This window comes from Protopterus annectens, chromosome 2.part1 (genome assembly GCF_019279795.1).
Source record: "Protopterus annectens isolate FY-2018-M chromosome 2.part1, PAN1.0, whole genome shotgun sequence".
Lineage (NCBI taxonomy): Eukaryota > Metazoa > Chordata > Ceratodontiformes > Protopteridae > Protopterus > Protopterus annectens.
Genome location: NC_056729.1, coordinates 1,155,417,195 through 1,155,489,283, shown reverse-complemented (window position 1 = coordinate 1,155,489,283; position 72,089 = coordinate 1,155,417,195). Strand labels below are relative to the sequence as shown.

General features: G+C 39.6%; 1 protein-coding gene across 1 annotated transcript in view; it reads left to right on the top strand.

Moving 5' to 3' along the window:
- Nucleotides 1–71,359: 71,359 nt before the first annotated feature.
- The window catches only part of PTCHD4 (patched domain containing 4), an 826,526-nt gene continuing 825,796 nt past the window's right edge, over nucleotides 71,360–72,089 (top strand). Inside the window, exon 1 of the mRNA XM_044062689.1 lies at nucleotides 71,360–71,379. The gene's annotated coding sequence lies outside the window, so the exon portion shown is untranslated. The remainder of the gene's footprint in view (nucleotides 71,380–72,089) is intronic.

The window sequence follows — 72,089 nt, the reverse complement described above, 5'->3', positions numbered from 1 at the left end:
TGCAGACCTCCATCCACAAGCTTTAGCTGGTATTGTGGAGGTGGGTGTCTCTCAACCACTGGGCCTGGAGTTGCCTGGTAAGTCACTACTGCACATAACACACAACTATATATCACATAGTTGCATGTGTTACTGCACAATATGTAATCCAACATCATATGCAAGGCATGTATGCACACATGCCACATACTATAATCTGCTACTCTATGTATGCACAGATGTGCATACTCCATAGTATAGTGTATTGTACTGGCTTATGTGCTAACATGGACATTGCACTCTGTAGCTATCACACAGGTGTGGATAATGATCTTACTGCTGTGACACCCCTGTTTAGGTACCTCTGGCATTTTCCAGTGACAGCAGCCTGTGTCAGGTGAGATTGTTACTATTTACCAGGTCTGATAAAGCACAGAACATATTAATAGCATGCTATCTGCCATAACACACGTACACATAATGTATGGTGGTCCTGTTAATGGACACTGGTCAGACCTGCAATGCATCACACTGTTTACCTATGTGAAGCAATTGAAGACTATATGAAACATCTACATTAAACCTTTCAAACTGTCATTGTCAGATGTGTGGACAACAGTGAATACAATGGTGGAGGTGTGTTCCACTGTAGGGACAGGTACTACATATCAGTATTACACATGTTGGAAGTACGAATAGTACTGTACAGAGAGCATATGTGTGCACACACACTAAATGTGTTGGAGCTGGAGTCTTCCCGGCCCAGAGGATGCACCCTTGCGGAGTATACCCTTGCTATGAATGTCACACAATATCATGTGCTATCAGACATGTCCATGACATGTAGTGGGCTGACTGCAACACTGCTCAACTATCCTGCAAAACATGTCTCACATCCCATACATACCACCCTTTGTCTGCATAACCCTGTCCTCAGTGGGGCATATGACATCTATGGGTGTATGTCATATGGGATAACACTGACATGTGAAATAAGATGGCCATCACAACCATTGGACTGAACATGTGTACACATGGCCATGGAGGATGGTCAGAGACATGAAGCAACACACACAGTAGAAGTGATGTACATGTGTGTATACCCTGTTGTACATTGGCTCAATACAATACAACTATGGCCTTTGTGTAATGGTGATATTGCAGATGTGAAACACTAAACATCATACAGGCCTGTGCACAGCTTGTATAGGCATAACATGTAACCACCACATAACATGTCTTGAACAGCTGGAGTGTGCCACAACATGGAAGCATTCACTTATACAGTATCCAAATACATACATGTGTTGCACAACATACACATACATCCACACCAACCCACAGATACAGTACATTCACCTTGCTAGTGTCAGACATCACTGTCATGCCTGCTCCTCATGTGTGTGAGGTACACAGATGGCATGTGGGACATAGAGTATGTGTAAGTTAGCCATGTGTGGGCATAGTTGCCAGGAATCAGTAATATGGTTGCAGATGTGCAGGGGTGTCAGCCGTATACCCTTCTGTGTCCTGTGTCACACATTCCACATTAGGGTTTATTGTGTATACACCTCGGTGACGTGGGTCACATTCCACATTAGATATGTATTGTATGTGAACATAGTCATGGCTATGAACTGTGTCAGTAGCTCACACTGTATAGCAATTGTGAAGCCACATGATTCCCTGCAATGGCTATGACCATCAGCTCAATGTGCAGTATGTCCCTGCATATTTGTAGAGTGGACAGACAAAACTGCATCAGCTGAAGGCCCATGTTAATATAACACGTCCCTGCATTGGCACACCATTACCGTACTGTACATTGGAAAGGACACCATTGTGTTACACATGTATGAATGCCATTCAACACATCAGCAGAAGACATGTCATACTACATGTGAATGGCAAGCTCATATGCCATACAGCAGGCCGGTGTACTGTAAACCTGTGCTGGTCTGTGGCACCATTGCAAGGTAGGGACAGCCATGTCAAACATGTGTGTACAGCCACATGCACACTCAGCTCAGGGGTAGGCGGAATAATGTTGAACAGGCATGCACTGCTTTGGGGAGATATGCAAGCTAGGGCTCAGGCAAACATATTATGCAGTCGACATACCCTACAGCTCATGTCCTCACACATAGGGGTGGTGGCCAAAACAGAGCATCAGTGGCAGATGTACAAAGGTCAGCGATGGTCTGTTAACATGTGGTGTATGTTGCACACACCATGGCAGTGCAGTGCAACAGTGCAAAGTGCATGCATTGTGTTGCAGGTATGGGGCATAGGCTACTAACACAAATGGTGCAATACAGGTATGTATGCTAACCACCACTATAATTATGTAAGGTGCATGCTGTCTGCTATAACACATGCATGCTGTTGTGTGCAACTCAGGGATGTATGATAAGTACCACTATAATTCCCTAAGCTGAAACTATAATTGTCTAAGCTGATTTCCATCTGCCATATCACCTGCATGTAGCGTGTGTGTCAGTGTGTGTCAGTGTGTGTCTGCCTGTGTGTGTGTGTGTCTGTCTGTGTGTCTGTCTGTGTGTGTCTGTCTTTCTGACTGTCTGTGTGTCTGATTGTCTGTGTGTGTGTCTGTCTGTGTGTGTGTGTCTGTCTGTCTGTGTCTGCCTGTGTGTATATCTGTGTGTGTGTGTGTGTGTGTGTGTGTGTGTGTGTGTGTGTGTGTGTGTGTGTGTGTGTGTGTGTCTGGTATAACTTGTAATGTACAGTTCTTGTCTTCCCCTCACAGGTGTTGATGTAGGTGCATTGCCCTACTGTGGTCCACCTGATGTTAGTGTCTCCACAGACTCTAGCAGTGATGATGATAGTATGATTAAGGCACAGGCTGGGTTGTCAGGGGCTGAATCTGTGCCATTGGTTGCCATTCCACCTGTCTCCCCCTCATCCTCACACACAGTTCCCCTGCCTGCACATATCTCATCACCACCGACCATAGAGGAAGGACCATTGGTGGGTGGTAGCATGGAACAGGGAAGTGTGGTGACTATAGAAGGTGTGCCTGCACACCATGATACCAGTCAACAGACTGGTAATGTCCCACACAGGCATGTGCCCAGCGCTGCTCGTAGTAGGACAACTGGCCAACATGCCTCTGCGAGACCAAGCACATCAGCTGGAGTCACCAGATGCATGTTTCAGGCTGTAATGGAGGCACAGGCATGTGCTGAATGGCACAACAGAGAAGGTCTGAGGCATCAGAGGGCTGCTGTCTGTTCATTAACTGACAACATCCAGGCACTTGCAAATGCTCACCATCATCTTGCAGATGTTTTGGATAGACGATTTTGTGACATGGTGGGAGTCCTTGACCATGGCATGTCAATCCTCGAGCGTGGAATGTCTGTGCTGGAACATCTGGTAGGAGTGAGGCATCGGGCACATGGACGTAGGTCAGCTACATCACTTGTTGAAGGTCTACGTGAACATGCTACTGCACATGCCCACTCCCATAGTGGCGGTAACAGCAGCAGTGCAGCTGGGGCTGTGCAGTCCACACCAGGAGACAGCAGACCACATGCAAGTGGTCCTGGACGGTCCCAACAGGGACACAAACCCAGTGGACATGTGTCATCAGATGGTACCCAATCTGGAACTTTGCTGGTAGTGCCCGTGCAACCCTTGGCAGGTGCAGGTCACGTGGCCATGGCCAGACACTGTAAACTGTGAAACCTGCCTTGTACAGTCTGCAGCTGTCAATATTACCCCTGTGTAGGCCAGCCACATGTCAGACCTGTGTGCATCCACACACACACACACTGGAAACAACTGTAGGGCACCTCAACACACACACGCATAACATCCACACACACCCAATGATATCACAGGCCCTAACACACACACATGATATCATCCAATGGCACAGCCTAGGCCTCTGGCAAGCATTATCACCCTGTGCATATGATGATGCCTGTGCTGCATCCCTGTCATCTACAGCATTGGTGCAGGGACATGTTCATATGGTCTGATGCACAGGGTGAACATACTAGGTAGACAATTGTAGGTTAATATCATTGAGTAGTGTTGACAGGCAGTGGACATACCATGTATTGCAGTTGTAGAATGCATTTTGTACATTTGACAGTATGTATCATGTGTAACAACACTAACAGCATGTTGATCCGGACGTTCTGTCTTCCTGTTTCAGGTGTAGTTGCATGTGTCGGGGGATGTTGGTGTTTGCAGGAGTCCCATATGTACATGTTGACTACCCACAGGTCAGTATGACAATACCTGCATGCATGTTGTAGCTTCCACATCACAGTTATATTCTCCCATGTTTCAATTATGTTTACAGTTCTAATGATCCAAGAGCATGATAGCTGTGTAGTAAGCTACTGTGTTCAGAGACGTCACATCCATAGTGGGTAACATCACAGGTATAGTTACCAGGAGCACAGAGTGGGTAAAAGAGTGGTATGCCAGAAGACAAGGGTAAAGCCCAGTGGAAATAGTGGCTTCTCATTGGGAAGCAGTAATGCCCACTGCCATGACAGCATGCAAACACAGATACACCCACACACTCAGGTATTCACAGACACAGTAACACACACTCTGACACACACACACACACACACACACACACACACACACACACACACACACACACACACACACACACACAGTTGCCAGTGTTCGGATGAGAATCCCTGCCTATGTGCATATCATCATTATAGTACTACTCAATTACAAGACACGCCACAGAGATTACACATGTACAGGTAGTTAGAATGGCCTAAGATTGAGTATATCGACAGGGATACTACAGTGCAGCGAGTGTATGTGGGTCAGTAGGGTATGTAACAACAGGTCATACCCCAGGGAGTACATGTTAACAGGCGGTTAGTATGCCCGTCTATGATTGATGATATCAACAGGGATGCTAGATTGCTTTGAGTGGATGGGGGAGGGGCATTAAAATTTCACTATGGTAAAATACAGCCTCACTCCAGGAACCAGACAGCCATGCACACGGACAGCCACACACACACACACACACACACACACACACACACACACACACACACACACACACACACACACACACACACACACTCACACACTGGCATTCACAAAGATATACACCTATATCACACACATACAGACACTTTACATGTGTGTGGTTTAACCACCTGCCTATGTCTTTCATTCTACACTTCACTCTGTACTGGTTTCAACAACAGTGTTCAGGAGAGTGATAACATGTGGGATGTATTCCCAACCATACATGACATATATGGACACACACCCACACGTGCCAGTACTGTGACTCAAACACCAGCCTATCTCATGATATGTACCACAGAAGTACAGCACTATCGCATCTGGTACAATGCTTACTGACTCTTTCCTTTGACAACTGTGTTGATATATGCACAATATATGCACAGGGGAGGTATTACTGTTACAGGTGTCATGAGGTTTGCCTTCAGTGTCATCCTTACAGCATACTACATCGTCTGTCTTCTTCTTCATTTACCAAAACCTGATCTTAGCAGGTACACAGGTTATTGTAGGACTGGTTTTAACACACCAGTGAACTGCCCTCAGTAATCATTCATCTGCAAGGAAGCCCCACCACTTAGTAGTCATGTCCAAACATCTGTCCATACCTTATGTACAGCTTACTGTACTTAGAGCATATCACCATATACAGTTGGCAATGTTGAGGCTGTATTGCAACAGCATGATGTACTAAGACAACAGTCACCTTCAGACATCAGACACTGCACACACATGGAATCTACACAAACAGCAATACATGTACACATATGCTGTCTACATCAGTAAGTGCACTAGCAGGTCAAGTGGATACATTCCACATCTTCCCCACTGCATGTGTGAAACATAGCTGAGCATTACACCATAATGGATGTTGTATTCATGTACTGGTAGGACACCACCACTTTCACCGAGTAGCCAAGTGTACATATATTACAACAGCACATATCTGCGTGATACACACAGCATTATTCCATATCATGCTCCTATGAACTGTTACTTTGACAGTGCCATGGTGAAGCCAGGCACTGTAATGGTCAACAGTGAGCACATCATATGTGCCACACACACCTCATGTGTACTGGAAGAGTGCCAGCAATGTGCTCTGTTAGAGCTAGGCAGTACACTCATTCAAGCATGTGCAAGGTCTGTGGCTTGTAAACATCTTACCCCAGCATGTACTGGCTATTGTGGTACTAAGGCTATTGTCCAGACAGCACACAGCATGCAAGGCTTGCAATTGTTGACATGGGGTATATGTAGGAGCTGTGGCCACACATGGCTGTACATGTCATGAACATATTACCTGTAACTACTCAGGAACATACAGAGCAGAGCTGGATTTCCCTGAGTCTGCCAATACAGGCCTTGTGTATGTCCTATGTTCCTGTTATTTGGGTGTGTTTGCAGGCATTGCATTAGGTGGGCATGTCTAAAGACATACATGCCACACGGGGTGTTGTATGATATGATAGGTGTCATGGGTGACCAGTAGAGAGGGGATATTACCTCTGCCAACATAGATATCTAACCTTATGTACCGTTAGCATGATATCTGCTATGTGCATGTGTGTAATGACTGTAGCCACCTGTATGTAGAAAGGTAAGGTAATGTAATTTATGTTGTATGAGTGTGGGATGTACATATCCAGGGCAGGTATGGTTAGGTCATATCCAACCATGAGGGTGATGTTTACTGGTGTACAGCAACAGTCAACAGTGTTAATGCTGACAACATCCAAGGGACCCTGGTATGTTTACAACTGAGCTGGCTACAAACAGTGGTATTATTGCATTGCATAACACATTATGCAGCTGTGTCTGTACATGGGTCCTTTACATAGTTGATGCAGGCCTAGGTACAGTCCACCAATCAAGGGTGATCTGGTGGTCTACCATACTATGTCATACCACATATGGATGTGTGTTGGTAGTTTGGGAACATGGTGATGGATGTATATGAGGATACAACCTAGAATGCAGCATTTGCCACTGTCACCTGTACCTGACTCATCTGTGATGCGTTATGTCAGAGTAGTGGTCTTTACATGTGAGTAGCCTTTACGAATATGTGTACACCACCACCTGGAATGGTCCATACCACTGTTATGGCCCACATGTCTGGATCTGAGTTATATGGCAGTAGCACAATTGTGCACTACAGAGCCTTCAGCCAGGTGTTCCTCACTGCATAGATGTCAGTATTCCCTATTGTAGGTTTTACATTGAGCAAATGGATTACTAAAACCACACATCTAGCACGGGTTATCATAAGCATCCAATGAAATTGTCATGTAGGTGTCAGGGTGTTACATCCGTGTTTAGGACATTTGCCTTGGAATGCGGCTACATGGGTAAATGCGACCTAGGTATTATCCACACACACATGCAACATGGATGCATGTGCTCTGTGCTGAAGGCTCATTGTTCAGTCATGACAGCCCGAAATGACAGACCCTGGACAACCTCATAATAACAGCAGGACATTGGCTCATTGTTTTGGTCTAGCAGTTGCCACCCATACCATGACATCACTGCATGTGGCATTAATGTGCTTGGAAGCAAATGCCCCATGTAAGGTGACGGACAGTAGCAGAAATCGTGTGCGGCAGAACTTGTGTATATGACAAATGTGAGATATACTTAGGGTAGCAGTCCTGTTAATAATGACAACTACTAACACAGCCGGGAGAGGTCATCTTGACTACTGCACCTCAGTACCATTACACAAGGTGGCTCACACATTATCCTTGCACATGCCACTATTCCACGTATAATGCCATTGTTCACAACCTGCTATCAATGTATGCCTTTCAGGGCAGCAATGTGTGTGACACATGCTGTAGGTCGCATCCGCCTGTGCAACCCAGGTAACCTACTGTCTGTCACGTCCACACATGCATGAATGTGTATACGTAACATATATATGTCAGTACTTCATGTACCTGTATGCATGTGTATCACACAGCATAGACAGAGATATATCATTTACAGGCCACATACAGGTATCAGGTAGTAAACCAGTATGATGTGCATATATACTGACAAGTAAGATGTACCTAACTGTAAACTTGTGTGTTTACAATAGGAGTCCATTACAACATATTCTGTACATGTAAGTGATTGAGCATGTACACTGTGGCCTTCAGTGGTTAGAATCGGAGGGCATCCCAAACAGCCTTGTGCTACTAAGTGTATGAGTGTACCCACTGCCACCTTGTGTAATTTGAGTCAGTGCATCCAACAAGCCCTTTGTTACTAAGTGTATGAGCATGCCCAGTATAACCTTGTGTAGTTGTAGTCATAGTGCATCCCAAACGGCCCTGTGCTATTAAGTGTATGAGCATGCCCACTGAAACCCTGTATAATGATAGTAGTTGTCCATTCTGCAGATGGCCATACTCCCAGTTCAGGTTCCTGTTGTGCTAGAACTATACCTCTCAAGCCTACCTGCGGATGGTGTGCCTTGTTTGTGCATACAGGTTGTAATGGACACCTACTTTAAACACACAGGTCTACAGCTGTGTACATCATGACTGTCAGTCTCCCTGTTTTGTCCTCAATTGTAGAAGGGCAGTCTGACTGCCTTGGGATGTGTAATCTTTGTGTTGCAACTCGTAACTGCGTAGTACTGTAATAGTGATCCTTAGATAGGCAGGAGTTCTGATCCCACCACTGGCAACTGTGTGCGTGTGTTTGTGTGTGTGTCAGCAAATGGCTGAGTGTGGTTGTGTGTGTGTATTTGTGTCTGCATCCTGTCATGGCAGCGGATATTGCTGCATTCCAAAGAGATACCTCTTTTGCACTGGCCTTTATCCTTGTCAACCGCTATACCTCTCTCTTCCCCCTCCCCACTGCAAGTAATCAGCCCTGTAATGTCACCAAACTCTGTGGAATCAGTAAGTGTAATTGTATGGGTTCTGTGGCACATACCCCAACTGCATACTATTGTACTAGTTACCTTTACATAGGCAAGATGTGTATGGACAATACTGGCAAGTGTGTGCATGTTTGTGTGTGTAACTACCCTGTAGCCAGGCATACACATGTGTAATGTCTTTTAGCACACCATGGCAGCCATCTGTGGTGACCGGTGTCTACAAAGTATTACATAGTTAGGAATGGTAAAGAATACACAGTCAAGCACAACTACAGTTGGGTATGTTATTTTCCTGTGCCACTGTCAAGCAGTGACACAGAAGTGGTCACTGGGGTGTAGGTCCATACCCATCATTCCCCCACCCTAACTCCACAATCCCCGGGGTAGATTACATTAGCCATCATTCCCCATCCCAACCTTCACATACACAACAACCATCCCTTCTCTGGTGAACTGCTTATGATTTAAATCTTATAACACAGGAGATGCCTCTGTTTTGTGTACACGTCAGTTCCTTTGTAACCCTTCTGTGTCACAAAGGGCATTCAGACATGTATATATATATATATATATATATATATATATATATATATATATATATATATATATATATATATATATACACACACACACACACACACACACACACACACACACACACACACACACACACATATATATATATATATATATATATATATGTAGTTATGACAGTTGTACAGATGTAGACTTGTCTTTGTTGTTTCACAAAGTACAGTACATTCAAGGGTACTGTACATATGTACACAAAGGGACTGTCCCATTTGTTTTCAGTACTGTGGAATACCTGTAGTAGGATGTGCATTATAGACTCCATGTAATATGTATACAACTCAGATGGCTTAGTGGTATGTTCAGTGACCTCTGTGTGCATGGTCCAGGGTTCAAGACCTACAAACCTTGTTGATACTGGCAATTAGGGCTGCGTAAGACAGTTTTAAGCAGGTGTAAATTTGTTTTCGTGACAGTAAGCAGTGGGTACATGCAGGTAACAGACATGTACAACCCGCGGTACACTTGGAATGCCCTTCTTTGGCAATCCTGCTGATGTCACCCACCTACGAATACACCTCTGGGACTACTGTAACCCAGTAATCCCCATGTAATCCCCGCGTGCTGTAACTGCGTAATGCTGTAGCGTGTTAAACTAGTTTGGTAGGTGTTCTAATCCAAGACAGGTCAAGTGCGTGTGTCTGTCTGCCTGTGAAAGAAACGATGCTTTTAGAGTATGCAAATTCTTTGCGACCAACATAACCACCTTTGGCAGTCCTGCTGATGTCACCCACCTAGAAATACACCTCTAGGACTGCTGTAACCCAGTATTCTCTGTAATGCGTGCTGTAACTGCGTATTGCTGTAGTGTGATAAACTAGTTAAGTAGACGTTCTATTCCAAAAGAGACCAACTGTGTATATTTCTCTGTCTGCCTGAGACAGGCACAATGCTCTTTAGAGTATGCACACTCTTTACAATTCACATGACCAACTTTGGCAATCCTGCTGATGTCACCCACCTAGACATACACCTCTGGGACTGCTGTAACCCAATAACCTCCGTAGCGCTTGCTGTAAGTGCATAATGCTGTAGTGTGATACACTAGTTAGGTAGGAGTTCTATTCCAGGACATGGCAGGTGTGTGTGTGTGTGTGTGTGTGTGTGTGTGTGTGTGTGTGTGTGTGTGTGTGTGTGTGTGTGTGTGTGTGTGTGTGTGTGTGTGTTTAACTATCAGTGTGTTTAACTATCAGAGCCTGTATGGAGGGTGCTCTGAGTGTTTAACCACTGGACATGTTGGGCAGTGAATTTTGTAGTTTTCCTATATGGTGTCTGTCTTATATGTCACAATGTCCACCTCACAAGGAGTACAGATGTCAGTCAGCCAAGGGACTGTGTTGGCAAGCCATACCCCTACATCTGGCAAAAGGTCTGGTGAACAACGTATGCAACCCTACTATTACCAGGAATACGTCCTGAACCCATGTGTCATACACAAGCACACTTGCCTAGAATATCTCACTCTGTTGCTAGTACCCTGCACATTGATGACAGATAGTAGGCACGGTGTGATTGCAGTGGGCTGCAGAAGGCATGGCACCTGGTACAGCAGTACAATAGACACATAATTGCGGAGAATGTGCCTTCACTATGTTCCCCACTGGATGCCTGCAACATATGTGGTGCCATCAAATGTGATCCACAGAGGTCATACAATGCCTTGCACATGTGCACTGTATGGACCGATGCCACTGACACCAGGGAATACCTGTATCATGCTATCAATGCAGGTGCAGGGTCAACCTCCTGACTATAAGCAGGTTCTGCCACACCAGGCCAGTACTGGCATATCGGAGGATAACAGTCTGTGTACACAACATGTGCCAGCCAAACCAGGTACACTTGTACATGTCACTGTACATTATTGTGGGACATGCACATCCCAGTCAATGTCCATGTAAAGGACTATCAAACACAGACATGGCATGCATTGCAAAGCTATGGCAATACACAATGGTAACCAGGATGTCAGGACAGTTCATACAATACCCATCTGCGTGGGACACTGCATACACTACACCCCTGTACCACACTGCACACCATTGTCGGGTGGAGTGATGCCAAGGATTACCCCTCACCCAGCCTTGTACAGCCATCTTGCACAGCCAACCACTACACACCCATGAAGCAATGCACACATGCATGTCAGTACTGGCACCTTGTATCTGCGTGTGGGGTATGATGCTCCCAACCACAGTCACTCCCAGTATAACTCCCATTGGCATACCAACAGATGTCAAACACGTTCACATGCCCTAGCCCATAGAACCTCCGGATATCCCCTGTGGTCCATGTAGTACCTGTGCATTACTACAGTGTGGCAACTAAGTAGCTTGGGAGTGTATTTGTGGGTCTGGCAAAGAGTGCCAATGTGAATCCATTAGAGAGTGTTGTGTTGACAATGACATCCGTTCATGTGGACAGCCATGTGTGCTACACCTAATGTATGTCTACTATATCTGTGTTGCAGATGTCGCACACCAACACACATATATGTTCTTACAGTACACCAATATTTCAGCTTTGTGGCACATGGTGTAACTGCATGCACTTGTAATAGTAATGACTAGTCAGTCAGGGGTTTGAACCCCTGTACTGGTAGGTGTGTGACAGGTGATGCTTAGGTTTTAGTCTTCAAGCCCTTCTCTGATGTACTTTGCCTCTGTCTGTCCCTCCCACACACTCTCTGGTGGATGTGGAGGTGTACACCTGCTCAGCAGCAGCTTGTGTATTGTAAGCGATGGTCATGTTCAGGTGATGGCCTCTGCACCTATTGCAGTCCTCCTCTGGCTGATTGCATGTGGAACAGCTGTGATGATGTTCCCATAGCCATTCGCATGTTAAACACAGTACAATATCTAGGAACATCACGTTGGTGTTTGCCCATGACAGTCGCTGTGAGTGGCACCTGGATCTGGTGTTTGGTAAACGGCATCACAGATGATATCTGGATGTTCCTCAAACAACATACACAGTGAGAAATAGCCTAAAGACAGGAGGGTGATGTGCCAGACATGACTACAGCACGTAAGTGTAGCTATGCTTCATTGAGACAACTGCCTGTTTACCAAGTTGTGTATGGTAATGGCTATCCTGCATGTTTTAAAACTGACAAGACAGTGCTCTGTTTGTGAGGGACCCCCATCTGTAGGGCCATCTGTGGACTGGTCAGTGTGTGGAACCATTTGTTTCCTGTGTTACTCACTGAACACACACCTGTGAACAGCAGGAGCATAGTGTGAGGATTGCAGCCAGTACATGGTGATAGTGATGAGTTACTGTCATCGCATCCATGACTGGACATATGTCACATGAAACAGTGGTATGACAGACACTGTCTGGGGTTCTCAGTAACATGCCAATAATGGGCCACTGTTCATAGCTGTAGTCACAAGTCTTCTACACGTTGTTCAGATGTCATGCAGTATATATGCATGTTGTGTGCTCCCTCTGTTAATGTATACCATCTGTTGTGTTGGGTTGATGGTCATATCTATGCATGCTGTTGTAAGTAATCCTGAATGCTGTTGACTATTGCTAAGCCATATCTGTGTTTAAACTGCAACACCATAGGCTGCATGGGTTTGGAGGTCCCGGCAGAACCTCCTGTCCCACTTCAGATAGCCAAGGCACCGGGCACCAGCACATCTGGGGCCCAGCCTTGGATCTCCACCTCTGTTGGCTCTGCACCACCTTCTGGTGGTACAGTCACTGAGGATGGGGCTTGTCCCCCCTGGGAGCAGGTCCAGACAGGAACATGTCTGCTGTCGTACAGTCCCAGATGTGGTGTGTAGGAGGCTCTATAAGGGGTTTTGAGGCCAGATACGCCAGCTCAAGGGCAGAGTGTCACATTTACAGGGTGAGGCTGCCCGTCCTAGACAGCCTCCAGCACTGCCACCTTTGCAGCTGTTTTGGTGTAGTGGTGGCTGGGGATCTCCATCCCACTGTTTTCATCTGGGGGCTCATGGGCTTGTGAATGCCAAACATGCCTCCCCGCCCGAGGTGTATCACCCCACGTGTCATATACTGACCCTGTATGCTGTCTTGTCTGTCATCATACCCTACCTATCCTCCACAAGGATACCTACTCTCCTTCCCGCACATCCCACTCTCACCCTACGGAAACAAAAGGCCAATCAGTTCCTAGAACATTTGCCCCATACATAGCTGTCCATTTCACACACGTGTCCACTGGACACATGTAACCCTTTTATTATGCATCACAACATACTCCAGTTGTCCTCACCCCTGTCTCTCAGGTGCACAATCCTAGTATGCACATGAATCCTAAATGTTCCAGGTACACGTGATGCAGATGACCCCATTGCACACACAACACTACCAGTCCCTCTATGGTTACCCCATTTACCTTTATCATGATGATGATGATGTCACACACAGTACCTTGCAAGAGTACTGTTATCACATAATGATTGGACAGGAACTGTTGTGTTAATGTAAATAACATGCACAGAGTGATGTATATGGCCAATGTACAAATGTTTGCGTGTATGACTGACACATGTCTGTTTGAGGGAGTTTTAATATTACATAGGACGACATCACTACATAATGCAGGCATTGTTGGTGTTTCCCTTTTCATTCCTTTGTAATGCTTTGTTGTCACATGGGATGTTCCTGATATATCTATATATATGTATGTATCTATGGGCTGGACATGAGCACTCACACATACATCTACATGATGGAATACATTTCCTATACTGATGAATGACTGCGCTGGATGATATGTTTGTGATAAGGTCCAATGTCTGTATATCTGCCATGGCCTAGTGGTAAATCACAATAGCTGTGTGTGCAGCGTCCTGGTTTCGAGCCTTGCAGAGGCCGTTTATTTTGTTGCTGGGCAGAACAAGGCCATAGGATACGGTGTGATTAAGGCACATTAAAGCAGTTGTGAGTGGGTGTGCATGGGTTTGCATGATGCTAAGCAATGCTAACCTCTGGTTACAGTTTCTTACACTCAGTTAGCCTCTACATTGCTTTACCAGTGTAATACTCGCATACTGGCGGCCAAACAGGCTTACACCCGCTTGCTCCTGCACTTGCAAATGCACTGCATTTGGTGTTTGCATCTGACATTCACGCCCCTGCATGGGAGTGAGGGCTACGATATTACCTTGTGATGCCTATTACATCGGATTACATGCCTACAGTATCAGGAATGGCTGCCCATTAGGCGACAGCATGCCGTTCGACTGTACGGAATCCGTGACCTGTCCAGAGTTTGATTCATATTATTGGTGTGTTCCTCTTACAATCTGCACCCATCTGGCTAATGCATGGGAACTGACACTCTTCAATACAAACAAGTAATTGAGTTTTGGAACCCTCATCCTTCAGCCGAGTCATGCTACTGCATACCTAATATTCTAGTATCTTTCTAAGGTTGTTAGTGGAATATGTGCTTTCTGTCCCTATCAGACCTCTCATACAATTGGGGAAATATACAAACTGAATCAGGGACATGGCATAACAACATCAGGGACACATTTAAATTTATGGTGCTATTAACCTGACACATTTACAGACTCAGAGCATATGAATTCATACACATTTTCTGAGGTAAATGATGTTTATAACTCTTAATTGTTGTCATTATTCATTATGTGTAATTCACCACCTTTGCTCCAAATGTCACTAGTTTTAGGAGGGATTAAGTGGGACAGAGTTAGAAATCGAGTTGAAATCTGGGACGTCCCTGGAAATCGGGGGCAGTTCAGAGGTATGGTCCCTATTTGTTCCCCCAACGGTTTATGTCCTGTCAAGTGGATGTGCTCTTAGGCGTTGAGAGGTATGGGTGTCAGCTATGTCCATTTCGGAATATTACTTACATCCCCAGGGTGGTCCTAATATGACTGCGCCAGCCAATACCTGCACGCCTAGGCCAATAATTGCATATTCATAGTTCCTCCACCTGCCACTCCTATACAGCACTCATCCTTACTGTGGGTGCAGGTGGGGTATAAACACACTGCTACACACTGCCCACTCTCCCCGTGTTGGGACACATGTCGTACATTGTGTCGACCCATGGGTTATCAGGCTTGCACAACCTACTGGTCTATGTACATCTAAAGGCCTGTTTGACAAGTCATTACCAGGACTACCTCTGATCATTAATTTTTGGTGCCCCACAAGGGACATCAATGTCTATGCTTCAAGATTAGACCTGGCAGGTCTCTCCCACTGGTAATATCCTGCCAGTGGTCTGGGAAGCAGTGGTGTGTTTACCTTTATTGTGTGTCTGTATGTCTCACCGGCCTAGCTGGGGGGTGGAGGTTTGATGCGACGTGTTACACGTTTGTTTATTGGACCTCTCACCCCCATATGCATGGCCTGTGAACATATGTTATTCGTAACTGCTGTATCATATCCTAGCTATATACATGTGTATATTTTCAGTCATATATATATATATATATATATATATATATATATATATATATATATACATATATCTATTTATATTACTATATACAGATATATCTGTATACATATGCATACATGTATATTTATATTTTGCTGTTTACATATATATATCTCACAACATATAGGTCTATGGGTGTCTGCATATGTATATATTTATATGTGGGTATGTATCTGTATTCTGTCTCTGCATGTATTCATTTGTACTACGGAGAGGGAGTGGCTTATCTGTATGTCGCTATGGGTAGATATACACACACATACCACTACATATATACGTCTACATTTGGTTATTCCATTCCTTGCCATATAGATTACACTTTGCTGCAGTGGGACTCATAGTGGGTGTGGCTGCTCGTTGAGTGATGCCTCTGCCCAATGCACACATTCGCTTACATCCCCAGGGCTGTCCATATAGGCCCACATCAGCCAACACCTGCACACCTAGACCCATAAGTAGCTACCCATAGTTCCCCCACCCGCACCTCCTCAACAGCACCCATCCTTACTCTGGGTCCTGGTCTGTTCTGGACACACCACTACACGCTGCCCACTCTCCACTTCACGGGACCCATTTCATACAATTGTCTCAGCCCACTGGTCATCAGGGTTTCCCACACTTGTATTCCAAGTATGTATACACCCCAGCCAGAATGGTCGATCTATCACTTTCTTTTGGTCTTGGCAATTTTTGGGGTGACCCACAAGGGACACTCAAGTCTTTGTTTCAAGATTAGAATTCACGGGTGCACTGTGTACTCCCGGGTTGTATCCTACCTGTGGTCTGGGGAGCAGTGGACTCTTTGCATTGTTTGAGTGTATGTTTCATGTGTCTGGCTGGGGGGGGGGGTGGAAGGTCATGCTACGTGTTTCATGTTTCTTGCTTGGGCTCCTCACTTCCATTGGCATAGTCTGTGAACATATGTCATTCTTGTGTGTTGTTTGCTATCATAGCTGTATATCTGTGTATATCTACACACACACACACACACACACACACACACACACACACACACATATATATATATATATATATATATATATATATATATATATATATATGTGTGTGTGTGTGTGTGTGTGTGTGTGTGTATATATATATATATATATATATATATATATATATATATATATATATATATATATATATATATATGTGTGTGTGTGTGTGTGTGTGTGTGAGTATACATGTGTATATATATATATATGTGTGTGTGTGTGTGTGTGAGTATACATGTATATATATATATATATATATATATATATATATATATATATATATATATATATATATATATATATATATATATATATATATATATATATATATACTATATATTCATAAAGGATACCCACACCTCCAGGTTGGTGGCAACGCACGAAGCTTCGGAAACCATCCAGGTGCAACTAACCATAGGCAAAACTGCTCTACAAATTGCAGCATGCTACAGGCCACCCTCTCAAACATATATATATATATATATATATATATATATATATATATATATATATATATATATATATATACTATATATTCATAAAGGATACCCACACCTCCAGATTGGTGGCAACGCATCAAGCTTCGAAACCATCCAGGTGCAACTAACCATAGGCAAAACTGCTCTACAAATTGCAGCATGCTACAGGCCACCCTCTCAAACTCAGGAACCCCACACAGCCTTCCTGAAGACACTGGAGGGTATAAATGTATATCCAAACACCATCATATTGGGTGACTTCAACTACTCGAATATAGACTGGGAACATTACTCAAGCCCTAACTTTCTAGCCCAACGGTTCCTGGAGTTCATAAATTCAAATGCCATGGAACAGCTAGTCACTGTTCCCACAAGAGGAGAAAATATACTAGATCTCATTATCACAAACATGGGGACAAAATGCTCCACACCGGAAGTATATCCCTCATTGGTGAGATCTGATCATAAACTAATCTCACTGGAAATCCACATCCGCCCCACCCCAAACAAAAAGACCACAGTGAAGAACTTCTCTAAAGCAAACTTCACACTACTCAAGACTGGTGTGGTATCCTTCAAGGCCCCTGAGCCAGTGGAAACCACAACCCAAGCTGCGGAAGCCCTTACAAATGCCTTCTATGAACACCTCCAGGACTGCATGGATCAGGCAATCCCAAATAAAACCAAGACTCTTTCCACAAAGGGCAAACGTCCAGTCTGGTGGACCCCAGCCATTAACAAACTTTACAATAAGAGGAGAAAGCTATTACATGATAGAACAAAATCCATAAAAGGGAAGTCACCCCTGATCATTATTAGTAAAAAATATGAGCACTCATAAAATCAACTAAGGCCAATTTTGAGAGAAAAATTGCCATGGATTCAAAGGACAATCATAAGGCCTTTTGCAGCTATGTTAGGAACCTGGGTGGAAACTCCCAGATATGCTCAGAATTAGTCCAAAATGATACAAAAATCACTGAACCCACAGACATTGCCAACATACTGGCAGACAGGTTCAGCGCAAACTTCACCCCCCTCTCCCCCCCGAAAGGAGAGATAACTATCCCAGCAGAGTGTAGCCTCCCAGACATCTCAAATTCGCAGGTGAAAGCTGCTCTCTCTAAAGCTAAAAACACAGCATCAATGGGACCGGATGGTGTCCCCGGCTGTGTGCTACATGAGCTAAATGAGGAATTAAACCCGCACATAAGGCAGCTGTTTAATCTCAGCCTTACCACAGGATACATGCCCAAGGAGTGGCGTCGGCAACTGTGGTCCCACTCCACAAAGGCGGTGCCTCTATGGACCCTGGTAATTACCGCCCCATAAGCTTAACAAGTCTAGTCTGCAAAGCTATGGAGAGGATCATAATGGAGCTTATAAACAAAGATATAGGGGACTTGCAGACATTGGACCCGACCCAGTTTGGCTTCATCAAGGGCAGATCATGCCTTTTGAACTTGGTCGACTTCTTCGAAACAGTCACCAAGGCCATTGATGAGGGAAAGGCAGTCCATACAGCCTACCTTGACCTTGCAAAGGCCTTCGACACAAGACCCCACTTGGGTATTATAGAAAAACTTACCAGCTTAAATGTAAACCCATATGTCACAAGATGGGTTGCAAACTGGCTTAAGGACAGAACCCACAGGGTTAGAGTTGCTGGCGCTATGTCAGACTCCAAGCCGGTCACAAGTGGGGTCCCACAGGGCTCGGTCCTTGGCCCCCTATTGTTCGGCATCTACTTCTCAGAAGTACAGGCCAACATGGGAGGACTTTGGCTGACAAAGTTTGCAGACGACTGCAAACTGGGCGCCATAGTGGAAAGTGCATCGGACACGGATATCCTTCAGAAGGGACTCACGGAAACAGATAGCTGGTGCCAGAGCCATGGCCTGAAGTTAAACGCCAAAAAATGTCTAGTCATACCCTTCGGGAAAAACAAGGTAACCCCAAGCTACCATATAGGTGGCAATCCACTAAGCACAGAAGAGGTTATCAGGGACCTGGGGACCCAGGTTGACAGTCGCCTTTCTTTTGACACTCACGTTGCTAAAGTGGTTAGAAAGACCTTCTACATTGCACACCTGATCATGAAGGGATTCACATCCAGATCTAGTGAGGCCATTGTTCCCCTGTACTCTTCACTTATCAGACCAATGATCGAGTACAATGCCCCATTCGGGATGTATCTCACCCGACATCTGCAGCAATTGGAGAGACCCCAAAAGTTCCTCACCAAAAGGATAAAGGGACTCCAAAATCTGTCATATGCTGCCAGATTGAAGAAACTCCAGCTCTATTCAGTTGCATACCATCTGCTCAGAGGTGACATGTGCCTGACATACAAGGCCATGTCCAACCCGGAATTAATGGACATGCTCCACCTCAAAAAATCCAAATCCACCAAAACCACTAGAGCAAGCGACTTAAACCTTAGCACGGATATAAATAGGACGTGCTGGAGGGATAGATTTATCACTCAGAGACTCCCTATGCTGTGGAATAAAATCCCGATCCATGTGAGGCAGAGCACCTCGCTAGCTCTGTTCAAGAGAAATCTTGACCTGTGGATGGGAGATCGTAGGTTTATCCTGGGAATCATCTCTGTGTCACTGCTGGACAGAGGCACAACAAACTAATGGGCACAGTATTTTTTCATATAAGGGGTGGCTTAAGCCACAAAAGTTTGGGCTAGGCTTATAAATGCCTTAGGGCAGATAGCCTAGTATAAACCTATGAACCTATGAACCTATATATATATATATATATATATATATATATATATATATATATATATATATATATATATATATATATATATATATATATATATATATATATATATATGTCTATACTATATATATATATATATATTTATATATATATATATATATATATATATATATATATATATATATATATATATATATATTTATTTATATATATATATATATATATATATATATATATATATATATATATATATATATATATATATATATATATATATATATGTGTCTGTAAAGCAATACATACCCCGCGCAAACGCACTTACACATGCTTACTGGTGTTTATATATGCTTGACCTGCTTACTAGTGCCTTATTCATTATGACACTGACACTTCACTCCAGTTAACTTTTAATTGATATTTTGCAGGTTATACAGTGGACAGATGTCACAATATGTTTATGTACAGATTACCGATTGTAAATGGTATGTGATACAATGGGAGTCAGTAGGGGAATGTCTGTTCATTAGGGGGTTGCTCTAACCAATACACTATTGCTGTGCTACTTCATTTGCATATATACCCATATACCCATGGCTCCTTGTTCCCCAAGCACACACCCCAAAGCCTCCCTAACACTGCTGTCATCCATTCTCCAGTCGGATTTGCAGTGTATCCCTACCACTACACATTGGCCACTCCCTACTCCTATAGGCCCATCCCATCGGTTGACTCACTCCACATATCCTCAGAGCTCCCAAATGTTTAGTTTACAAACATTGGTGATATGAGTGACCCAAAGAATACTATTCACAATTTTTGGATTGTCCCACATGGGACACACATGTGTTTATGTCAAGATTAGACTCTTTACTTCATTACATCCTTACTCCCGTTAACATGACACTACAATAAATTAATATTGAATCAACAAAGTTCCGTTTGGATCAACACAATTCCTCACTTCCACTAAAACCAAACAGATACTGCCACACACAGTTAATTCAGCAAAATAAATCCACCGTTTGTTAGGATAAAAAATGAAGATTTAATACATATAATACTAGATTTTATGTTGAGCGCTTTCACTCGTCACAGCTCTGATGAAACTCGCTGTGACGAGTGAAAGCGCTCAACATAAAATCTAGTATTATATGTATTAAATCTTCATTTTTTATCCTAACAAACGGTGGATTTATTTTGCTGAATTAACTGTGTGTGGCAGTATCTGTTTGGTTTTTGTGGAAGTGAGGAACAATAAATTAATATGTATGACTATGTGGTAACGCTCACGTTACACATGAGAGCCTAATTACGTACGTAGTTGGCGTATTTCTTTTACAAATAGACCGGTTTAGTTGCCATTGCAGGCAGATCACAGGAATGATTCCATGTGTGGGAAAGTCCTCACATTTGATTATTTTCAGCACAGCACTGACTTCAGACATTGTATACACTTCTACATTTTAGCAGTTTTGTTGCATCCCTCTTCTGCACAACCTATTATTCTATTTACTGTCGAGGTTTTTAAGGGCACATTCATGTTATTTATGTCTGCAGATGGAATGAATGTGTTAAAGAGAATGTACTTCTACATATTGATGTCTGCATGTGTGTATGCATATATACCTATAACGAACTCGCTGACCTCCACAGGGCAGTCCAGTTAGAACCAGCCCATCCAATCCTGGCATGCCTCACTCCATAATTTCATACCCATAGTTCCTCCACCCCACCCATGTTCAAAATACACACATACCACCCAATGTCCACTTGTTATTGCATTTATGACACACCTCCACACATTTCCCTCTCCAGACTGTTAGGGGTCCTACACATATGTTGTCCCAACCCATGTATTCTTAGGCTCTCCCTCCATTTAGTCCTTGAACTTACCTGCCCTTGCTTGTGTAAAGGTCAGAAGGCCAAAAGGTCTATCAATTTTTGGGTAGTCCCACCAGGGACTACCCTCTGTGTGTAAAGTAGACTTAACAAATCAACAGTGTTACTCCCACTGGTAATATCCTGCCTGTGGTGTGAGTAGCAGTGCTTTACTCACTCCTGCCCAGCTGGATATGAAATACGCTGACAGCACTATGTAATACTGGGGTTGCTGTTGATTCCCTTCTCATTCCTTTTGTATGCTTTATTGTTAAGTCGTTCTTTCTTCATAGATATATATATTTATATATATTATATATCTGTATATACTTCTATACATTTCCTATGCTGGGCACTGCTTAGACCTGTGCAAGTGCACTCAGATTTGCTAACTGGTACTTATATGTGTTTACTGATGTTTATTTGTGCTTACACCTGCTTACTAGTACCTTATTCATTATGACAGTGCCACTTTGCTTGAATTATATTTAAGTTAAATATCTCATGCGATACTCTTATGTTGGTTTTATGGCAAAACGACATTCATTCCACATGGAAAATGATATGTGCTATTGCTGGGCTCGAACCATGAATGCCTGTTTGATAGGCGGATGCTCAAAACACTACACTATTAACACTTATGTTGATTCCGCATGTTTTCCTCTATTTGAAAGAATATGATGTGTAAGCTACGCTCAACAGAGGGCAGCGACACATAGACACATGTTGCTTTGTTTACACCTTCGATATCACTGCAATTTGAATGTATTCTAGTAGACATAGTAGGTTTTGCAAGTGTCGGGGCATGTTTACGCCCCGTAGTGCACTTGTACACGCCCCCTGCACTCACACACGTTTCCTCTGCACGTCGAGGGTGCGGCGGCGTGCCCTCATACATATTCATATGGCGCTGCTGCACCATCTGTAGTGAGGACACTCGCCGCAAGGCTAAAACCGTCCTTGTGCCGAGCTTCTTGAATCCCTGGGACTGTGTTGACTGCGATTTAAAAAATCTGGATTATGATCTAGAACCTAAAGAATAATACCACTGTAAAAATAGTTTGTGCTGAAGAGTTTGACATTTATACTTCTTTCATAGTACTTATGGTTCCAGAGATATGAACATTTGTTTGAAATGAGAGGACATAATTTTATTCTCACAAAAGGCTTAGGCTCCTCCCATTGGCAGTTACAATGCAAACTTTCTGAGCTCCATTGGAGCTGCATCTGGAAATACTGTGTGTGTGTATCTGTCATCCTCCCAGTAAACATCTCCCGCTGTTGTCAGTGGTGAGGATTGAGGCTCCTTGACTACTGGCCCAGTGGTGGGCCATCATAAGTATGTTAAGCATAGCAATGATGGTAGTTAAACTACACTCACATAGGTATAACCTGCACAATATTTATTTTAAAAAAGTATAACTCATCTCATATAATTATTATGTGTGTTGAACAGTATGTTGTGTAAAGTATGTATGGCACCTAACCCAATTATTCAGGTCATGCAACTCGTTGCATATGAAATTTAGTTACATAAAAAAAAAAAAAATACTTGCTTTTACACATAACTCCAAGTACCATGTCAGGTGAAAGTCACTCTTACAGGCATGTCTTAATTAGATCTCCATTAATGCCAAAGTTGTTACACTTCAACTTACAACTTAAAAATGTTAGTTCTCCTATGACATTGACAGTTAATAAGCAATATTTAACATTTTAGCCTTCTTTTTAGTCATGGGTGTAGTTCCCAAGTAGTATTACTCAAAGTTTCCATCAGGTATGTTCCATCAACTCATTATGTGCCAATTCATAAAATTTACCTCTAAACAATTATAACCAACATCATAAAGCATGTGATGATTTTACAGTTGAACATGTGTACATATGGTGACCATCATACATGGCCAAGTCTCACTGCCATATTTCACACTTTCATTGTATTTTGAAGGAAGCATTTGCAATTTCTCTGCCAGGTCATTTTTGTGCTTTCAATTGTGCAAAAGCAGCTGGCAAGGTCATCTATCATTGCTCACAGGCCGGTACATGTGAGAACTGAATTGGGTGCCAATTTAGAAACATAATTATAGGTGTCCTTCAGAAGACATAGCAGGCAAGGTGAGGGTGGTGCTCTAGTGAGAGCCTCTAGGTGGTGTGAAGAGTAATGTAGGATCTTTGTGGCAATCCTCATAAAGTGCTACAGCTATAGGCTTCTGCAGGAAGACTATACTGGATTTCAGTATAAGGCTGAGACTTGGAATGGCTTGGGCAAGACTGATACAATTGTCATTTCATACACTAGGGAATAATGCTGTCATCATTATAGTGACATGATAAGGTACAAGCAGGACCTCCTAAGCAGGTGGAAGGTGTATTTTAGAAATGGAAACATTCTTGAGTTGTGCAATACAGTGACCCATCACGAGTCAATAGTATACCATGGATTGCCCATGCAATATAATTATTAATTATACTTCTTTTTTTGGCTGTTTTCTATTCTGTATAACTGATGAAGAGATATCCCAGAACTGACAGGCACATCAGGAAAGAATGTCTCATCTCAGAAAGGCACAGAATAAGTATGAGTCAGGTATGAATGCAAGCACAATCATAGTACCTCTGTGATGTAGTTAATATTATCATATTTCAGGGTATCAGTCCTCATGAGTTTGAACAGGTAGACCTAACCTTTATGTAAAGACTTGACTGCCCCATAAGCAAGCATAATTCCTGCTCCAGAAATGACCCCATCACTTAGATTCATCTGAGCAAGTAATTTAAAAGCAGTCTTTTGAACAGTATTATGATAAACACAGGAATAATCTATTTTTCCAACTGGGCTTGGAATGGTTTTAATGTCTCTCGTGATGAGCATTGAGAATTTCCCTTCAGGTAAAACTGCTGTATGCTATATAACTGGTATAATTGGCATAATATATCCTACACTATTAACATCATACAGTTAGATTTTATAACTGTATAAACTATTCTATTATTTACATTAATATGCAGAACATGCTTGATTAACACAATTTAAACTTTACAATTGCCTTTCTATGGTTACAAATGACAACAAATGACAATAAAATGTCCCTTTCTGAACCATATAGCACAACAGCTTTTGAATTCATTTAAACTCTTTTACATTATAGGTGAGGGCTACAGCACAATATTGGTTACAACATATAACTTTCAGTATTTGCAACCAATGTGCAATACCTGCAGTACATGCAGCATTCCCAAAAGTATCCTCTTTCCTTTATAACTGTTATCTCAACTTTGCACTTTAAATTTTACATGAATCACATTATTCTCCTTTGTTAACTGCCCCTGTATCCTTTTCACATCCTTTGTCAGCATTTCTCTTTTATTATGTATGCATGTCCCTAAGTGGACAGGATTATTTGTATAGTTAAAAATGAACGCAGTTATTGTTGTCTGAAGAGTAATCTGCTTATATCTAACTATAGTTCCCTTGGTAAGCTTCCCAGCCTCTTAATTATGTGATTCAGGTTGTTCTTGCCTTATATTGTACTGTCCTCATATGCGTGCTTACTGGAGTTGCATGTATATACAATTTGTTGTTTGTTTTGTGCAGTTAAGCCTCTAGGAAACTGCTGACAGCCACTAGCAGGTGTTCTGGCCATGAAGAGGTGCTGCTGATCATGTAGGCTATCTTAGTATCTTGCATATTCAGTGAGCACTGCTGCTTGTTGCACTAACATGGATGAACGTGTAGGCTCATTGTGATGTGCACATGTTTAATGAATCCCCAGGCAAGTTTTTTACATCTTAGAAACAGAATATAGATGATTTTCTAGTTTATCATTATAAGTTATTGTAAAGACACTTGCTATGCACTAACTAGCTTTATCAGTATTCTCTATTGTACACTATTATAAAGTACTATTTGCCAATGCATGTTGTTCTTAATTAATGAATATAACTGAACTGATATGCACTGATACAATATAGGTTTGTTATATATGAAGTTTGCTTGTTAGTCTTTACCATCTGCATTGTAATTAATGTTACTTTTTCTTTTCTGTTTAGTCTGTGTTCCATTTGTGATTTATGAACCTGAATCATTGCTGAAAAGGGCACGCAGGCCAATACCTTAACTTATTTAACAAAGAGACAAATGAAAAAATAAACTTCCTCACTTCCGTCTTCACACTCTTACTATTACCTCTGGTATTGTCTTATTGCATTGTCCATGGACTATAGAGATGCTTATATATTAATTTTATCACTGTTTCTATCTTACTGTCTTCTGCCATATGCTAATTTGTTCTGACATAGTTTACTCATATGTTTCTTGTAATGTCTACTTACATCTTTGTAACTAGTATGAGTCTTGTTTTTTTTTTTTTTCTCTTAATCTTTTCTATTGGTGAGTTATACCTAATGGCAAAATGGTTTAATTTCCAACATTTTTCACATCTTTCCCTTAGTAGGATACTGCAGTTTGTGCAAAAATATTCTTTACATGATTTATTTATTTAGTGTTTATATATTTATTTATGTGTTTGTTTGTTTGTTTATTTAACTATTTATGCATTTTATTGACAAAGGAACTGGACCACTATGATCTTTTTTACAATTATAACATAGTTACACCAAACATAAATGAGAATATAATCTAAGCAGACCAGAGAAAAACAATAGTACAAGGCAAAGTAAAACAGCCAATATTTAAGAAATCAACTAATGCATATTACTGTTGTGAAGAAACTGCTAATGACACCATTAAAACTCATCCAATTACTGACCTATTAACTGCATGAGTATAACATAAATAAGCAGTATGTGACTGAACCACAAAAGATGCATTCAGCTTGCCAATGTAAAAATATATTTTCTTGAGAAGGTTAAAAAAGAAGATTGTCAGTCTTACTGCAACAATAATAGTATTCCACACTGCAAACCTTTTAGTAGTAAAAGCATCTGTTATGTCTGATGGAGTCTTGCAGTATCACAAGAGAAAAAGCACTGCATTATGACATCTTAGACTTCTTGGAATGAAAGAAATAGCCATAAAACAACCTAGCACCTTATACCATAACACAGATTTAACTAGCTTAAAATTAAAGGATTAATGATACAGTACACTCCAAGAGTGATAGTCTAGCAGCCAGACTCCAAGAGTGTAATGCAGTGATATAAAAAATAGGGTTATTGTACCACAACAAAAAATATCTTACATCTGATGCCAAACTATCCCTAGCTAGAGCATTCCTCCTACCAGGCCTTCTCTATGCTTCACCCATCCTATCTAACCTACACTCCTCACTAATCTCACAACTAGAACAAACTTACAATAAAATTCCTAGACTTGCAACTAATCAGCCCTATAAAACCCACTATTACATAGCTTTAAAACAACTACAATGGCCAGAACTCCCCCACCAACTTCTCATATCACAATCCAAATCACCCACTCCATCTTATATAAACCTACTGCCTGTCCCACCCTCTCTTCTCTTGTATCTTTCTACACCCCCACCAGACCACTCAGAAGCTCAGACCAACAACTCCTTGTCATACATAAAACAAACAGAAACATAGGTAAACTACTCTACAACCACAATGTGTCCCTAGCCTGGAACAAACTACCTCGACGTATCAGAAATGCCCCAAAAACTACTCAATTCAAAAAACAATTAAAAAAATTCCTCTTAAGCTTGTGGATCTTCCCTTGCCATGAACCTACTTAAACCCTCTCATCCCTTCCAACCCTACCTCACATCTCTCCCCAAACACTTCACTCACTTATACATCCCCATTATCATTATTCTTCTATTACCTAATCTCCCTTTATATGTATCTTTTATCATACTAATTCATGACACATCTCATTATCCACTTCTAGTCTTTGTTTTTTTTTTTCTTTTTCCTCCAGTAATTTCTCCATATACTACTCCTGCACACTGCCCTATCACTACTTTGTAGTTATTTCCTATTTTATCTCATGCTATAACACATCTTAGACTCCACTATTCTCTCATCAACATAATTTCCTTCTTTACCTATAGTACACTTGTTCACTAGTCATATGTCATCTTGTTTAATACTCTTGTATTATACTCATGTTTACTATTAACACTTTCCTTCTTGTTCATTGAAAGTCTTAACTTTGTCTTCAACTCTCTTCACCTCTTACCTATACTGACTTAGACTTATTTGTAAATATCTATCGCAAACTATTTAAAATGCCATTTATTTTTACACAAGTATAACATTTGCTTTTGTTTTCCACTTAAAAAAACTATTTTTAGTTTCTCTATCATATTGTACTACTGTAATGTCCTTATTGCATCTTTTTCACTATGTATTATTTATGTAAAACTCTGAATGTATGTTTATTATTAATCTGTATGTTTTTAAGATCATTATTTTATCACTGGAACTTTTCTCCTAAATGGACCTCTGGCTCAGCTGGACCAACCCGGTTAACAAATATCAAATAAATAAATACATAAATAAATAAATAAATAAATATAGCCTCATTTGTGTACCTATCTAAAGTTAGTACATTTGCTTTTTTAGGCCAGTGGTAAATGGACTACCACAAGGACCTCATGAGTAGACAACAAAGTAATGATGGAAAGTGTGTATTCAAGGATTGGTAATATCACCCATTTCTCAAATATGATCTCATCTTATCTGGTAAGGAGGGTGTTTACCTCATGGGGAGTGGACAGTAAAACCGTTACCTATTAGTTAATGAATCTGTTTGGAAAAAAAAAGTGATGGATAATCAAGCAAGCTCCCAAGGTGTGTATAAAGCTGTGCATTCATGAGTGACTTACCATCAGGTTTGATAGATGCCAAATAACAGGTTGCATCTTAGACCGATTGATGTTAAGACCCAACTGCTTAAATATAAATTAACATGCTCTGAAGACAGGTATCAGAGACAGAGAGTTTTTCAGATTCAGAGATGATTATGTCATCTACATATGGAAGCATATTCATCTAATGCAAACCTTATGCAGGAGGAATGATGTATAAGGAAAACAGAAAAGAGCTGAATGCACATTAAGAAACACAAATCATTTACAGATACTGCAACCAAAACTTTTCAAAGATTACCCCAAAATAATGGTTTTGCAAGAATTAGCAAACAATGGTTAAGAGAATGGATGTGCCACAAAGAGAAATGTATTTAACCAACAGTAAGTGGTTCAGTGTGTGAAAAGCTTTGGAAACATCATTGAAGGCAGTTCTGATGCATTTGTCTTTGCTAATGCATGACATTAACTATCAGTTTGATAGTTTTACAATGGTGTCTATAGAAACCATGTTGCTGAAATATATATCACGTGCATAGATAACACATTTCTGAGTGCTTTTTTGCCAAAGGTGATAGAAATACACTAGAAGCTTGCTCTTTCTTTTATAGTAGTCAAAATGCTGATAATTTAAAATATGTAAGAAAATGCACGAATAGTGAAGTATGTATTAATAGCATGCCTCACAGGTATAGAAATGAACATGTCATGTGTCCTGAGAAATTTAGGGCAAAGTCCATCAGAGCCAACAGATTCATAACTCTAAATATCATTGAGTCAGTAATGTACTTCGGTCTGTTAAATATATTAAAATATTTCCTGCTGACCTCTGAGGTAATGTGGTGTGTAGTAGAATTTAAATGGACTGCACTGCTCTGTGAGTAGCAAACAATTGTGCTTTACAGCAACTGGTTTGCCATTAACAATAACTTAGCTTCAACTCTAAATCTTGATTAGGTTGTTTGATTCCTTCCAGAGCCGCCTAGGGATTCCCACCACAAATGTCCTATTACTCTTAGAAAAATAGCTTTTGTTTTGTTAGATAGGTTTTTGCGGTATCTGATACAGTACTGATGAAAATCCCACTGTAGTTTTTTTTTTTTTTTTTTTTTTGCATTAAGCTATAGCTGTCAAAAAGCTTACTTTACTGCATAACTGATCCAAAAAGCAGACTTCCTCTTCACTTTTCTTTTTGCAGTGACAGAATGCATTTTGGAGTGGCAGCGTGATGTTAATACTGAACAGCAATGACACTATCAGTCTGAGAGGTGACAGGGGTCCATTCAATAACCGGCAGTTTATTCCACAGCTGGTACTGCAAATCTTTCTGTAAGACTCTGTGGCACAGAATTTTGCATTTGAAATCCATTGTTATTGCTGAATAGGTTATGATTTACAATGTAGTTGTCACTGAAAAGAGAACTGTTCATGGAAGATATACTATATCTTTAAAGGGTAGTTGCAACATGCACAGTGCAGAATTTTATAATTTCCATGTTTAGTCTAATGAATTTGGTCATCAGCTGAGACCTATGCATCTACAGTATGAAAAATCTGATTTGTTATTGTTGTCTCTTGCATCCGCATTCATATTCTTATAATGTGAATCACTCACTTTTCATTTGTTCCTTTTTTCATACCACGATACTTTTTGTCACATTCTAATATGATTATACAGTTTTGGTCATGCAACCTTTTACTTTTACTTTTACGTCAGATATCTTTAGTGATCTGGCAATATCAAGAATATTTGACTTTTACTTCAGATATCTCTAGTGATCTGGCAATATCAAAAATATTTCCTAATGCTAAACCTGTCTCAAACAAAAAGACTTTTCCTAATTCCCCTTGATCTTCAATTTTAAAATAACTGCATGTTTACCTCTTTACTCACAATTTCTTTCTAGTGACTTTAATTTTATGCAATGTGCATTGTTTCATTTTACTACAGTTATGAACTTACAATATTCAAACCAATTATCTTTGTTAGGCGTAAATTCTAGACAATCTTTCCAGAGCACCTCCAAAGTTGTCCTTTACATTAGCCAGGGACTTGGAAAAAACAACATCAACCAAATGCAGAAGCATTTCTTTTAATGTTCTTCTGTGGTTTATGTTTAATATAACTCTATTATAGTTAATTCTTGCAAAAATATAGATTTTCCATAGAGGTTCTAGGCAAAGTATGTGACAGTCATACTCAGTAGGTAGTTTTAGTATCACTGAAGAAATTTCCTATGTTTCGTCTCTATTACTTGGGATTCAGTGCCTGTCATTTCCTCTCTATGGCACATGCAATATGACTGCACCCCTCATATTTCTTATTTTACTTTTGTATCTCTTGTTCTTATAGAACATGCATTTGTCTTTCTTTTTGTTTTCTTTTTTTTTTTTTTCCTTATGGTTTACTTGTAGTTCATTTATTTGCCCACTGGCTATAGGGAAACAAAGAACTGCTGGCTAGAAAATAATAGAATGGATTTTTCCATATTATACATTATTTGGAAATAATTTTGCTTTCACCGTCTTCATGTAATCTTTGTTTGCTCATTATCAGTTTTCATGTTGTAATATCTAAAAGATGTTCTTCACTTTTAACAAGACATCTTTCTCTACTGAATGATATTCATAACAGGGAAATACATGAAAAACATGGTGGGACATGATGTCAACAGACAGGCTAATTGTAAGTACAAATAATGTACCTTGGCCTATGCTAAGATTTAAAAAAATGGCATTTATACTTATTTTAAATATTTTAATAATTGTACATCTTCAGAAAAGAAACTAGCAGTTAACACAGAGGATTAAGGCTATGGTCTGATAACAAATGTCTTCCTGAGGAACAGAGTATGGTTCCTTCAGCCTTCATTTGGTTATTGTATGGCCATGAACAAGTAATTTAACCAGACAATGCTTTGGGAGTTTGGGCAAAGCTTCCTAATGGTCTCCTAGACTGCATACCTAGTAGTTACCTTATAAGAAGAATACAAAGTCTACTTTTCAAACTAGACTCTAAATTCTACATCCAGAACTTTGTATTAAACTACAAGTGAGAAGATATATATGAATTATAAGTTTATAGGTTCATAGATGTATGCTAGGCTACTGACCACTAAGGTCCTTATAAGCCTGCTGTGCAACTTAAATGTGGCCTTCAAGTTTGATTTATATAGGTGATGATTTAATGGCTGTCTCTGTCCATCAGATACATAGAGATCTGACCAGGAGTGAATTTCTGATTACTCATCCATTGGTCCAAGTTGTGCTTAAAGGGATAGGGAGGAGCACTGCTTCACGTAAATGGAGACACTATTCCCGAGAAGAGAAATTATCTGAGAAACATATCTGTTTCTCCAGCATGTCCTATTTATATCACAAGCAAAATTTATGTCTTTTAATCTAGTAGTTCAGATGCTGTCTGTTTTGTGGATGTGCAAAAGCTTCATCAAAACAGGGTTCAGGGAGTCCTTGTATGCCAGGAAAAGGTCACCTGTCAACAGTCTGTTTGATATTGAGTAAAGAAACAGGGCTTTGAGGCAATGAGTGTATTGTATGTCTGAGTTAATTAGAGAGCATTTCACTTGCATTTCCCACCCCGGCTTGACATACCAATTGGTCATTTAACAATTATCAATTGCATAATTACAATGTTGCTCTGTGAGGAAAGCAGACTACCAGGAGGATATACAAAGAAACTGTCTGAAAGCATCCACATGTAGGAGCTTAGTCAAGAGTTAATCCTCTGTCTACTCAATGATGGCACTTACAAACAAATGAAGTGCTTTTCTATGATTATGCTTACAGATCAACACTAACCATATCATTTTACAAACAGATTATCAGTCAGCTGCACGACATCACAGCAAGGCCACTAAGAAGTTTTAGGGTAATAAAATTTCTACTGACTGGCATTGACTTATAAGTTAGCAAATACAATTAAAGGTACTTGTCATCACTGACCAAAAGTGAGCTGCTGTGCTGGACATCATACATAATGAAAAAGCTTTAGCCTTCACCTGTTGTGTGGAAAAAGCCATGCTTAATGAGAACAAAAGTTAGCCTTCACAGCATGAAGTGGAGCCCAGTGAACATCAGCTCATCAAAATACAACTCATCAGTTTTATGCTCTCTCAACAGTGTTTCCCACTGCTTTAATGGGGCTGCATGAGTGTTATTGCTTCTGTAAGTGTTTACACCCTTACAGGGCATTCCTCTTTCCTCTATGGTTATGTGACCATTTAGTTAGTTAATCAAGGTAAGGGGGTGTAGGAATCAAAGTCACCCACAAGGGGATGGATATATTCAGACTGTGAGCTGCTACACAGCTGCTTCTTGCAGTCCAGACTTTGACTCCCTCAACCTACTGTGCGATTTCAAGAAAAACACTTAGTGATCTGCGTTAGTGGGAAAACTGAGCTGAGCTCATCAATAGATTTCTAGTAACTACCTTTGTTCCCTGCTCCAACATATCAGTGATGGTATGGCACTAGGCTAAGCAGTACAGAGATTAGCACAAAGTGACCCAAAGCTGATTCTGTATGTTTGATGTCAGGCATAGTGCCGATTTTTGGGGGGAATGTGCTATGTAGGAAATGATTTCAACTATGTCAGTGGTAGTTATTGCACTACTCCAGTGGCTATGCTATGGGTTGTCATGCAACTGGCGTGAGAGACACAAAAAGGTAGCAAACCCAATTCTATGCATGTTCACATGTGCAATGATAAACCTTGTAGTTGCAAATAAGGTACTGTGAGTAGGCTATACAGGTACACCACAGTAAAGTACCAACTCAGTTTGGCATATAAATGGGGGAAAAGGGGGGAGCTAGGATAGTCAGAAATGAGACAAGAGCAAGCAGGAGAAACGTGCACAAGAAGACTGATGGGGGCATGTTTTTTTCTTAGGACAAGTGACATTTTTCATTTTTTTTAAATATAGAGGTGGATGTTAGCAATGAGCCTGTGTTGGCAGCAAAGAGGGTAAAAGGAAGGCAACATGGGTAGACAGACACGCAACATATATAGACAGTGTCAGTATAAACAAAACCAGTGCATCTATCAACATGGCTCTTGGCTACAGGAGAAAGTCAATGTGTACCTTTGGGTTGTTGAAGGTGTTGGAGAAAGCTTTTGCATAAATTTGTGGTATTGGAAGAATCCTCTGCATAGCTTTTGGGGTGTGGGAAGAAGATTCTGCATGCTTTTTGGATATGGGATGAAACCTCTGCAAGATTTGGGAGTGAAGAAGGAACTGTCTGCTTCAGACTCCACATATACAGAACAAGGACATACAAACTTCACAAACAGAGCAAAGCACCAATACTAGCATCTGCGTTAATGTAATATCTGTTTAACTGCTTCATAAGAGTCAGTTAAGACTCCATAGTTCCTTCATTGCACTGGTTAGTTCTGTTTTTTTCTAACATCATTTAGCCTGTAACTGTTAGTTGCATATGCTTCTTCCAACTGTTTTTCAATGTTTATCTCTAGATTAATGGCCATTGTTCAGTTTTCAAAATCTTACAAAACTCATTAGAACCAATCAATCAGGGTCTAAATATTAGGCACCATATTTAACTAATTCCAAATCTTGCAGTATAATAATACCAGTGAAAGTTGCACTATCTTTATGAAATAATAAATGGCTTCCTGGGTGTCAGGGACTCCCAGAATGAAGACTTTATTTCTTTTTTTTTTCCTGATAGCAAGCGATTGTTTTTAAAAAGAATTACACTTTAAAGAATGACTGTACATTATTTATATAATATTACTCTGTTTTTCTTTACCTTTGACCGTCATTTGCAGCACCAGAATCATCTACATACCTTTATTGTATGGCAAGTCTAAAAGTAGAATTCTGGGTTCTTATTCAACACAATGGTAATGGTACACATTCTACTACAAAATGTGAAAGCAATAATGAATATCATTGCATAGAAAAATTCCTTGCAAATGTCAGAATTAGCTTATATTTCCCAGTGCCATAGTTAACTTACTGGTCTGTTAGAGAAGGATGGAGTGCGGCCCAGAACATAGTCTTAGGTTAAACAATGCGGGAATTTATCTCTGAACTGAAAATACAGACAAATGACCTAGACCATATCCACATTTTAAATGTTAATCTATTAAAGAAACATAAACCTGATCAATGTGCTTTGCACCATATCTGGCATTCACCCAAACATACAGTAACCAAAGTAAAAAAATTCAAAGCATAAGTGCATGATACCCCTGAAATGGCAGTTTCAAGTCTTTCTGAAATGAGCAAATCACAAGATGACAAGTTGCTTTCATCTGTGACGAGAGTCCTCCCACCCTCCACACAGCTATCATAGACTAAATATATATATATATATATCTATATATATATATATATATATATATATATATATATATATATAAAATATATATATATATATATATATATATATATATATATATATATATATATACATAAATATATATATATATATATATATATATATATATATATATATATATATATATATCTATATACATATATATATATATATATCTATATATATATATATATATATATATATATATATATGGTTCTACCTGAGTTAGTCGAAATGCCAGAAGACTGACAAGCGAATCGCGAGGCCCAGAAGATCGACAGTTCAGAAGACCGACGCGACAGATGAAAACACAGACGCCGAGGATGCCAACATGGGAAAAGGCTGTGTAAGTATGCGGTAGTGACGGACGTTTGGGTGCGAGTAAGTTAACTGTGGATATTGACGGTGTGTGGGGATAGGGGTGGGTTAAGTGAGTTAGGGTTAGGGAGCGGGTCAGGTAAGTGTGCGGTAGTGATTGTGTTTGGGTTAGGGGCGGGTTAAGTGAGTTAGGGTTAGGGAGCGTGTCAGGTAAGTGCGGTAGTGATTGTGTTTGGGTTAGGGGCGGGTTAAGTGAGTTAGGGTTAGGGAGCAGGTCAGGTAAGTGTGCAGTAGTGACGGACCTTAGGGTTAGGGTTTGGGTTAGGGTTGTAGATAGTTGTGTATGTGAGGTTTAGTGTGGGTTTGTAGGGATTTTGGTGCGCTTGTGTTGTGTGTGTGGTTTTTGGACAGGGAATGTGTCTAGAAGGCTTTGTTGATTGTTGTGATTATGGTGTGTGCAGTGTATGAGGTTTCATGTTTGTGTACCGTCGGTTATTTTGTTGTCGGGCATGTGGGGTTTCGTGTTTTTGCACTGTCGGTTATGTGGTTTCGGTGATTGCGTTGTCGGTCTTCTGGCATGTCGATTATGTCAGGTAGAACCATATATATATATATATATATATATATATATATATATATATGTATATACCTATATATATATATATATATATATATATATATATATATATATACATATATATATATATATATATATATATATATATATATATATATATATATATATATATATATATATATCTCAGACATCTGAATGTAATAAAAAATAACCACAAACATGTATTTTATCTTTGTTTGACACTAACAGTAGCCACAGTAAAGTATTCCAAATTGCATCACAAAAAGCAAATTAATCCTGAAAATCCAGAATAATGGCCAAATGAAAGCAGTTGGTCATCTTCATCTACAGACAGACTGTATATCCAGCATTTATAACAAGTAGCATAGCCATTTATGATGTTCTGACAGTGAAATATGTACGTCATGCAAAATAAAACATGAAGGAAACTAAAAGAAGCCATGGCCAAAATGTTAACATTTCCAGTTTGTCTACCTTTGCAGAAAGCAGGAATAAAATAAGAACCTTGAACTTGTCAGAAAAAGTAGCACACAATACCTTCTCATGACTACAGTGAATATAAATGTAGCAAAACTATTTTTGGAGCTTGCAGAATAATCTGTTGGTGGAACTGAAATGAAACAAGCATCATTAAAGGATTGACCCAAGGCTGCAAAATAAAGACTGTTCCTTCACAATTTTCATCCATCTTTTTTTCATTCTGCTAAGTAGTATTTATCATAAGGTACTAGGATAGCTACATAGCCTGGATGTAACTTTTAGAATGTTTATTGTCAACTAAAATTAAAAGAATGTCTAATAACAAAAAGTGTTATATGACATTTGTTTAATTTGCTTTGTGATTTTTTTTTTCTTTGTGGTTTACATATAAAACTGACTACAAGAACAAGGTGGCTAGTGGTCATTCATAACTCTGTTGGAATTTCTCTTCATAAAAGAAAATAACTGCCCCATTTCTCTAAACCACTATACATACAAGCAGAAACGTGTGAATCTACCATTATATTGCCATCAAGCACTCAGCCTTGATTGTAGGAGAAGAGATGCCAACTTTACAGTTGTACTACGTCTTCTATGTTTTCTTTGAGACTAGGATTTATTTATTTAATTTAGGTTTATTACAATGGTATTGTACTGATCCAAAGTGACCCATCTCAGAGACAACCCCAGCATTGCAGAATATAAGATAAAGGTAGTACAATAGTTAGACAAAATAAAAACCAGAGTAATACATGTAAATTGCAGTGATATACATTTAACAGCATATATTAAGAGTAGTACAGTGCCGAATAATGAAAATATATAGATATTCACTACTGTTGAATACCTGAGTTGTTTGGCTTCTGCTACATACCTACAATCAACTGCGTTACTAGCTGAGTTAAGTACAAACTTGCAGTGTTAAAGATTGTACTGCATTTCATTTTTCTGTCTATTTAATTGCTTCATTGAATATTGTGTGTCTGTGTCTCTCTCTCTCTCTCTCTTTGTTTCATAGAGTACTGTGGTCTTTCTCTGTCTCTGCAATTGGTTCCATAGTTCCATCTGTTCAGCTCTATCCCAGCTCTATTCCAGTCTAGTGTCACTAGCTCACTCTACCTAATACAGAGAGAACATTTGTGAAGGGCAAGTCACTTAGGTCCTTAATTTTCTGTTTCTCCTTTCTCCCTTTCCACTTTCAAAAAAATAAATGAATAAATAAAAAAATAAAATAAAAAACATTTCTAAGCTTGTTTCCTGCCTTTCCTGAAATGAGTCTAGTCCAGATACAGATTTGCTGTAACTAGGACTGTTTGTAAGCTTCTGAGCCCCCAAAGCCTTTCTGTGTTGGAGGGAAGCCTTCTAGCTTATTAGTGGGAGTGGTAAGCACTAGGTAGCCTATCTACCACAAGAGTGGTATCTGGCCAAGAAATTGTAGTTTATTGGCCGTTTGGGCAGTTTTTCCATCTCTTTCAACTTTCTAGTTTAAAAGACTGCATTTGCACTTGTTTCCCACCTTTCCTGTAACTAGTCTAGCCCAGATACAGATTTGCTCTATTCAGAACTGTTTGTAAGATTCTGAGCCCCCTAAGTCTTTCTGTGTTGGAGGGAAGCCTTCTAGCTTTTCAGTGGGAGTGGAAGTGGTAAGCACCAGGTAGCCTATCTATCACAAGAGTGGTTTCTGGCCCAGAAATTGTAGTTTATTGGCCGGTTGGCAGTTTATCCATCTCTTTTAACTTTCTGGTTTAAAAGCCCATGTTTGCACTTGTTTCCCACCTTTCTTGTAACTAGTCTAGTCCAGATACAGATTTGTTGTATCCAGGACTGTTTGTAAGCTTCGGAGCCCCCCCCCAAGCATTTCTGTGTTGGAGGGAAGCCTTCTAGCTTTTCAGTGAGAGTGGAAGTGGTAAGCACCAGGTAGCCTATCTATCACAAGAGTGGTTTCTGGCCCAGAAATTGTAGTTTATTGGCCATTTGGCAGTTTATTCATCTCTTTTAACTTTCTGGTTTAAAAGCCCATGTTTGTGCTTGTTTCCCACCTTTCTTGTAACTAGTCTAGTCCAGATACAGATTTGTTGTATCCAGGACTGTTTGTAAGCTTCAGAGCCCCCCCCCCAAGCATTTCTGTGTTGGAGGGAAGCCTTCTAGCTTATCAGTGGGGGTGGTAAGGACTAGGTAGCCTAACTACCACAAGAGTGGCTTCTGGCCCAGAAATTGTAGTTTATTAGCCATTTGGCAGTTTTTCTATCTCTTTCAACTTACTGGTTTAAAAGCCCATGTTTGTGCTTGTTTCCCATCTTTCCTGTAAATGGTCTAGTCCAGATACAGATTTGCTATATCCAGGACTGTTTGTAAGCTTCGGAGCCCCCCAAACATTTCTGTGTTGGAGGGAATCCTTCAAGCTTATCAGTGGGAGCGGTAAGGACTAGGTAACCTATCTACCATAAGAGTGGCTTCTGGCCCAGAAATTGTAGTTTATTGGCCATTTGGCAGTTTTTCCATCTCTTTCAACTTACTGGTTTAAAAGCCCACATTTGCACTTGTTTCCCACCTTTCCTGTAACTAGTCTAGTCCAGATACATGTTTGCTGTATCCAGGACTGTTTGTAAGCTTCTGAGCCCCCCAAGCCTTTCTGTGTTGGAGGGAAGCATTCTAGCTTATCAGTGGGAGTGATAAACACTAGGTAGATTATGTACCACAAGATCCAGGTACAGATTCTTAGTTTTAGCACCTGAATTTGCTTAGTCATGCTCAGCACTTGTTCAGAACTTGTTAGCACTAAATAAGCTGCAAATTACTACAGCACTCAACTTTCCTCTTTACCTAGAGGAAAACAGTTTTGTACTTACTTTCCTCACTTGCTTAGTGAAAAACAGCTCTTGTACTCACTTTCCTCACTTGTCTAGAGGAAAGTAGTTTTTTATTCAGGCATGTCCAAGGGTCAGCTTCCAGTGTTCTCTCCTGTCTCTCTGATGAATCTGGGCATCTTGTGGCAATGTAGCAATTGCCTCAAGTACACAGACAGCCCTCTCTTCCCACCACCCAACACCACAACCTGTGAGAGATGCACTTATCTAGCCAAACTGGAGGTAAATCTCTGTCCAACCAGGACTGAACTTGACAGTCAAGAGGAGAAGGTAAACACTTGCACCACACCACACTCATCACATAGTCCCAGTAAACCTACACCACCAAAATCCACACACAGAAACACAAAGACATTCACGGAGGCTCTCAATAATAATTTGCTCAAGCAACAGAGACCTCCAAAGCAGAAACGCAAGCAACCTCCACCCCCAACACAACCCAAATGACACATTGCCCACAGATCAGTGTGCCACTCAACCACAGCCCATAAGGCAAAATAACATACCCAACACACTAGTCATAGGTGACTCTATAGTCAGGCACACTGATGTCCCACTCATCAGGCTAAACAAGGAGAAGGTTACTGTCAGCTGCCTGTCACGTGCCAGAATCTGCCACATAACCCATGCACTCAGGTCACTCCACAACAAGTACAAATATGACTCTGTCATTGTCCATGTTACAAACAGTTCTGAATAGAGCAAATCTGTATCTGGATTACATGAAAAGAGACAAGGAAGAGCTCTCCAATCTTGTAGCCCAGGCAGGTATGACCCTAGCCCTGAGTAACATTCTGCCCAGAATGATACCACAGTACAAGGACAAAATGATTGACTTCAACAATTGGCTAAGCTTCTGGTGTCATTCTAAGGGGATCCAATATCTGTCTGTCTGAGACGATATGGTCGACAGACCACAATGCTTTGCCAGAGATGGCCTGCACCTGTCACCCCTGGGATTCCGAATACTGGCTAAGGCTCTTGCTGTCCCTATAGTGCCTGTTTTTAGGCAAGGTTCAAATGACAAATTCACCACTGTAACAGGAACAGGCAAGCAAAAACCTTAGGCTTTGTGCCCACTGAATGGTGCACAGCAACAGTTATCCCACTCCACAAAGGGGGAGCCACCACTGGTCTGTAAGGCCATGGAATGTATAATCATGGAACTCATAGGAACGTATCATCATGGTACTCATAGACAAAGACATTGGTAACCTCCAAACTCTGGACCCCACCCAGTTTGGGTTTCTAACAGGCAGATCATGCTGCTTGAACCTGATCAACTTCTTTGAGGCAGTCACCAAAGCTGTAGATGAGGGGAAGGTAGTTCACACAGCCTATCTTGATCTCGCCAAGGCTTTTGACACCATCCCCCATTCTGGAATTATAGCTAAACTCACTAAACTAGGTATAAATCCATACATCACAAGAGGGGTTGCCAATTGGCTCACTGACAGAACCCACACTGTAAAAGATGTAGACTCCAAATCTGACTTCAAAAAAAGTGACAAGTGGAGTACCATAGGGTTCAATCCTGGGACCTCACCTGTTTGGTATCTACTTCTCTGAAGTACAGGCAAACACAGAAGGCCTTTGGTTAATGAAGTTCACAGATGACTGAAAACTAGGAGCCATAGCTGAGTCCCCAAATGATGTGGACCTTTTACAGAAGGGCCTCACTGAGACAGATCCCTTATGTCAGAGCCATGGCCTCAAGCTCAATGCCAAAAAGTACATTGTCATCCCCTTTGGTAAAACTCTGTACCCATGAACTACCACATAGACGGCAGTCTACTTAATGCCAAATGTGAGTAAGAGACCTGGGGAAACAGGTGGACAGTAGTCTCTCCTTTGATAATCACATCGCCACAATAGTCAGGAAATCCTTCAACGTGGCACATCTCATCACAAAAGGGTTCTCATCCAGGAAAAAAGAGGTCATTGTTTCCCTCTACTCGTCACTCATTATACCAATTATAGAGTACAATGCCCCTTTTGGAATGTACTTCAAAATACATATGCAGCAGCTGGAAAGGCCACAGAAGTACCTCACAAAGAGGATTACTGGCCTCAAATAGATGCCCTACACTGACTGGCTCAAAAAACTCCAGCTTTACTCTGTAGCATATCACCTACTCAGAGGAGATCTCTGCCTAACATATAAAGCTATGTCAAATCCAGAGCTGTTGAACATGCTACGTCTAAAGAAATCCCAATCCCTTCAAGCAAGATGCTCTAGGGACCCAAACCTTGTCACCACAATAAACAGGACAAGCTGGAGGGATAGATTCCTGTCCCAGAGACTTCCCATACTCTGGAACAAGTTACCCATCTATGTTCCTCATTAGCATTCTTCAAGAAAAATCTTGATAAGTGGATGGGAAATAGGAAATACACCCCGGGGATCACTTTGGTGGCTCTGCTCGACAGTGGCACAGGAAAATAACTTTCTTGGGTAGCGTAAGCCAGGGAATCTTGTTGGCTAGGCTTACTTAGGCCCTCGGGCCGATAACCTAGTACCTAACTATGAACCTATGAACATATATATATATATATATATATATATATATATATATATATGTGTGTGTGTGTGTGTGTGTGTGTGTGTGTATGTATATATATATATATATATATATATATATATATATATATATATCTATGGGTCTACTTCACACGGTCGACTTTTCACAAAGTCGACTTTCATATGGCCGAGACCATATCATCGACTTTTGGAAAGCCGACCATGTAAAATAAACACAAGAAACACAACAAACACTTACCTTAAAACTGTTAGCAGGGGGGAAAGGCCCCATGCACCCCCTGTATCTTAAATATACCATCTCTGAGATTGCACTACAGTGCAGAAGATGGAAATTTTCCCATTCCACACTGTACGGAGATAGCGGTTCCCCATGGTCGGCTTTTCAAAAGTTGATCATATGGTCTCGACCATATGAATTTTGACTTTGTGAAAAGTCGATCATGTGAAGGGGACCCTATATATATATATATATATATATATATATATATATATATATGTGTGTGTGTGTGTGTATATATACATTTGTAAACAAAATCTCAGGGTGATAGCAGATGGTGGTTAGCTATAAATGATTGGATATTAGTGGGGGATTGTTAGTTGAGTTACTTTAGGAGGCATGAGAGTGATGGAAAGAATGAGGGTCAGTACTCGATTACTTGTTGGACAGGAGGGTGATTAGCCTGTGGCTCAGGGGTTGGGTGTTTCATTGCAGAATGTTTAGTGGATAAATCAGAATAGAAGAAGGTTTGCTCTTTCCTGTATGGCAATCCATTTGACTTACTGGAGAGTGATGCAATGATGCCTGTTTCATGTGAACAGTAAATCAAATTTGCATATTTGTTTTCAGGGGGCTTGCAAGTCTTTGAGGTTTTTAGTGGGGGATTATGCTAGTAATGAGAAAGTATTCTAGTTGGAGCTGAAAGATGTTTTTACATATTACAGACCTTTCTTCTGAGGTGAAAAATTGAGAGATTTGATGACACATGAAGATCAGTGAGTTTATTTTAGCTTTTGAACTGTAAATGTGCACAGCCATATTTAGACTGGTATGAATAGTCATTCCTAGGCATTTGATTGGGTTGGATGCTATACTTCAGTGGTTTGAAGAGACCTGGTGATCTGTTAAGTTTTTGCGGGATGCCAAAGAACATGACTTTTATCATTTTGGGGTTCATAGTTCCTTATATTCCCACCATAATTCTAGAATTTTGAGTGTGAGCTATAATTCATTAAGTATAATTTTATGTATGGAGGATAAGTGAAAGAAGACTGTGGAGTCAGGGTATAGGATGATATTGTTTCTTTTGATGTTGGCTGGGAGAAGGTTGATGATGCTAAAAACATTAGTGCTAGTATGGATCCTTGATGGATCTGAGTGGTGACAGTCTATGATGGATGTGAACCATTGTAACTCACTAATCGTGTTCTGTTAGCTAGGTAGCAGGTGAATTAGTCTAGAGTAAGTTGGCCAATGTTGTGGATGAAGCAAGGGAGTTCAGCAGTAAAATGTGGTTGACTGAATCAAATATTTTAGTGGGATCAGTGAGCAGTGGTCCTGTGAGGAGTTTTTCTTGGTATTAGTGAGTATTGTGTCTTTTAGAGTAGGGTTTCTGCCTTTGTTTAATTTCTCCAGTTTGTGTTAAAACTATGATAAGAGTGGGCCAAATTCCTAAGACAGGGCATAATTAAAGTTCATAGAATTTTTTTTTCAGTCTTTGATGTTTGCCACAAATTATCTTCTCTGCACCTGAAATTTACTCAGAATTATTTCTTTCCATAGTTCATACTGGGTCACCTGTATTAGTAACATCCTCAAATATACTTGGAAATCCTTTTTATTAGCCCGTTTGCTCACACTATCATCAGAACTATCTCTGTGTTCTTACTCCATATTTCCTAGTTTCTGCTTGCATGTCTTGACATTTTTTAACCTTATGTCCTCCAGTTTGCAAGATGTTGTAGTCACTGGGTTTAGTAATGTCACTAATCAATGCTGCATTTTACTCTTGAACTCCACCATCTGGATTCCTAATGTCTTCCTTCTTAGCTGCATGCTACTGGATAAGCCAAGTGATGATTACTTCTTTATTTTGAGTAATCCTTTTGTGATGCATATTCCCCATGCCTCTTAGCTACGTGCCTGTTGTAATGCTTATGCAATCTGCAGTCTAATAACCTCTTGCCACTTTCTTATATCATTCAGAATACAAACCTTCAGCCTTAATAGTATTGCAGGATGCAACAAGCTGTGTAATTATTTCTAATTCTGTACTGCAGAACCTATTTTTGTCTGTATCTCCCACTCATGTAGGGCAGTGTGGGAGCTTGTAACTTTCATAAAGCCATGTTAGCATGATGAAAGCATGTTGTATTTGTAGATATAGCAAATACGCTGTTTGAACAATGCTTTTTCTAGAAGTTTACTAAAGTGTGGTAAAAGACTAATGGGTCTATGCTGTGTCTGCTGGTTTTGGAAATTTAGGAATAGGTGTTACGATCTATTTTTTCTACATATCGGAAAGATTTGTTAAATAATGACATGCTAAGTAATAAAATGCAGTTTAGAAAGGAAGATTATTCTTGTGTTTACACTACCCTAGATTTTGAGCACAATATGCCCAGGGAGGCAGACCTGTATATAACTAGCCTTTTCAACATGAATAATGCCTGTCTGACCACCCCCTACTACAACCAACCCTGGTCAGACTTCTTACTCTAAGAGCTGTAAAAATATATGCCAAGAAATATGTAGAGTGATGCACAAGAAAAAGAATAAATAAATAAGAAATTAAACTAAAATACTGCTGCAGTAAAGATGTGGCTCCTAAAAATTGAGTGACATCACTGAAAAACACACAAAACAGGAAAATTGTGGTTAGAGGCAATCCCCAAAAGCGATCTGCTGTACACCCCTAAAATGCTTAGTCTCCCAAAAAACTAAATCAGTTATTTAACATAGTATGCAGAGGTATTCATCTCATCTAGTAAAGGCCACACTCCCATACAAAGTGTAAGCTAAATACATCCCAAGAGCAGACAACATGGAAATTATATAGGTGGGGTGAGTTGAAGTACTGATGCTATTGGAAGAAGCTGAGGGTGTCCATCTCAATCCAGTGCATTAAACTATTTTTTGATAACCCCAAACATACCCAGAGATAATTGTCACCTAATGCCATATATACCTAATTAAAGTCTACTCTGAGAGGATATAGTAGACAGACCTTGCTGCTTTGCTGGAGATGGTCTGCACCTGTTCCCCCCTAAGATTTTGGATACTGGCAAAGGCCCTTGCCTCCCCCATAGTGTTTTTTTTTAGGCAATGTCAAAACAACAAATTTTCCAGTGTAACAAAATCTAATCGAGACAAACTCAGGGTCATGCTGCTTAATGTTAGGAGTTTAAACATGAAACTGCACTCCCTGGAAGCACTCCTTTCCTTAGATGATGCTGATGTCTATGCAGTTACCAAGACATGGTTCAAGGTTGCTGAGAGCACCTCAGCCATGGAAGGCTATAATGCCTTCCACATGTTCAGACCTCAAAATGAGCATGAAGGAACCAAAGATGGAGGTGTATCCATCTTCATTAAAACCAAATACACTTTGAGACTGGTGAAACAGCATGACTCTCCTGAACTACTCCATGTCCAATTAACTATTGGGAAAGTACCATACCACATCATTGGTAGATATAGATCCCCCACCACAAACCAGGATAAGCGCACCACCTGCCACAATTCACTGCAACCTCTCACCATACAGCCCAACACCTTAGTCATGGGAGATTTCAACTATCCTATAGACTGGGGGACATACACAAGCAAAAAAAAGCTCCCCCAGAGATTTCCGGACTTTGTTAACACAAATGCTCTGGAACAGATAGTCTGCACTCCTACTATGGGCTCTAATGTTCTGGATATAGTACTCACCAACATGGGGAGTCACTGTACTTCTCCATGAGTGATGCCCTCCCTAGTTAGGTCAGACCACATATCAGTCTTGTTTGAAGTAACTACTGGAAGTGACACCCTCACAGGAACTAAAATAATAAAACAACTTTACCAAAGCTAACCACAACCTACTTTTTAAATAAAGAGATCCAAACTTATTCAGAGTTCAATAATTCAACAGAAACCTCAAAAGTATATATATGGGATGCCCTTAAATTGTATTTATATGGAAGAATTACTAACTGGTATTCAATAAAAAGGAAACAATGGGATAAAGATTTAAAAGAATTACAGGAAATGATTGACAAGTTAAAGACAGAATTTCAAGCGAATAATATCACCCAATTGGAAAAATAAATGGATTACAGAGTAAATATTTAGAGATTCTAAATCATAAAGTCAGAATTAATATGGAAAAGATAAAGCTAATAAACTATTCAACAAATCTAAAATCTTTACATAAAATAGTTTCAAGAACAAAAATGATAATAAAATCTAATCATATTAAAGAAATATATAGTACCAAAAAAAGAATAAAGTTACTGCAATAGAAGATATGCTTAATGAGTTCAAAGAGCAATTAAAAAAATCAGTATGGACAATCCTAATATGGATTCACAAGAGGCAAAAAAATATTTCATTAACAATTACACTAAAAATAAACTAACAGAGCAACATTTGAAAATAATAAATAAACCTATAACTATGATTGAACTTACTAATCAAATATTAAAACTAAAACTATACAAAGCTCCAGGTAATGACAGGATAATACCAGAACTTTATAAAATGATGACCAATAGTGTCCTTAATATTTTACTTTATACCTTCCCATCAGTTAAAGAATTAATGACAATCCCACCTTCATGGAAATACACACTTATCTCCCCAATACTGAAATCAGACAAGGACCCAACAGAATGTACATCTTATAGGCCAATATCATTGCTAAATGTTGATTATAAATTATTTATGTCCATCATTGTGAATAGTTGTCAAAGAATTATGTATTTATTTATTTCCAGTTTGATTACCAGGGAAGTCCACTGAGCCCAGAGAGCCCGTTTTCAGTGGAGGCCCAGGGAGAAAAGCTCCATGAAACAGATTACAGTAAAGATAGCAGTCCAATGAAAATAAGGCACAACTATAAATACATATCGAATAATACAAAGTATGAGCAATATTGTCCATAGTGGAAAAATATCATGCAGATACATTTTAACAAATTCACACAGTTAAAGTCAAAAGCTATTTACAATATTTACAGAGTGTGAGAGATCATATGGGATTTAGCCATAGAAGGTTATAGCCAGCTATAAGGTGCTTAGGAACTCAGGAGGATACCCTCCCAGGGGCTTTTGTTAAAGAGTTCTAGGTAGGGAGAATGCAGTTACATTTCCATTTGGAGGAGAGGTAGGTGTAAAGCTGTGTTTTGAAGTTGTTTGTATTTGACATTGTCCTTAGTGTGGAAGGGAGAGAGTTCCATTTCTTACCTAAGGAGAAGGAGAGGAGAAGTTGTCCAGCAGGACGTTTAGGTTTGTGGATAGTAATCAAGTTTTGGTGTTCAGATCTGAGAGTTCTGTTTGGGGTGTATGGGGGAAGGATGTTGGTTAGAGCTGGGCATTTGGTTGGATTAAATATTAGTCTATGTGCTGTGGTGAGCTGGAGAAAGTCCAAGTAATTTGTGAATTCTAACCAGTTGAGGGATTGGAGGGCAACACAGTGATGTATGGGATCTACATCATAACTTCAAAGATGTAAAACTTCGAAAGTTGAAATGTCGAACCCACAACATTGAATGATGAAAATAGCAAAGCCCCAGAACATTGAAATCTTACCTAGGGCAAGATTTTGGTGGGCCGTTCTGTGGCTTCGCTATTTCCTCCACTGTGGTGCGAGAGTTACGGACCTTAGGGTTAGGGTGCGGGTTAAGGTAAGTGAATAGTTAGTAATGTATGTATGGTGTAGTGTAGGGTTGGGTTTGGTTAACTGTATGTATGTGTATTAATTAGTTTGTTTGTGTATAGTTTTGTAGGGTATGTGTGCGATAGTTATGGACCTTAGGGTTAGGGTGTTGGTTAAGGTAAGTGGACAGTTAGTAATGTATGTATGGTTTAGTGTGGGGTTGGATTTTGTTAACTGTATGTGTGTGGTTTATTTATTTTGGTGTTCTTGTGTTGCGTGTATGTTTCTCGGAACAGCAAATATTTTCCCTGGGAAAAAATTCACTATTATGAGCGTTCAATGTTATCAATATTCGAAATTCCAAGTTCGAACTTATGGTGTTCAATATTTTGGAATTTTGAATATATGATATAGACCCGATGTATGAAATGTTTGGCTTTGGTGGTAAATTTAGAAATTTTGTTATAACAGCTTTCAAGTTTGGAAGTGATGGAAGAGGATAGGTTAGTTAGTAATGGGGCACCATACAGAAGGGAGGGAAGGAGGTAAGAGGAGGCCAGAGTATGCCTGGTAGAAGTAGAGAGGATGTGGTTGTTCCTGTATAGTATACCTAGTTTTTGGTGGGTTTTTTTTATATTTTGCTGAATATGGATGTCGAACTTAAGGTGTTCGTCTATAGTTACACCGAGTAGTTTGGCAAAGGGAACAACTTCGATCAGAGAGTTGTTTTGGCTAGGGACTTGGAAGGAATTTTTATCAACAGAGAAAGATTTTGAGGGAGAGAATAGTAGTATTTTAGATTTGTTAGCATTGAGAGAAAGGTGATTTTGGCACATCCAGATCTCAGTATTTGAGAAGGCAGTCTGAGTTTTAGATAGGAGTTCAGGGAGGTTAGAGGCAGAGCAGATAAGTGTAGTCATCTGCATATTGGATGACTTTGGCATTAGGAATAGCAGAGTGAAAGTTATTGATAAAGATATTGAACAGCATTGGTCCAAGGATGGATCCCTGTGGCACTCCGGTAGGAATGGGTAAGAAAGGTGAGTTGTCTTTTTTTCATTTCACAGCCTGGTAACTATCTGACAGATAGCTTGAGAACCAGGAAAGAGTGTTTTGGGAGAGATTTAGGTTTGAGAGGTGACTTAGAAGGTGCTTATGGGAAACAGTATTGATTGCTTTAGAGAGATCTAGGAGCACTGTGGATACTAAGTTCCCAGAATCTTGGGTTTGATTGACAGTTTCTAAGAATGAGAGTAGAGCTGTTATGGTGCTATGTCCAGGTCGGAAGCCATATTCGGTAGGGGTAAGAAGTTGTTTTTTTAGTCAGAAAAGGCATAAGTTGGGGATGGATGCATTTTTCTAGGATTTTAGAGACTGGAGAGAGAAGAGCTATAGAGCGGGCATTTGAAATGTTAGTGTTTTTGCCTCCCTTGTGGAGAGGAAGAATAAAGGTGGAATGCCAAAGTTTAGGGACATAGGCTTCATTTATAGATCTATTAGTTAGGATACTAATTGGGAGAGTTATACCATCGGCAGCAGACTTGAGAAAAGAAGAGAGGATGTTGTCAGGTGCATTGCAGCAGGGTTTAAGTTTGGATAGAGGTCATTTTATGTAGTTTGTAGAGACAGGTTTAAGCTCAAACATAGGGGGAAATTATTTGGGGACTTAGATGAGGTGGAATGTAGAAGAGATGGGTTGTTGTTGGGAAAAGTTTTTGTTAGGTCAGATATTATCTCTATAAAGAAAGAGTTGAATAGTGAGGACAATTCATGGTCAGATTTACTTGGGTTTGGATATGTGTTATTTTTGGAGCCTGGGTTAAGGAGTGAGTTTATGGAGTTCCAACAAAGCCTAGGGTTTTGGGGATGGTTGGACTGGAGCTTAGTGTAGTAGGATTTTTTGTCTTTGAAGATTTTTTTTTTGCAAAGTTACGGAGCTGTGTATATTGGGGAATAGTTTTTGGAAGTTTATTCTTTTGGTAAAGCTTCCAGGATTTGTCTCTTTGATGCATAATTTGCTTTGTTTCTTTGGTTAGCTAAGGGGCAGTTATAGTTTTTATTGTTTTTTTCCTTGGTGGAGCTAAGAAATTTAGAGTGTCTAGTCAAGTAGAATTAAAGTGGTCTATGGCTGGGTGGAAGGAGTGGAAGGGTTTTTAGAATGTTCCAATTCATTTGTTTGAGATAGTTAGAGAAGGTTTTGGGGTCAAATTTACTAAGGTTGCGGGTCTGAATATATTGATTTTGGTGTGGATGGGAGGTGGTTCACGGTAAATGAATGCTGGGAGGTGGTCACTAATAGAGTCAGGGATGGTGCCAGAGTTGGTAAGTTTATTTGGATGGGTGACTAAGATCCAATCAGGAGTGGGTCCTGGGGGATTTGTTTTATTGGGTCTGGTAATGGAGTGGATTACTTGAGTAAAGTTAAAGAGGTTAATGAACAGGGAAGGCATGGGACTGTTGATTTTATTCCAATTGATGTTTACATTGCCTAGTATGCAAGTTTTAAGATTAATTTCAGCCAAGGCCCATTGAAGTATGTCTTCAAGGGTTGAGAAGTTATTTCCGGGTGGGATATAAAGGGCAATGATACAGAGGCTTTTGTGATTATTCATTTTTAGTAGAACGACTGTTAGTTCTGCATTGGCGAATTTAGGAATGGGTTTTGGTAGGGGAATTAAGGTAAGTAGATTGGAACAGATTAATGCAACACCTCCGCCTTTTGTGTTTTGGGTGGTCACATCTAAGAGTGTAAAATCCAGAGGGTAGGATTTCAGAGTCAAAGATGTGCAGTTTGAGTCAAGTTTCAGAGATGGCTACAATGTCAGGTTGGTTATGACTTAGCCATGCTTGAAAGTGATGTGCTTTGTTGGTGAGACTCTGGGCATTGAGTGTGAAAAATTTAAGAGCATTGTAGGGGGATGAAAGTTTAGAGGAAGGGGGTGGTAATTATTTGTGGGTGGCTTAGGTCCAGGGTTGGGGTGAATGTCTCCAGCTAAGACAAGGTTACTGAAGGAAGTTATTTTAGTCTGTTTTGGTTTGGATTTAGGGTATTCTGGATGGTCTAGTATTTGTTTAAGAGCAAATGTCTTTGCAGTAGTGGAAATAATTTTAGGATTAAAACGGTGCAGAGGGTTGAGCTGAAACAGAGAGGAGGAGATAGAAAAAAAATATTTGTGTGAGGGAGGAGATGGTTTTGTGTGGAAGTATGGAAAGGTGTAGAGAGTGGAAACTGATCGGAGGTATAGGAGCTAGCATGGTATAAAGTTGTTAGAAGTAGTAGGAGAGAGATGGGGGTTCAGAGTGTTAGGAACGGTAAGGAAAGCATGGTTAGAAAAAGGTAGTTTAATATGGGAGGATTTGTAGTTGGAGAGAAGAGCTGTGGGGTGAGAGGGGTTAGTGAAAGAGTAAAGTCTTTACTTAGTGATGTATTTAATTACTGTGGGTGAAAGGAGGAAAGGCAAAGAGGGGAAGGTTTTGACTGGATGGCTGTGTTGAGTGGGTGGGGAGTAGTTGAAATAAAAGTAGGAGTAGTGGGGGCAGGTGGATTTCATTAATAAAGATCAAACCGGCATCATAAAAAACAGAAATACCTATGATAACATAAAAAAATAATAACCATAATTGACTATACTAATAATATAAAGGAGTATATAACTTTAGTAAGCTTAAAGATTCATTTTGCTTTTGACTCAGTAAGTTGGAACTATCTTTCATTAGTATTACAAGAATGTAATTTTCCAATAGCATTTCAACAACTTATACAAATCTCATGATAAATGACTAGCTTATATAAAAAGTGGCACATACATATCGCAATCAGTCCCTATTACTAAAGGAACAAAATAATGCTGTCCCTTATCACTGTTATTGTTTAATTATGGAACCTCTTGCAAATTACATAAGAGAAAATACAGAAATAGAAGGAATTCAATTTAGACATAATTTAAACTAAAAAAATACTATTATTTGCAGATGATATTTTATTAACATTGAAAGATAACATAAAATCTTTTAATTCCCTTTTTAATGCTATAAAACAATTCCAGTCCATATTGGGTTTAAAATGTAATGAAGATAAAACAAAAAATGTATGTACCAATGCCAGGATAACTAATATCCCTGAAAAAATTATCTAAATATTTAGTTAAAGATGACAAAAATAAAATATTTGGGAATAAACTTAACCAAGAACATTAAAGACATAATCAATTTAAATCTTAATGAAATTCTTGTAAATATTAAAAAATGTATAACAAAATGGAACAAATTTATATTTTCAATGGAAGAGAGATTCCTGATTATTAAAATGATAGTACCCAAAATATTACATATAATACAATCTTAAGCATTACCTATCCTCAAACAATATACAAAAAATTGTAATATTCTAATACTAAAATTTCTTTGTCACCCTAATAGACCTACAATAGCACTTAAGCATCATCTACATAGCTAGAATAATGGATGAATAAGTTTGCCTGATATAGAATTATATTCTATATCATCCATTACCAAAACAGTTATTTTGTGGACAAAAAATATTCTGCTAAATGGAAAGATATACAGGAATATATGATTTTGGAAAAAGACCAATTAAATACTAATTGCTATTATGAAATATACAATAACAGTTTTCTATGGCTATTAAAAGCACATATTTTAGTATACCAAAAACAGTTATAAATTCAACATATATTTCAATGACAACGATACTGGATGCTCGGTGACTGAATATAAACTGAAAGTAACCACACAGCCAGATATAATTTTAGCGCTTTCTTCCACCGAGCATCCAGTATCGTTTTCAAGTTGTTTTCGGTTTGGACCGAAGCTGTTTTAAGTTTATATTTCAATGACAATTTCCAACTTCAAAAAAACTTGTTCAGAGAATGCCTGAATATGCTGCATGGGTATTCTTAGTCTTTCCAATAGCATTTACACAAAATAATATAATTACATTTAATACATTTTCAATGAACAGATTAAAAAAAAACAATTAACTTTTTGGTTTCAGTTTATGGATAGCAAAAAAATTATCTTGTTAGATTTTATTTTAAATAAATACAATTTAAATTCTGAAATGTGGCTAGATATACAAAAAAGTATATATGCTGTGGAGAGGAGACTATATTTAATGCAAGCAACAGTAAGAAAGGAGATTCCTAAACTTATAGAATTTATGATTCCATCAATACATCAAAATATACCAGACAAGGGTTATCTCTCCAAAATATACAAAATAATTAAAAATAAAACAGATTTTTGTAATGACAAATACTGGGAATATTTTACATTTATTAATAACTGTCTCCCAAGTAATAATGAAAAAAAGTAATTGACATCTTCTACTCTAACCTCGACATCCTTAAGATAGAAATTATACTCTTGGAAATTTCTACATAAAGCATTCATCACACCCCATAAAATAGAGCTAATCTATAACAAAACAAACTAGTTGTTGGAGATGTAAATTGCAAATTGTGGCTAATTGGCAACATATGTTTTATGAATGTGATATAATTAAACCTTTTTGGACTGATGTCAATATTTTTACAGGCTTTATTTACTGATAACATCAACCTAAACAAGTCACTGATTTTATTTAAGGCACCAATACCCATATGTGTTACAAAAGTTGGTTACTCTCTTCTTTGAACTCTGTTTACAATCACAAGGGAAGTGATAACAAAAAACTGGAAAAACCAAGCATACTGACTATGAAAGAATTTTACAATATTGCAACTGAAACTTGTCAGATGGAGATATTAACAATTAAAGGAAGAACCACAAGCATAACTTCTTTAAATTATTGGACAACATTTAAATGATTGTTGAATAAAAGGAATCTTTACTATCTATAACAAAAGTAGTAGTTAAATATAACAACTGTTACTATTCATGCATATGTAGACACCCTGTACATAGTTGTTTCATGCATAGTTCATAGGTTCATAGGTTCATAGGTAGGTACTAGACTATTGGCCCGAGGGCCTATATAAGCCTAGCCAAAAAAGTACCCTGGCTTTCGCCACCCAATAAAATTATCTTCTTGTGCTCCTGTTGAGCAGAGCCACAGAGGTGATCCCCGGGGTAAATTTCCTATTTCCCATCCAATCATCAAGATTTTTCTTGAAGAGTGCTAATGAGGAGCTTTGTTTGATATAGACAGGTAGTTTGTTCCAGAGTATGGGAAGTCTCTGGGACAGGAATCTATCCCCTCAGCATGTTCTGTTTATTGTAGTGACAAGGTTTAGGTCTCTAGAGCATGTAGCTCGGAGGGATTGGGATTTCTTTAATTGGACCATGTCCAACAGTTTTGGGTTTGACATAGCTTTGTATGTTTGACAGAAATCATCTCTGAGTAGGCGATATGCAACAGAGTAAAGCTGGAGTTTTTGAGACGGTCTGCATAGGGCATCTGTTTGAGGCTTGTAATCTTCTTTGTGAGGTATTTCTGTGGCCTTTCCAGTTGTTGTAGATGTCTTGTGAGGTACATACCAAGAGGGGCATTGTACTCTATAATGGGTCCAATGAGTGACGAGCAGAGGGTAACAATGACCATTTTATTCCTGGATGAGAAACCTTTTGTGATGAGGTGCGCCACATAGAAGGATTTCCTGACTACTTTGGTGATGTGATTATCAAAGGAGAGACTACTGTCCATCTGTGTCCCAAGGTCTCTTATCACACTTTTGGTGTTAAGTAGATTACCACCTATGTGGTAACTCATGGGTACAGAGTTTTTACCAAATGGGGATGACAATGCACTTTTTGGCATTGAGCTTGAGGCCATGGCTTTGACACCAGGCATCTGTTTCTGTGAGGCCCTTTTGTAGGATGTTCACATTGTTAGGAGTTTCGATAATAGCTCCTAGTTTGCAGTCATCTGTGAACTTCATTAGCCAAAGACCTTCTGTGTTAGCCTGTACTTCAGAAAACTAGATACCAAACAGGAGAAGGCCCAGGACTGAACCCTGTGGTACTCCACTTGTCACTGGTCTGAAGTCAGATTTCGAGTCTGCTACTTTCACAGTGTGGGTTAGGTCAGTGAGCCAGTTTGCAACCCATCTTGTGACACAGGAATTTATACCTAGTTTAGTGAGTTTATCTATAATTCCAGAGTGGTGGATGGTGTCAAAAGCCTTGGTGAGATCTAGATAGGCTGTGTGAACCACCTTACCTTCGTCTATGGCTTTGGTGACTGCTTCAAAGAAGTCTATCAGGTTTAGGAGACATGATCTGACTTTTACAAACCTGAACTGGGTGGGGTCCAGAGTCTGGAGATTACCAATGTCTTTGTGTATAAAATCCATAATGATACGTTCCATGGCCTTGCAGACCAGGCTCGTTAGGCTAATGGGGCAGTAGTTCCCCGGGTCCGTGGTGGTGCCCCCTTTTGTGGAGTGGTATAACCATTGCTGTGCGCCATTCATTGGGCACAAAGCCTGAGGTGAGGCTATGACTGAACATGGTACTTAGGTGGGGTGTCAGTTCATTCTGCAGTTCCTATAGAACGTGGCCTGTGATGTCAGGTCCCATGGATGCTGTGTTCTTGACTTTGGAGAGTGTGGTTTTTACCTGTGCAGCCTTTGCATTCTTCCATTATAGAGATGGGTCTTTTAGGGGGTTAGTGGGGGTAAAGTTAGCACTGAACCTATCTGCCAGGATGTTGGCAGTATCAGTTGGTTCTGTATGTTTAGTGTCATTGTGCTTTAACTCAGAGCAGATCTGAGTGTTGCCATTGAGATTCTTTACATAGCTAAAGAATGCTTTGTGGTTGTCTTTAGAATCAGTGGTGATTTTGTTTTCATAACTAGCTTTGGAGGATTTTATGAGGGATCTCAACTTCTTACTGAGGCTGACCAGGGAGTTCCTCCAATCATGGGATTTTACTCTTTTTTGCAACAGTTTCTTTCTTCTGTTGTAGAGTTTGCTTATGGCAGGGGACCACCAGATTGGCTTCCTCTTTTGGAGGATAGCATATTGGTTCTGTTAGGGATAACATGATCCAGGCACTTGTGTAAGTGCTTATAAAGTGCATTTGTGTAGAATTCAGCAGTCATGCCTCTGTTGTTCATCTGCATGGGTGTCGTGAAGTTTGCCACTTCTGTCTTAAGAAGCATGAAGTTGGGTTTGGAGAAATTTTTTATGGTGGTTTCCCCAATGGGGGGGTGGGGGCAGGATGTGGATGTCTAGGGCGATTAGCTTGTGGTCAGATCTGACCAAAGAGAAATGGACCTCTGGTGTGGAACACTGGTCACCCATGTTAGTAATGACCAGGTCTAGGATATTGCTGCCCCTGGTGGGGGTGTGGATAAGTTGATCCAAGGCATTGGAGTTTATGAATTCCAGAAAATGTTGAGCAAAAGAGTTGGTACATGAGTAGTTTTCCCAGTTAAAGGTGGGGTAGTTAAAATTGCCCATTATTAGGCTGTTGGGTTGTACCCTAATATTTTCCAGTATATCAAGAAATGAGGAGTGGGAATCCTGGGGCGTGGTGGGGGATCTCTAGCAAGTTACAGTTTGGATTGCTGTCTTGCCCAGAGTTAGTTGCACTTGGATAATCTCGGATGCATTATGCTGAGGTTAGGTGGCCAAAAGGTGTGGTATGAATTACAGCCTGGTAATGCAGGGGTGCTCTCTGGAGCCTTGAACCAGGTCTCTGTCATTGCACAGATGTCGATGTTCTCCATTTTAAGGAGTGCCTCGAGTGAAAGCATTGTGAGGTCTAGACTTCTAGCACTGAGTAGCATTACCCTCAGATTTTGCTTGCTTGTACCTGTTAAGGTGGTGAATTTGTCATTTGAACCTTGCCTAAGAAAAGGCACTATAGGGGTGGCAAGAGTCTTAACCAGTATCTGGAATCCCAAGGGCAACAGGTGCAGGCCATCTCTGGCAAAGCATTGTGGTCTGATGATTATGTCATCCCTGGCAGACAGATACTGGATCCCTTTAGAATGACACCAGAAGCTTAGCCAATTGTTGAAGAAAATCATTTGATCCTTGTACTGTGGTATCATTCTGGGTGATGGCAGGATGCCACTCAGAGCTAGGGTCATACCTGCCTGGGCTACAAGATCGGAAAGCTCCTCCATGTCTCTTTTCATGTAGTCCAGGGAGGTACGTCTCAGGTCATTCACACCAACATGGACAATGACAGAGTCATATTTGTACTTGTTGTGAAGTGTCCTGAGTGCGTGCATAATGTGGCAGATCCTGGTACCCGACAGGCAGTTGACAGTAAATTTCTCCTTGTTTAGCCTGATGAGTGGAACATCAGTGTGCCTGACTATAGAGTCACCTATGACTAGAGTGTTGGGTACGTTGTTATGCCTTATGGGCTGTGGTTGAGTGGCACACTGAGTTTGTGGCTATGTGTCATTTGGGTTGTGTTAGGGGGTGGAGGTTGCTTGTGTTTCTGCTTTAGAGGTCTCTGTTACTTGAGCAGATTTTTATTGAGAGCCTCTGTGAATGTAGGTGTGTGTTTCGTGTTTCTATGTTTGTGTTTTGGTGGTGTAGGTTTTGAGGGATTATGTGATGAGTGTGGTGTAGTGCAAGTGTTTACCTTCTCCTCTTGACTGTTTAGTCCAGTCTTGGGTGAAGAGAGCTTTACTTCCAGTTTGGCTATATAAGTGCTTCTCTCACCAACCTGCTAGCTGACAGATTCAGTGCAAACTTTGTCGTTTTTTTATTTGTTGCTGATTGTTATAGTTATTCTTTTTCTAGTGTTATTTAATTAATTAATTTATTTATTTTTTATTTTACATTTGTTTACCGGGATAGTCAGACTGGACACAGGTCCATTTTCAGCGGATGCCTGGGGAGAAAAGCTCCAAGTATATTTTACAATACATTTCATGCAAGAAAGTACAATACAGGGTCTTGGGCCTCCTCTAGAGGAAAGCTCCAAGTATCATTGTCAAAATAGTTCAAGCAAAGAATACAGTACAGTGACTTTGGTACACATTTACATCTATTTAACAATCATCTCAAAATATCAATGTAAGTTTAAAGTCATAACACAAAGGAACTGGAAAAGCAATGATTTTACATTAAGACAGTAATTAAAGTTGGCCATGTAAATAAGATACAGTTAGCATTGGGATTGTTGGAATACTAGAGAGGTTGTCGATGTTAATAATATAGTGAGGTTTATAGAGATTAGAAGGTTTGTTCCATTAGAGGGTGGTAGATGCTAGTTTTGTTGGAAAAGTTAGAAGAGTATTAGTGTGGTGATTTTGCATTTGTAGTGTGGAGTTATTGCATTTGTTAACTGGGAAAGTCCACTGGGCCTGGAAAGAGCCCGTTTTCAGTGGAGGCTCAGTGAGAAAAGCTCCACAATAATTACATACAAAGAAACTATTGATACACATAACAAAGAATTACAAGCAGAACTATTACATTTAAAGAAAATAATAAAACAGTAGTGAAAAATAATGAAAGTCGTGGAAAAATAGAAATAATGAAAGGCATATGTTGAAATTACACATAAATGCAATAAATCTGCAAGGTTCAGTGCAGTGGGGATGTTAAGTACAGCGTAAGAATAGGAGGAGATAGAAGGGATAAGGAGGGAAAAAAGTCAGGCTAGAGTGGCAGGGAAGGCAGTAAGTGGGCAGAGTGAAGGGAAGGAAGTGACAGAAATAGTAGAGTTGTAGTTATTGCAATTTCATACAAATTTAATGTGATATAACTTTTGTTAAATTTAACTAATAAAAAAACTTGAAGAAAAAAACAAAACAAAAAAACCCACAGCCTACTAAGCGATGACATAAACAGCTTCATACCACTCGCAATTGCAGACAACAATGATCACTATGCAGAAGTGTACGCAAATGCTCTGTAGAAACACTTAAGCAACTGCATAACCTCTGCTGTATGTGACTGGATCAAAACCAGATTTTCCTGTAAAGGCAAACCACTGTAGTGAACTTCAAGTATAAACAGATTATATAACAAGAGGAAGAAACTGTTGTCCAAAAGCATGAGGGATAGCAGTCTGCAGAGGAAGAGTTCCCTCCTAAGCCTAAACAACAAGAAAATGAGAAATGTTGTAAAGTCTTCTAAAGTAAATTACAAAACTAAAATCACTCCCTAGCCAAGGATAATCATAAGTCATTTTGTAACTACATCCAAAGTCTAAAAGTGACAGACAGGATCACTCATACTACACTGGAAGATATCACCAACCTGCTAGCTGACAGATTCAGTGCAAACTTCACCCCCTATCCCCACCTACCATATCAAAAATGTACCTGACATCAGCCCTCTGCATATTATCTCTAGAGAACAGGTCATCTCTGCACTTCCCAAGGCCAAAAACACAACCTCAGTGGGACCAGATAATATCTCAGGTTGTTTACTAAACAATACTAAAACAAGACCTACTGGACCCTCTTGGCATTCTCTTTAATTGTAGCTTGAGAACTTTCTATGTTCCTACAGAATGGAGAACAGCAACAGTATTCCCCCTACACAAAGTGGGGCCATCAACTGACCCTGGGAACTATAGACCCATGAGTCTAACCAGCCTCATCTGCAAAGCCATGGAAAAAAATTATCATTGACCTTATCAATAAGGACATAGGTGACCTGCTAATGCTGGACTAAACCTAGTTTGGCTTTGTTAAGGATAAATCATGCTTATTAAACCTGGTGGATTTCTTTGAGAATGTCACCAAAGCCATGGATGAAGGTAGGACAGTGCACACTGCCTGTCTTGACCTTGTCAAGGCTTTTGATACATTTCACCACTCTGGCATTCTTGAGAAACTCTCTCAGGCAGGGATTAACCCTTACTTTACTAGATGGTTACCAGTTGGCTCACTGACAGAACACACTCTGTCAAAATTGGTGACTCCACCTCCACCACTAGATACATCACCAATGGAATACCGCAAAGGATTGTCCTGGCCTCCTTACTGTTTGGCATCTATTTTTCAGCTGTCCAGGCCAAAGCAGACAGCCTTTGGCTTACCAAGTTTGCTGATGATTGCAAACTGGGAGCAATCATTGAGTCCCCCAATGATGTCAACATATTACAAGAAGAGTTCACACAAACAAATGATTGGTCCCAAAGCCATGGTCTAAAACTAAATGAAAAAAAAACGCAATATTATTCCTTTTGGCAAAACGGAATGTCCTACAAATTATAATATTGACAGCATCCCATTGAGTTCCCACAGAGTGGTGCGAGACTTCAGAACACAGGTTGACAGAAATTTGAAATTTGACCACCAAGTTTCCACAGTGGTAAGGAAAGCATTCTAAGTAGCACACCTCATTAAGCAAGAGCATAGCATCCAGGTCAAGGGATGTTATAACTCCACTGTACTCGACCCTCATCAGACCACGGACAGAGTATAATGCACCCTTTTGCATGTACCTCACTAGAATCCTGCAGCAGATGGAGAGACCTCAGAGGTTTCTCACTAAGAAAATACAGGGACTCCAAACCATGACCTACATGGACAGATTGAAAGCCCTGTCACTTTACTCTGTATCTTATAGGCTGCTGAAAGGTGACTTTTGCCTGGCCTCCAGAGCAATCTCCAACCCTGCCCTAATGGAAATGCTGCAAATCCGCAAGTCAAATGGCACATTTCACTCACTCTAGGGATCTCAACCTAGCTTGTGGTATTACCAGAATATGCTGGAGAGACAGATGTGTCTCCCAGAGGCTGCAACTTCTCAAAAATAGACTTCCTGTTCATGTAAAACAGAGATCCTCACTAACCCTATTCAAACACAACATAGATAATTAGATGGGAGACCACAAATTTTCCCCTGGGGTGGCACCCATGTCCCTCATGGACAGAGGTAGCCAGTGTTGATCACAGACCCACTTTGTTCATAAATTCATTCTGTGAACTACCCAAAAAGAACAAATGGGCATACTTGGGATTAACATGACCAGGCTTGTGCAGGCTGTAGGTCTGCTAGCCTAGTAACCTACTATGAACCTATGAACCTATGAAATATCTATATGAGACACTGTACAAGTTTAGATATTTTAGTCTTTCATAATAACATACATTTTCATATCCATGGATGCTCTTGGTTTATTTCCATTGTACTCTTTCTAGTTTAGTCATGATTGTTTTCTTATAAGATTTCCATATTGTTATTCCATACTTGAATAACTAGCAATCAATGAATTTCACCATTTCTGATTTCATACACTTTATAAATCTTTTTATACAGCTTATAGTTCTATAATTGCTATTAACCAATTGGTTCATATAATTATAAAAACTTAAACCTGGATCTGCCCATATAGTGAGCTTCTTAAATGAATCTACAGTTCTAATAATGGTGTGCTATTTTAAATATTTACCTTTTAAACTGTCTCTCCCAAATCTCTAAGCTTATTTCCTCCACCTAAGTGGTTAATTTAGTCAAGTTATTTTGTAGACAGGCCCTATCTGTAACACGTGTAATCAGTCTACCCATTTTCATATCATCTGCATACAAACTGTAGAGTACCTCAGATGAAAAAGATAAGACCTCAAAGGTATAACCTAAACAAGTATGGGTCTAGGAATGAGCCCTGTGGGACACACTAACTATAACCTAGAATTTCACCTGTCTAATTGCTATATTAATACTTCCATGCCCTATTTGTAAGCCATACAGCTCTCTGTTTTATCACAATTGCAACAACACCTAGTTGTTCTAATTTATTGACCACTCTTTTGTGTATGACCCTATCAAATGCAAAGTCCATAGAAATTACATCACAGCATACATTTTAATTTATAACTGTTATTATATATGTTATAGAACATTATGTTTCAGGTGATTGTAGATCTATTTGGATGGCACAGTGATGCAGTGGTAGCATTGTTGCCTCACAGCAAGAGGTTCTCCCATTCAATTCTCAGCTGGAGTGCCTTCTGTGTGGAGTCTGCATGTCCTCCCTGAGTTTGTGTGGGTTTTCTTCTGGTCCTCTGGTTTCCTGCCACATTACAAAGACATGCATTTGGAGCGTCTCGCCCCGGGCTTCCTCTGAAAATTGGCTTTGTTTCAAGTTGGACTTTCCCAGTAAACATATGTTAAATAAATAAGTAATATTTTAAACTTATGAATGCTAAAATATGTTTTCAAGTCCCAGCCTTTCCAGTTCTGACAATACTTTATCCAACATAACTTTCTCCATTATTTTTCTACAACATGAAAATAAACTTATGGTCTGTATTACTTTGAGTTTGCCCTATTCCCCTTTTACTTAAAGACAGGTTTAGCAAGTGTATGTTTCCCATCTTGAAGAATTTATAATTAAATGACCTAGTGAATAACAGATTATAATGGTACTGTAAGTTTGTGCCAAAGTATTCTCAGGTCATTACTACTATTTCTGTCTCCTCCCTGTGCTTTGTTAGGTCAAGTTTGTATAGTTCTTTTTTTCAATATAACCTATATTGATTTCAGTATCAGAGGTTACCTGGAATGTTACTGGGATAGTTTATCACCCCCTTTGTGATGCTAAATTGCTTTGCATAAAATTTTGTAAATATATCTATAATCTGTTGTGTTTGAGAAATTTTAGAACCTACACAGAATTTATCAAGTTGTATGTCTTTACTCCTACCACATCTTATGTATCTATAAAATGGCTTCTTATTATGCTCAATATCTTTTTATAAATTTTCTTCAAATTTGTTTCTTGGTCTTGTATCAGACTATGCTTAATTTCTCTGTCCAACTTGTTTATTTTAGTTTCTAAAGTTATAGTTTGACTTTTTAAAATTTTTTTACATTTTTGCCTCCCATCTTAATCAAGTTTTTTGTTCTTATGGAAACATATCCTCGTGATATGATCTTGATATTAAACATTATTTTTTTCTTTGCATTCAAACAATTTGTCTTTCAATATCTGTGACTTTCCTTCTGAGATTTTTCCACTGAACTCACCACTCCAATTTTTTACAGTGTTTTGTTTCCATATAGGTTGTTATTAATCTTCTGTGCATTGGTTTAGGTAGTTGGCAGAATTATCTATTAGCAGTTTTAACCTTTATATCCAATGATCACCACTCATCAATGGTTGTAAAACTTGACATGAAATAACATTAATTTTCTTGGGAACACAGTCATTGTCTAGTATGTTGTATTCCCTGGTAGGCATTTTACAATCTGAAACAATTGTTGCTCCTGAACATGCATTATAAATAATTTCTTTACTAATGTTGTTGAATCAATATTATTCTAGCCTATTTCTGGCAAATTTAAATCCCCGGCCGCAATTATTTTTCCCTCTTGTGTTTCATGCAACAAATGTATGAATTCCTTTAGGTCATCAGCACTTGACTTTGGTGGTCTATACACTCCCAAAATTGTTATATATTCTAGAGTTGTTGTTATTGTTACAGTTACACAATCTACAGTGTTGGTATTATCACCACTGATCATGTAATAATTGCAGGTTTGATATCAATCTTTAATCCCTAGCATAACACCGTCACCTGACTTATTTTTGTTAGAATGTCTGTTACAGTAAAAACATTTATACCCTAACAGAACTGATTTCCAATCATTGTTCTTTAACCATGCACGACAGAAGGCGGTACTGCCAGCACAGCTAGCTGGAATTTTGTAAATAATTATATGTCATTTGTGAAAATCAAACTAATTTATATAAGATGCTTGTGTTACAAATGTATTAGAACTGTATGACATGTGTATATCAAACTGCTCTGTGTAGATGTTTGAGTTGAAAAGGTATTTGTAAAGTGCTTGTGCTTAAAATGTATCCACAATGTGCCCTACTGGAAGAGAAAAGAAATGTACATGCATTATTGTAATGTTTAAATGTATATGTTAACAGAAGAAACTGAAGGATTAACCTCAGTCCAGCAAACTATAGAAAAAATATCTGAAATAAACTTACTTTATAGGCTAGGCCATAAAGATGTTTCAGTGCAGCTAGAAACATAAACTCTGTGCTAGGAAGCTTTCTGTATTGTCTCTGGGGTGAACTAATTGCTACTTTGGAAGCACGAAGGAATACAATTGTTTTATGACCTCTAACGCCCGCTAAAGATCTGAGCAAAAGTCCTTGTATGAGTATTTTTACAGGCAGATGTTAAAATACTGTCAGCTTCATAAATGGGGTTTGCATGAGAACTAGAACTCAGATGACCAGAAATTATGTCATTCTGCAAGCTACCTCAGCAGTAATATTTTAAATATTATGTTGAGAAGTCTCTTAGTGAGACAGAACATTCTGTATTTGGTCTTGGACCTGACAAAAAGAACCATTCACCAAATTTGCCTTGCTCTATTGTAAGTAAGTTTCTGGGGAACAGGATATTCCTCTTAGATTCAGTCAGGAATATAGCAAAGCTTAGTTTAGATTTAGTTTTTCTTTATTTGTGTGAACCTGTATTGCAATGTTATTTTAAATATCGCCTGTGATTTTGAACTCTCATCTCACTGTGAATATATATTTAGTATTGCTTTGTTCTTTTATTATTTATTATTAAATATATTTAAAACTTTCATTGTGGCTGATCTGTGTAGAGATATTTAAGTTATGAGAGCACTTGCACATTTATTTGGTGAGACTGTGAGGGCCACTCCTAACAACATTGTTGTTGGTCAATCTACCATTTGTATTAGTATTAATATTACACAGTAAAATTGGACACCCTTTGTTAAATGTCCTAAAGTAGCCCATACAGGGAGCAGTGACAGGTGGCAGTGATAACTACCTAATAGTCTTGGAAGAAGAGGGCATAGCTAGTAAGAGTGAGAAAAGCCTTTCCCAGGTGTGTGTGTGTGTGTGTGTGTGTGTTTATGTGTGTGTGTAAATCAAACCTTAAGCAGTGTGTGTGTCAGCTACTTGGGCAGGGACATGAAGCACTGGTTGGACAGAGAGGGTGAGGGAGGTCTTGGCTTGGTCACTCAGCTGGGATCTCAACTCTATAGCTGTGCCAGTGGCAAATCTTCTTGAGGATCTGGAGAAATAGGGCAAAACCAGCTCCAGACTGACTGTGGCTTCTGTGTACTCTTAATGGGAATTGACCTTGATACAGAGAGCTGCATCTGGAAATGCTGTGTGTGTACCTGTTACCCTCCCAGTGAACGTCCACCACTGTTGCCAGTGGTGAGGACTGCGACTCCTTGATTATTGTTTGGCAGTGGTGGGTCGTAACACCATGTTTTACAAAATAAACAAAAACATAAATCTTGTTTGAATATAGCAAATCCCCCACCACCCCCCCCCCCAAAAAAACAAAAAAAAAAACATTATTTTTAATGCTCTTAGCACTGATAACCATTAGAGATAAATTGAATTGTGATATCTGTTAATGGTTACATTTCTGACCTGGCAAAATCCTAGCTTGTGTTATTCAAATATTGCAATATATCTGCTGCAAAAAATCTATTTCCTTGTCTAAACACATATGTGCCCAAAATTTGGTTTGGCTATTCTATACATTTCCATTTTTAAAATTGGCCATTTTGTCATGTAGATATTTACCCCCAAATTCTTTTTATTCAACATGTCCTGACCCTCCTTTTTATATGTGATTATTGAAAAATGCATCCCAGCATCTGTTCTAGCTATGCTATTTAAGAGGGCTGTATGTTGCCTAAGAAAAGTCAGGAAGTCCTTACAGATGAGATAATGTGTACCAACATCAATAAAACAGCTGTATACTTCTAAGGGCTTTCTCTCATCCTGTATTTATGTTCCTGGCAAGCATAACACTATTTGATGTTTCATTAACTTCTCTGCAAATGTTAAGTATCAGTTCTTCTAATAACTTAATCTCCAGTTATGAATATAACAGTTCTGATCAGATCTGAAGAAACTCTAGCTTCTAATTCAGTAATATCCACTTTATTAATTGTTACAAAGGGATGATCTTTATCACCATTAGTCTTATTAATCCCAATGTTTTCATTGCTTATTGCATTTAAAGAAAACACCAGGCAAATTTTGTCCAAAACAGTAAATGTTAATTAACAAGACTGACAGCTTTCTTTTATTCAGAATACAACCTTCTTCAGAATGAATAAATGCAGCAAGACATATGTCCTTATATTGAACAGTCACATGATGTTTTATGTAAATTCAACTACTTAATATTCATTTGATTATATATATTTCAACATACAGGCTATAGAGATTGTGTCATAAATACCTGGAAGTCGGCATCTTTTAATGAAGTTAAAAGAGCTTATTCATTTATAGATTCCCTTGTAAAAGAATGGATTTATAGTGGTAGAATTACAGAAAATATCAGGAAATATCTAAGAGCTAATTGTTTTAAATTTAGTCAGATTTTTGGTTTGCTGAAAATCCATAAGGATTTAGATAACCCCCCATTTAGACCAACTGTTGCCAGTGAAAAGGGAAAAACAGAAGCAATGGCAATCTTTGTAGAAAGACATTTGCAATAGGTAGTGCAACTAAGTAATTCCTATATCAAATACACTTTTGATTTTAAAAAGAAGATTAATATATTGGACTCAGATTTGTAGGTCACTCTTGATATTAAGTTATTACACACTGTTATACCTAATGTAGAATGCATGAAAACAGAGCTGAATTAATTAATTTGAAGATATTGTCAACTAATACATTTGGCCTTTTGATGGAAATGGCAGATGTAATCCTGAGTTATAACTGCTTTGAATTTAAGAATAGAATTTATTGCCAGAGAAATGGAATGGCAATGGGTGCCGCAATGGCACCCAGTTATGCTAACATCTTCATGAATGGATGGGAGAAGGCCAACATTTTAACATATAATTTTGCTGAAAATATAGTTATTTATAAATGTTTTATTGACAATGTGCTTTTGTTATGACCAGGGGGAAAGATTTGTTTAATGATTTTTTTTAACTTATATAAATAATGTCAGCTCTTACTTACAATTCACATCAACATACAATAATTTTAGTGTTACTTATTTGTACATAGTAGTTTTAAAAGAGACTGGGAAGTTACTCACTAAAATTAGTAAAAAGAATGTGCAGAACAAATGCATACTTGAATTTTAGCAGTATGCATTCTAGAAAAATGAAAGAAAATGATAGTGATTAGACTGACACAAAGGGACGATGATTTTATTATGAAGTAGCCTGTATAATAAACATATAAGCAGGGGTTATCCTAAGATTTTAGTGGAGGATACGTTCACAGAAATGTGTAGTATTAGAAAGAATTACAAAGTTATATCTCAGAAAATCGGCTGCATTTATTATAATACCTCCATGCAAATTAGTAATAGTGTGGATGTTAGGGCTATTAAGAATATAATAAATAATTGGATGATCTTTAAGAGTTGCACTGAAGTATACAAAGCAGTAGGAGATCATCCTGTTTTTGTACAAAAGTGAAGAAAAAGTTTTAAAAACTTTTTTTCAGTCTAAATTAAATGATACTAATGCACAATATACTTAAACAGGAATGCTTAGGTGTTATGCTTGTAATTTTTGTGATTTTTTATATGTTGGTGTGAATGAATTAATTATAAACAGTTTTTAAAATTTGTATAAAGGGGTATTATACTTGTAAATCAAAATATGTTGTTTACTTAGTAAGTTGCAGATCTTGTAGTTCATTTTATATCAGACGCACTACTAGAGAAGTGTTTAAAGGAATTTATGAGTGTAGATATGCAGTAAATGTGGAGGATGAAAATAATGCTGCTGGTAGGCATTATAGAACTAGCAAATGCAAAGTTGATTTTAAATTTAATGTTTTAAATTAAGTAAAAGGTTTTGAGAAAATGTTTAATAAAGATGAGTTAAGTTGGCGAGAGTATTTATGGCAGGTGAAGTTAAATGCATGCTATCCACCTGGACTCAACAGCTGAGAAGATTTTGTTGCCTACTTTAAAAGAAAGGAGCTCAAGTATTAAGCATTATGTCATGTGATGTAATCAGTTGGTATTTAAATGGGTTTTTAACTGCATTATAACTGCTGTGGTGGTGCTGCAGTAGCATTGTCGTCTCACAGTAAGACGTTGTCCTGTCCGATTCTCAGCTAGAGCGTCTTCTGTGTGGAGACATGAGTGAATGGGCGTACCTTCGTTGAAGGTTGTGCGTCAGGGCCGGCAACTCGGCATGTAAAATTCTACTGCCAATCACTAGCGGACCGGAGTTCCGCTGTGGCGACCCCTAACTGGGAAAAGCCAAAAGACACAGCATTTAGTTTGAAGAAGTCTCATTACTATAGAGATGAAAGTGCTTACTGATAATGTATGGTGAATAAAGTTTGGTTTTATTGCTGGATTTTTCATTTATACCTGGATGTTAGTCGGCATTCAAACTCATTTGTGAAAACAAATCCCCCAAAGTAACAAATTAGTCTAGTCTCCATCCCTGGGGTTATGTTTAACTTTTTCCAGTATAAAAAAATGACAAACCTATTAAATTCAGGGCATATTTCCACATCTCTAGTGAAGATATTGTTCTTATCCTGGTTTTTAATACCATACATTTTCTGCTAAATCATTACTTTGAAACCTTTCTCAGTTTGTCCTATATTGAACATAGAACAGGATAAACAAGTTGCAACATATACCACTTCCTTGGCTGTGCAATTATACAGTCCTTTGCAAAACAATGCTGTAGGTTTATCTCCTACAGATGCGCACACCTCCAGACTGGAGGCCCAACATAACCCATCAGAGATACTTCAGGTGCAGCTAACATTGGGTAAGACAGTGATTCAGGTTGTAGCCTGCTATAGGTCCCAAACTATGTCCCAAGACTCGCACTCCACATTCCTAAACACCCTGGAGAATATTAGGGTCCAACCTAACACTCTCATACTGGGCGACTTCAACTACCCCTCCATTAACTGGGAAAACTACTCATGTACCAATACATTTGCCCAACGTTTCCTGGAATTCATTAATTCCAATGCCCTGGACAAGCTCGTTCTTACCCCCACTAGAGGCAGCAATATCCTTGACCTGGTCATTACTAACATGGTCTGCTCTACATCAATAGTCAACTCCTCCCTGGTTACATCTGAGCACAAACTAATCACCTTGGAAATCCATATCTCGCCCTTCCCCACAAAGGTAACCAACATGAAAAACCTCTACAAAACTAACGCTGGGCTCCTAAAAACAGAGGTGGCGAACTTCATGGCACCCATGAAATGGAGAATAGTTGCATGACTGCCGAATCATACAACAGTGGACTGTATGAACACCTACTCAAATGCATGGATCTCATCATACCCAATAGAACCAAGATGCTCTCCTCCAAAAAAAGCAAGCCAATCTGTTGGTCCCCTTCCATAAACAAACTCTACAACAGAAGGAGGAAACTGATGCAGAATAAGGTGAAGTCCCAAGACTGGAAAAACTCCCTTATCAGCCTCAACAAAAAGTTGAGATCCCTCATCAAATCCTCTAAAGCTAGCTATGAAAACAGAAATGCAGTAGAGAGTAAAGGCAACCACAAGGCCTTCTATAGTTATGTAAAGAATCTTCACGGCAATACCCAGATTTGTTCTGAGCTACTGCACAATGGTACGTTCTATACCAAGCCAACAGATATTGCCAATATACTGGCTGACAGATTCAGTGCCAACTTTACCCCCCCCAAAGGATGAATCACAATATGAGTAGATTGCCAGGCACCCAGTATTACTGCTGCACAGGTTAAAACAGCATTGTCCAAGGCCAAGAACACAGCTTCTATGGGACCTGACAATATCCCTGGCTGTGTTCTACATGAACTACAGAGTGAACTGGCACCTCACCTGTGTGCCCTGTTCAATCAAAGCCTCACCTCAGGCTTAGTTCCTACTGAATGGTGCACTGCTACAGTCATCCATCTCCACAAAGGAGGAGCGACTACAGACCCTGTGAACTATCACCCCATTAGCCTGATGAGTCTGATATGCAAAGCTATGGAATGCATCATCATGGACATAATAAACAAGGATATAGGGAATCTCCAAACTCTGGATCCCACACAGTTTGGTTTTGTGTAGGGTAGATCATGCCTACTCAACCTGCTTGACTTCTTTGAGTCAGTCACCAGAGCTGTGGATGAAGGCAAGGTGGTTCATACAGCCTATCTTGATCTGCCCAAGCCCTTTGATACCATTCCCCACTCAGGAATCATAGAAAAACTCACTAAGCTAGGCATCAACCCCTATATCACTAGGTGGGTTGCAAACGGGCTCACAGATAGAACTCATAGTGTGAAAGTATCTGACTCCAAGTCATACTGCCGACCAGTTACTAGTGGAGTCCCACAGGGTTCGGTCCTGGATTCTCTCCTGTTTGGTATCTACTTCTCTGAAGTCCAGGCCAACATGAAGGGACTCTGGCTGACAAAATTTGCAGACGATTGCAAGTTGGGAGGTATTATTAACTCCCCAAGTGATGTTGACATCCTACAGAAAAGCCTCATTGAGACCAATGACTGGTGTCAGAACCATGGCCTTAAGCTCAATGCCAAAAAAATGTGTCATCATCCCGTTTGGGAAAAACCCAATTTCTATGAATTACTACATCGATGGTAGTCCACTGAACACAGAAGGCGTTATAAGAGATCTGAGAACACAGGTTGATAGCAACCTCTCTTTTAACCACCACATTTCCACTGTGGTCAGAAAGTCTTTCTATGTGGCACATCTCATTACTAAGGGTTTTGCATCCAGGAAGAAAGAGGTCATTGTTTCCCTCTGCTCTTCCCTCATTAGGCCAATCATCGAGTACAATGCCCCATTTGGCATGTATCTCACTAGACAACTGCAACAACTGGAGAGGCCACAAAAGTACCTCACAAAGAGGATCATAGGCCTTAAACACTTGTTCGATATGGACAGACTCAAAAAACTCCTAATTTGCAATCATCTGCATATTTAGTCAGCTAGAGACCAGTGACATTGGCCTTGACTTCTGAGAAGTAAATACCAAAAAGGAGAGGTCCAGGGACTAATCCATGATGGACTCAACTTGTGACTGACCTCTTTGTAGAAGTGGATTCCCCAAGTCTAACTTTCTGAGTCCTGTCTGTGCGCCAGTTGGCTATACATCAAGTGACATACGGGTTTGTACCTAACCTCTTGAGTTTGTCAACAATGCCCAAGTAGGGTATTGTGTCAAATGCCTTGGCCAGGTCAAGGTATGCAGTATGAATGATTTTGCCCTCATACATTGCTTTGGTGACCTTCTTAAAGAAGTCCATCAGGTTGAGTAGGCATGATCTGTGCTTTACAAAACCAAACTGGGTTGGGTCCAGTGTCTGGAGGTTTAGTGTATCTCTCCTGATCATCTCCATGATAATTCTTTCCATAGTTTTACATATAAGACTAGTGAGACTTATGGGTCTGTAGTTTCCAGGGTCTGTAGATGGCCCACCTTTGTGCAGAGAGATGACTGTTATCTTTCTCCATTCATGAGGCATGAAGCCTGTTTGGAGGCTACAGTTAAATAGCAATTCCAGAGGCCCTGATAGGTCATGTTTCATGCTATTTAGAGGGCATCATGTGATATTGTTTGGGCCCATTGATGCAGTGTTCTTGGCCTTAGAGAGAGCATTAAGGACCTGTTCCCTAGTGATAGTAGGGGGAGTTATATTTAATGATATTTCCTGAAGGAAGGCCGAGAGGGAGACAGGAGTAAAGCTGGAGCTAAATTTATCAGCTAGAAGGTTTGCTATGTCTTCTGGCTCAGTATAGGTGGCTCCATTTACAGTGAGCTCTGCACACAATTGTGTATTGCCTTTGAGGTTGCAGACATAGCTAAAGAATGCTTTGTGGTTGTCCTTGGCCTGGGAGGCCATACATACCTCAAATTTGGCTTTGGTAGACTTTATTTGTACTCTGAGTTGTTTGTTTAGTTTAGTGAGAGTGCTTTTATCCTGCTGGGTGCTGCACCTCCTAATTTTTGCCATGATTTTCTTCCTTCTGTTATACATCTGATAGATTTTGTGATTCCACCAGGGTGGCTTGTTTTTTGAGTTAGTTCTGTACTTCTTCCTGGTGAGTACAGCTGCCTCTACGCCGCTATTAACATGCTTGTACAGGGTTTCTGTGAGCATTTCTGCAAAGGCAGAAGCGTTCTCAGGGTTTATAGGGGCTTGAAATTTTGCCAAGTTCATACTTAATAGCAGGCAGTTAGCCTTAGAATAGTTCATGAATATTCCCGGTTTAGCTGGGGGTCCAGGTTTTATTTTTACTTCAAAGGAGACCATTTTGTGCTCAGACCTTACCAGGGAAGGCATTACAGTAGGGGGTGTGCTGCACTCTCCCATAT